The following is a 59,557-nucleotide window of genomic DNA, read 5'->3' as shown; positions in this document are numbered from 1 at the left end:
CAGAGTGGTTTTTCAGATCCTAAAGACTGGGAAAGCTTGACAATTTTTGCTTTAATTTGGAAGAGTGCATTTTTAGCCCATTAAGAAGATAAAGATTGAAACTGTCCAGTACACTAAGGAAAAGAGCACAAGTTTAATCTCTTCAGAGATAGGTAGGTGACTCTACAAAACATTTATGTGAAGCCAGGTTCTTTCTAAATCTCTCTTTAGTCACTGAACAGTGAACAAAACCTCTGGAATTCTTTAGTGCTCACCTGAGGTTGAGCAGTTTGACTAATGGACAGTGAGTACCTGTCTGGGTTTACACCCTTGGTAAATAAAATAGCTACGGTTTAGGACAATCCTTAGACCATTCTTGCATTATTCTATCAGATGCTTGCACTAAGGAAGCATTCAAGGGAATATCTTGAAAGAGATAAGCTCATCCAGGCAGGTTCCAGATAAACTTCAGCACTCCTGGCTCCTAAGGGCTTTTCATATCTTCCCAGACAATTCATCTAATTGTTTTCCAATAGTCTAGAGTTCAAAATGAGCATTTCAAGATGAAATACAAATCTGTTCTTGCCTCACCTACTAAACCTAGGTAACAGATTATCCCTTCAGAAATATTAGAAGACCTTTAGATTGCTTGTAACTGATACACGTGCTTCTAAGTAAGCTGTCATGCTATTTGACTGGGGCCAATAGGATCCACAGCTTTACTATACAGAAAAATGTTCTAAGTTTAATGTTGAGCTTTTGATTCATATGTGGAATCCCAGCTTTTAGATAATGAGAGAATAAATATTTGTTCCTTTTGCTCAGGCAACATTTTTAGAAGGATGTTTTATAGATTCGATGCCTACCTATGCGGCCTACTGTAGGGACACTGCTTTAGCAGTGGGGTTGGACTCTATGATCTCTAGAGGACTCTTCCAAGCCCTACAATTCCATGATTCTGTAACTTATTCTGAACAAATTGAAAACAAGAACTATTTTTCCCAATCTTTGCAGGTCTTTCTTTCATGTGTCTGAACATTTATTCTCAGCTCCCCCTGAAGACTCTCCAAACAGATCACGTTTTCTTTAATCTCCTCAGACAGAAGGCGGTGTTCCAGGGCAGCTTTACCAAGTGTTTCCTAGGGAACGTGCCTCTCCTTCTCTGTGGGATAATGAAATGCAAAGATTGATATGGTACATACTTCTCTAAAGTTTGTCTAAGGACCCATCTTTACAAATGAAAATCGTAGTAATCAAACAAAAAACACAGAATCACAGAATTTTTCAGGTTGGAAAAGACCTAGAAGATCATCTAGTCCAACCATTACCAATACTTCCCAGCTAAACCATATTCCTCAACGCAACATCCAAACGTTTCTTGAACACTCCCATGGTCGGTGACTCTACCACCTCCCTGGGCAGTGCATTCCAATGCCTGACTACCCTTTCTGAGAAGAAATACTTCCTAATGTCCAGCCTGAACCTCCCCTGTCACAGCTTGAAACCATTCCCTCTAGTTCTATCACTGTCTACACGAGAGAAGAGGCCGACCCCCAGCTCACCACAACCTCCCTTCAGGAAGTTATAGAGAGCTATAAGGTCTCCCCTGAGCCTCCTCTTCTCCAGGCTGAACAATCCCAGTTCCCTCAGCCGCTCCTCATAAGGCCTGTGCTCCAGACCCCTCACCAGCTTCGTAGCCCTCCTCTGAACACGTTCCAGGGCCTCAATGTCTTTCTTGCAGTGCGGGGCCCAAAACTGAACACAGTACTCAAGGTGCGGCCGCACCAATGCCGAGTACAGGGGGACAATTACCTCCCTGTTCCTGCTAGTAGCACTGTTTTTGATGCAAGCAAACAGGAAATGAAGAAAAAAAAAACCACAACTATTTTGGAGAACCAGTTCAAATCTGTTTCTTAGCTATTTGAAAGGATCGGTTAGGCAAAATTTAATGCATTAAGAAACCTGCTTGGTGTGTTATGTCTACCATAAGGTCGATGACTTCCTATGCTGGTGTACACTGGAGACCTGTTTTCTTGTAAATTAGCCTGTCGCTTAACAGATCTCATGCAAATAGCATTCCAGTTCCCTATGGCCAGCAGGAGTTTATGGAAAGGGAAAAGTAGAAGGGACTCTGGCAAGAGTTTGGCCGGAGCCCTAAAATGTATAAACTATTTGAGACATCTGAAAAAATATTAGATTTCCTGCTGTTGAAATAATGAATATACTTTAAGCCTACAGTACGTACTTTTTCAGTAAAATGCAGGCTTAGACATCCATAGAAATCTTCAAGATCTGTTCTCATTATAAGGGCAATAAAGTTGTGAGGAACTGACTGTGTTTTAACATCCAATTTGTTTCCTGCCAAGTTTCTTTCTACTTAAAAGTGGTGTTCTAGCAAGTCCTGATGAGTTGTTACAAGTCCTGCTTCAGCTAGGTAACAAGTGGGATAGGCTCAAAGAACAGTTGTCTCCTATGAGCATGTGTTGTCATATGTTCAGTGGCATCATAACATAATTTCTACAAACAAGATGTTGCTAATTAAAATTGTAAAGACATCTTGTATAGAACAGTGAGTGCCATAAGAGTTTTCTGTGGGGGAAGCTGGGTGATTTTATAACCTCTTTTTTTCTTTTTTTTCCTCCCCACATGTTTAAGTATGATAGGATTTTGATTTTCTTTCTGCTTAACTGTTAGCTCAGTATGTGCTTGGATTTCCAACAAAGAGATTTTTCTTGTGATAGGCATACACCTTTAACCCTTAGTTTAGAAACGGAATTTTCCCTATAGCTTTAATCTGCTAACTAAATCTACGCGCCTTTGGGTTAGGTTTCAACGTTGCTGGTTTATTGACCATCTTTACATACAGATTAGGAGGTCTTATCCTAAACTTCCCTCCAGTTGCAACGTGAATTGAGATGTTAAGGAGGTGTCTTCACCACTGGAAGGAGCACTTTTTATTTACACTGCAGTAAGCTGATTTTGAGAGAAATCGGTGAAGAAGTTTTGTTTGATGTGACTTCATCAGGAATCTACTTAAAGGTACGTTTGCTTTTGCATGGTGGCATGCACAGAAGGTACCAGCTCTGTTTCTCCTCCAGTTGCTGTGCTGAGTGGTGTCTGTAACAAGACACTACGGTAATAGTTGTCGACTGCCATCCACAGATAAAACTTTGCAGTGCTGGTTTTTGTTTGCTGGAAAAATGCCAGGGTTTCTCTGTAAAACTGCATGTTCCAAAGCTATCTGCTGAAATCTACAGGACAACAATCCAAAAATAGCTTTTTATAATGCCCAGAGTGTGTTGTATCCTGGGTGTTAGGTAGATAATAGGTATATAGATACACACACACCCACTTGGGGAGGTTGTAATGAGCTCAGTTTTACTGGCTTCATCCTGCTTTGCCTAAAGCTACTTCTCTCAATAATGCTTTTTAATCTTGATACTCTAGTATGTAAAAATGAGATTATCATAATGAGTTATCTCCCCGATGGAATTAAACTGTCAATGTACGCTATTAATTGTATCACATACCTTACTTTTGTCCAGAATCTATTCAAAATAGTTCTCAAGCTAAGAGAATTAATTTGATCTGACACTGGTGATATATGATAATATAGTCTATTCCTTTGTATTACACAGGAACTGAATGCAGAACTCATTTTGTCTTTCAAAGGTGACATTATGTTGGAGTTGATTTTTAAAGTTAAAGATAGCCGAGAAATAAAAGCACTGTACTATTGACAGAACAGATAGTTGGATCCAGATGGATGTGCTAATATTATGAATGAGAAAAAGCTTACTCAGTGAAAACTATTTTCTCTTAATTCCTGTGATTTCTAAAATACTGCTTTTATTTGTAGTCCTAGTGAATTGAGTAAAACCTCTGTGGCCTTTGAGGACAAACAGAAGCCAAGAATTATTTTCAAGGCTTACTTTTAAAGGGTAAAAATAAGCTCAGTTATGCCTCAGACCAAAAACTGTATTTCTGAGTTGTTTATGTACATTTGTTTCCTGGATGTTGGATGAAAGTATTTCCTTTGGAAGAATAATCTCAACATTTTATTTTTTTGAACATGACATCTTTTCATCAGTCCAGTCAAATCAGTAACAATTTCCTGTTGAATTTAGCAGTCTGGGATTTGGTCCATATCAAGCAGTTTGTAACAATATTAAAAACAATTTAACGGTGTTAAAATTTTCCATTTCATGCTATTATTGCTGCATGAAGCTTTCAATTTCCAGATAGACTTGAAAGGAATTGGATAAAATAAATAGTCACTAACATGAGAATGTATGCAATTACCTACTGGGAGAATCAAGCAACTGGAGCTGATGTCATGTTCTAAGCTGGTAATTGGATATCATTTATCTTTCTTCTACTTCTGTAAGAGAAATAACATTGCATACAGCTTTGTGCATTTTAAGAGCAATGAGTGGCAATGGCATAACTGGGATATCAGTTCACAGAGATTGCAGCAGAATCCTGTGTACACATGCTCTAGGAAAGATATTTAGTTACAAGCAGTACAATAATAACAGCTATTCAAAGTACTTCAAACATACAAAGCCCTAGTTAATTAGTCAACACCTAGTTAATAATTTAATTAAATGTAATTGTTAGCACTAGCATTTATATCATTAGAAGATAATTAGTCCTTCAGTGGCTTCCTCCTCCTAAAGGTTGAGTGAAACGAAATGTTTAACTGCTTGTAATTTGTGTTAGACTTTCACAGTTATTAGAGTTGTTATATTTGCTGGTTTTTCTTGTCTTTAACATTGTTGGTATTTTGTCTTCCTTTTTCCTGTATGAATATAATAGGTTTTTTTGAATGGGACCTGAACAGATAGAATGAAATACTAATGGACAGGTATATTCATGTATTGAAATTGCTGTCAGAATTGAAGTTGATGGTCCTGAAAGGTTGGTTAAGGCTTATTAGAGCCATGGTTCTTGCAGTAGCTATGGTCCTTGCAGTTTGTCTTGCCAACAGCAGGAAAGGGTCCACACACCCTCATCAAATCTTCCTGTGTTGGTGGAGGATATTTTAGGGACAGTAACCACATCAACTATCTGTAGTCTTCAAAATCCTTCATGAGATATGCAAGCTATTTCCTGGCGCATTAAAGAGATTAAATTGGATTACAAGTAAAACAATAAATCTTTGTATTCTGAAACTTGGAGTGCATGCAGTTCTTAATAACCATGTGATGCTTTTGCTTTTGCTTTGGAATAGACATGATGTTGTGAGCTATTAAACGCTAAAGTTTCTAACATATAAACAATAATAACACAAATTCGTGGAACGAACTTGCCGAGTTCTGTTTTCAGCAACATGCGGCATTCAGCTTCTTACAAAAGTGAAGAATGCAGGCCTGTGCCTACACCGTGGTGATGTTAATTTACTGTCAAAACAACTGACAGCAGCTTTCACCTTGTTTATTTTAAGAGAGTTTAATTTTCGTGCCAAGCCAAAGGAGACAGGGAGGCTCCTGATCTGAATTCTCTCTCCCCCATTAGTACATAGGAAGTATAAAAACTAGGCTCTTAACTCAGGCTGGTGGAGTTAGAAGCTTAAACTGTAACCTCCTTATAATTCACTTTCTACCACCATCCAGCTTGTTGTGAAAAGTATATTCTACTGCTGTAGAAAATGTTGTTCAAGCTCAGCTTCACAAAGTGCTCATGACACATCATGTGAATGAGGAAGAGGTAACTGTGACTTCTGAGAGATGAAGCACTTCACAAGCTAGTCAGAAGACCTCTCTTCAGGCTTGCTGTGATAAACAAATAGAAGAAACCATCTCCTCTTTATTCAGAGCTCTGAGAGAGCAGGAGCAGGCAGACAGCCACAGCTAGAAATTACAAGTTCATTTTGTGTTTTCTACTGGGAATGGGCACTGTGTCTTTTGTGATATGGTGAGAGAATGGTGCTGCTGGTTCGGGAAGCAGAGCTGGATGGGCTTAGTGATAAAATCTTATGCTGTGTGTAAAATTACATGGAAGTCCAGTGCAGAATAGATTGTTATCCGTGGCTGATGTGTTATTGGAGCAGCCAAGATGAATGCTTCTAACAAGGCAATTTGCTGATTTGTTTATCAGTATCTTGATTTCTATATACATTCCTGCACTCCTCTGGGATGAGAGGGGAGTTTCCTTCCTTCACAGAAAAAAATCAAGTAATGCAGGAGTTGCAGGATAACTGAAGCCCAACAAAGCACTCTTCAAAAAAACAAAAATGACAGTCTGACACACAGTCTTGGTGCTCGAGCTGCATTATGAGGTGCAGAAAACAGGGAAGATTGATGGTATCAGTACAGGCTTGTGTAACTGTGAATTAATCCATCTCATTCTCTTGATTACTAGCCATTGAAGCAAACTCTTCCTATTTGTTACTTAGCGCCTGACTCTTTAAGTAAAAACTTGTGTCGAGTAAAACCTGGCTAACTAAAAGTAGGATCCTGATCTCTGTCATCTGTGCTTGTTTTGAGTACTATCTTAGTTCATTCTTGACAAGGTTGTGGCCAATGCAGCATTTGACCCTGTTAAACTCAGTTTATGGAGCTTTTGATATATGAAGACAGAGTCTTGAAACTCCTTTCAAAGTACAAAAAAATTCACATTTGTCAGGCTTGTTCTGTACTTTTGCTCCTTTTATGTACAGGAGAATTATGATCATCACATTAGACTATGTTGTTAGCTGAAGAAGGCACTGCTTTGATTTTATTAACAATGATATTATGAACGACACAACCTATGAAATATTGATAATGAAATGTAATGATTTTTATAGAACCATAGAATGTCCTGAATTGGAAGGAACACATAGTGGGCATCAAGTCTAGTTCATGGCTCTGCACAGGAGTATGCAAAATCCAAACCCTGTGTCTGAGGGTGTTGCCCAAACACTACTAATTCGGACAGCTTGAGGTCCTGGAGAACCTTTTCCATGCCCAACCACCCCCCGGTGAAGAACCTTTTCCTGACGTGCAGCCTGACATTCCCATGATGCAGGTCCATGCTATTTGGCAGTTGTCTCTTCAATTCCACAACACTAATCAGCTCAAAGAAGGACAGAAAAGGAGATAAATGTAACATAACTGTAAAACTACTGAATATTTTCCAGCATGTGAAAGTTGAATACAGACCTTACTTAGGCAAGCCAGGAGGTAAGGGTAACAACAAGGCAGGCAAGCACAATGGCACCACCCACCAGTATGAAGTCCCACAGCACCCAAGCAAGAATTACTGAGTCCATGGAGTACTGGTCAATGCTAACTAGGCAGGTCAAAAGTCAAGACAAGCCAGCAGGGTGGGGACATGAGGTGTACACTGCAAGGCTGGATGCATTCAGTTTACCACTATTCTCAGGTGAGGGCTGAGGACCTTGGCCCAAGACTAACCCAGATCCCAGACCATGGGCAGAAGCTACAGAGAGCCCAGGAGTCATTTTCAAGGAATCCCCATCTGTATTAATGCTGGTCTTGAAGACCGGCAGCTAAACTTTGGAGAGGGATATGAAAAGGCCTGTACAGGGAGTTGATCACACTGGGGAGGTACCTTCATAACCAACCATCCTGCAGAGTAAGGTTACATGCTGGTGAGTTACAGAGTTACACAGTTACACAGTTACACAGAGCCATAGAACAGAATCATACAATGGCTTAGGTTGGAAGGGAACTGAAAAATCATCTGGTTCCAACCCCCCTGCTGTGGGCAGGGTTGCCAACCACCAGATCAGGCTAAATCTCCCTTCTTTTAGTTTAATACTGTTTCCCCTTGTCCCATTACTATTAAAACATGTAAAAAGTCTGTCTTCTTGTTTATAAGCTCCCCTCAGGTAGTGGAAGGCCACAATGAGGTCTTCCTGGAGCTTTCTCTTTAAGATGAACAAACGTAGCTCCTATAACCTTTCCTCATAAGAGAGGAGCTCTAGCCTTCAGATCATCTTTGTGGTCTTCTCTGAACCAGCTCCAACAGCCATAGGTCTTTCTTGTGCTGGGGGCTCAAGGCCTAGGTGCTGTACTCCAGATGGGGTCTCATGAGGGCAGAGTGGAGGGGGACAATCACCTCCTTTGCCATCCTGGCCACCCCTCTTTTGATGCAGCCCAGGATACAGTTGGCTCTTCAGGCTTCAAGCACAAGCACAGTGCTGGCTCATATAGAACTTTTCACTCGCCAAAACCCCCAAGTCCTTCTTTGCAGGATTGCTTTCAAAGAGTTCTCCCAGCCTGTACACATACTTGAGATTGCCACAATCGAAGTGCAACTTGTACTTGGCCTTGTTGAACCTCATTTGGTTCATGTGGGCCTATTTCTCAAGCTTGTCCAGGTCTCTCTGAATGGCATCCCTTTCTTCTAGTGTATCAAGTGCACTCAGCCTGATGTTGTCTGCAAACTTGCTGAAGGTGCATTCAATACCACTGTCATTGATAAAGACATTAAGGAGCAGCAGTCTCAACACTCATGACTGGCATCCACCCGGACTTAGAGCCACTGATCACAACCCTCTGACTGTGAGCATCCAGCCAGTTCTTTGTCCACTGAATAGTCCATCCTTCAAATCCGTCTTTCTCCAAGATAAAGATAAGGATGTGGTGTGGGACTATGACATAAGCCTTGCAGAATCCCAGGTCAATGACCTGAAGAGTTTCTTGCAAAACATAGCTGTGATCTATGAAGATGAGGCCTTGGATTTTTGAAGGCCTAATTCCAGCACAGTTTCTGAAGGTCTGCTGTCACCTTTGCATCATATTTTATCTGTGACCTTCCTTTCCAGTAATTTTCCTCTTATGTCTGAGATTATCTCAATATACTATGTAACTTTCAGTCCTTTAAGTCAACAGATAAATCATTGCAGCCTTCACTTCATGTAGGAAGATTGTTTCGAAATTAAGACAGAACTAATGTTGTTTCAACCTTGTTATTGTTTGGATGCGTAGGAAAGGAGCATGATAGCATTTCAGCTTTAAAAAAGCACAAACTGTCTCGGATAGTGTTTGAAACGTTTTTCTTGCGCAGGTAGTGCTTGGTTTTTTGTTTCGTTGTTAAGGCATTGCTGAGATAAGGCAACGCAGAAACTATCGCAGTATATTAGTTACACCACAAATCACATAATACAGCCCTGATATGGTGTTTGAAGTCAGTGTGGTTAGAATACTTGTAGTCTGAAAGCACAGACAGTGGCCTGGGGTGAAGCTGTTGGAAGTATGCTGCTTGTTCTCCACAGGCGGTAATCCTGATGCATACATCATTAAGTGTTTGCGATGCACATGTGCTGTGTGATGTGCTCCAATATTCACTCAAGCCACATAGAGTTCACGAGTTCTTAGCTGGGTGTCTTGAACTTGTGGATGAGAACTAAAATGCTGAGGCAAAACTGAGTAAAAAGTGACGCTGTTAAGCTAGGGAAACTACTAGAAATGTGCATGAAGGATCTTGACTCCGTGTGAGATTTTATATACTAGCCCATATTTTGTAATTCACTTGGCATGAAGTTTTTGAATATTTGGCAACTGTTAGATAAGTATACGTGACCATGCTGATGGACCTCCTTTGTCATCTACATGCAGCAAAGGCATATCAGATCTGTCTTTCAGCTGCACCCTTTGCAGCTATCAACTCTTCCAGTGCCAGTCTGAGGCTTTATTGTCAAAGCTCACTGTTATAAAAGTTTTGTTTTAAAACTATCTGTGATATTGAATGGCTCCTAGAGGAAAGGGATCCTTCAGCACATAAACCAGCTATGCCTCACAGTTTCATTTTCTATTCTTGGTAGCTATATGCATTTTTTTCCAAGGAGTCATATGAAAGAACTTTGGTATGAGATAAAATGCAGTCCTCCCTCCCAGCTGTCTTAACCAGAGATAGATACATCGTGATGAATTGAATTAGGTAGTTGAACTTTGTGCAGTTGAAAAGTAAGCTGGAAAAAGCATAATTCTATTTTAGCCATCTCAGATGACTGCATACTCAGATGTGCAGAAGTACTGAAACTTATAACTAGTGTTGGACTGGACCTAGAATGGATTATGCTTCTGCATGTTTTCTTACTCCAAACTACCACGACTCCAAAAGCATGAGACAGAATTCCAAGTGCAGCTAACAAACTGTTGTTTTCCACTTTCCACTCTGATCAGAGTAAACCAGCAGGTAAATGCCTGGAATTTCTTAGAAATAATATCCTAACCTATATTTAAAACAAAGAGCAAACAAACAAACACACACGCACACACACAAATCAACACTTTTTTTTTAATTACTTTAAATCAATCTTGTGATTTAACTGTGTCTGGGCATGAAGGTTTCTCTGGCTGTTTTTAGATGATATGTAGCTAGTTAACTTGTAGGTTACTTCTTTATTTTATTGTTATTATTCTTTTCCTTCTGGTTGAAGAAGTTCTAGTTAAGTATGTGTGTAAAAAGCACTGGAGCTTTAAAAAGTAACCACTGTGAGACATTCTTCTTGCTTAGATTCAGGAGAGGGAAAATAAATATACTTTGTCTTAATAGTAAAGTCAAGCTTAGCCTTAGCTTCAAGCCATTTCTTGTCCCCATTACTCATATCTGAGGGCTGTTTCAGAGCAGCAATACATAATCAGAAATTTCTACCTGGAACACCAGTAGCAGCTTGTACCTATTTTGCACACACCAAATTGTATTTTGGCTTAAATAGGTATCCTAAAGGGAAAAGACTTCTGCTCCAATACTTTGTAGAGTGTGACTCTACCCACATACAGTTTGTTATAGTGGAAAGAACTTGCTAAATTCAAGACTCCTCTTACAAAGGAATAGGGGTCGTATTTTTATTCCTTATCCATACTTGTTTTGGTTTTTAACTTATGGAGCCAGCACTGTACATGGTCTTTCTGATGAGGTCTCAACAGAAACTAGAAGCTAATATATGTGTGTTCTGCACATGCAGCAACAGTTGATACACAGCTATGCTTGTCTATGAAAAAAAAAATAAATAAAAGAAAGAAAGAAAGAAAAGAAGACCTCTGAAAGTTATGCAGAACTCTCTAAGGACCTGGATTTCCTCAGCAGCCCGTGAAGGCTCATTAGGGGAGAAGAAAGGCTCCATGGCAGCACTCCCTCTTTCTGTCAGATCTCGGTGCTGACGTGCAGGAGGATGTGTCCTGAATGCTCAATGCAGAAATGCTGTATAATTCTTACAGTGCACCAGGCTAAAAAAAGTCAAAGCATTCTAGAACATTTATGTAGGACCACGTGAATGCTTGAATACAATCACTACATTTTTCTACATACATTTTAATATAAACACGTTTCTCTCAGTGTGTGCGCCTGCTTGCATGTTTGTAGAACACCAAAACTAATCTGATGCCACATGCTATGGGCTATCCACTCTCCTATACTCAATGCTATGCAAGAACCAGAGACTTAAAAACAAACAAACAAACAAACAAAAAACACCAAACAAACAAACAAAAAACAAACAGAAAAGTGAACATATTTCTAATAATCCAGTAAAAAATATGCAATGCTCTACATACTAAGGTTTGAAAGAGAAAAATTCCTTCCTGACTTCTGACAATAAGATTTAATTACTATTATCTTTATTATCCTTAAATTAGTGTGTGTAGTAACTGCAGGTATTATTATCGGTCATAAAATTAGTCAGCCACAACATTTAGGTAAAGCGCCCAAAGCACTGTTTTCCATACTCCTATGGAAAGTAAGAATTAAGAAAGCATTACGAATGCTTTTCTTTTATTTATTCTAAACTCTTTGGACCTGAGTTTTATTGGAGTGAATTCCGTGCTTTCCTGATAAGGGACATAAAAGCTGTGATTAGTTTTTCAGACACAGCCTATGGAAACATTTTATCTTGTTTTCGAACTGTTTGTACTGATTTTATTCACTTTGTGTCCACAAAGAAACATCTTTTGCTCACGTAAAGCTACAATTAACTTCAGGGTTTCGTCAAATTAGGTCAAAGTCATACGAACTGCCTCTCCAATGCTATGGCCATGGCTGCCTCAGCTGCTTCTTGAACTTTGAGTCTAAACCTCTCCACTATGCAGCTTTCTCAGATTTCTTTTTTCTTTTTCTTCTTAAAATTGTTTCCTCATACAGTATTCAACACACCCACCTCCAAACGCACCCCCCCTCCCTAAAAAACAATCCAACAAACCACAGCACGGCTTACTACACATCATTTTCTAAACTTTTTCTGCAACTTTCAGTAAACACATCAAAAATGTGCTTTGTTCTTCTTATTGTGTGCTGCTCTGTTATCCTTCTGCTATGAAATTCAGATTTTGCAAGGTACAACCTCTTAATTAAGAGCTTTTCTTTGTAAAAGAAGCCCCACTCTTTTTATGAAAACATCTAGTGAATTACTGCAATCAGATTTAAACAGCAGGCTGAGGAAGGAATGCTGAAAAACACCGCAAAGATTTTCTTTCCACTTTTCTGGGGGAGTTTTGTGACCTTTGGGGTGGTTTTTTGTTTGTTTATTTGTTTCATTTTCAAAGGAAAGAAAAGTTAAAATACATCAGAGAAGAGCAGAAACACATAATATTTCTGGAAACAATTAAAGTTTGCTTTATAAAAAAGTAAGCAAAGGAAATGTTATTGTAGGAGAAAATATTTTCTGCCAGATGTTTGGTTTCTGGCACCAACTCTCACGTACACACAAGATTTAGAAGAAGTTTTCCTTAAATACCATGAAAGTTACAGTAGGTGAAAAGAAGAAAAAAAACCAAAAAGCGAGCAAACAAACAAACAAAAACCCACCAGAACTACAAGTATGTTGTGATCACAAATCCATCAAAGTGTTTTAAAGTTAATTGCTTATAAGGGTTCTGAAAGTTCAGACATTTGGGTTTATTCCACTTTCCTCCTCACAGGTCTCTGTGTGGTTCTGGCTTTAAGACAGGCTGTGGCTGTGGAAGAGCTGTTCTGGGAACACTTAGGGATCACATAGAAGTTGACCTTGAGCCAATGATTTTGTGCAATTAAATTGAGCGAAGTAAAGCAAGACAATGATTTACTGAACTATAACTGACTGCCACAGAAGAGCTGTCTCATGAGTTTTGCTTTTCCACTGCTAAAGATCTATGAAGGATGTTGAATATATATCTAAATTCTGGGTGGTTAATCCATGCAACTGCAGGATTGGCCAACCTGCCTTGCAATCACTCCTAACAGTATTTCTGCTTGTGTCTACTTGTGTTGTTTTTTGCAGATTAAAGCTTCCTGTTCCAAAAGATAGTGGGAAGTAGTTGTAAAGATAACAAGGAACTTTAACAGTCATGGTAGGATTAGATTTTAGAAGTGTTTTTACAGTTTACTCATCATTAAGTGGCTGTCAGTGGTACATTTGATTAAATGATCCATAACTGCACAGTAACGGCTTCTCAGCATTTCCTTTCCAATGGAGGTATTTGATGTTGTTTGCAAAAAGGTGCTCATAAAGCACAGGCAGGAAGATACCTACCAGAAGAATCTATTAGAGTGTAACCTATTTCAAGAGAAGCTCCCCAGATCTCTCTAATTTTTCTACATTACAATCTTACTTATAAAATACATGCTGAAAAAGCTGCTGAATTGCTGCTTTGCTTATTGCAAGTGTTCTTTTAGTCCTGCAGATTAAATACACTGCTGCAAAACATGAGACAGATGAGAAAGTGCTTTTTTATTATACAAGTGTCAGTTTGATCAGGGGGAGAAAAAAACAACAAAAACATTCCCCTGAGAAGTATCACCTCCAAAATGCAGGGAAAAAAAAAGAGACAACTCAAGATGAGTGATAATTAACAGAGCTCTCTGACGTGATGTTCTTTAAAACTTAAAGATGTGCGGCAGTCGGAGACAGGATATCGAATATCAGTAGACAGAGCAGCGGGAAACTTTTTCCACTGGATGAAAGGGATAAAAAGAAGAAAAACAAGTCTTGGCCTCTCGCTGCTCTAACTGCTGACTAAGCTCCCGACATACCCAAAGCCAGCTGTAATGAATACCAGGGAAAATAGTATATTCGAAAGAAACAAAACTGAACTAAGCAAGAAAACCGCAACTAAGGTAGAAGCTTACAGTCAACGTACAAACGTAAATCTCAAGTAACACTGATGCAGAAGATAGGTGGATCGCAGAATGGGAGCGGAAGGTTGCAGTTGCAACCTGCCTGTGAAAGATGATCTGCGGTGCTCCTGGCTAACCGCAGCCTGTATGGCTTGGGGCTGGGAGGGCCGGCTGACATAGTAATGCAAAATTCCAGCGTGTAGGGAAGAAGCAGAGGCATTGCTCCTCTCCAGCGGTGCTTTGGAGAGAGGTGGGGGGTGAGACCGGAATGAATATTCGTTCCTTTTCACATGTTAAAAGTTCTGCTGATTGGAACGAACCAGAAAATTTGTCACATTTTCAAGTGTAAAGACTGCGGAGTTAAGCCTGTTGTGCCAGCTAAAATACTTTGAGGCAAAACGAGAAAGAAAAAGTTCAGGAAAGCTGATGATCATTAGGAATGCGTTTGTTTATCCGGCAATGAGTTTTCCCGTTCTCTTTCAAGGTGACTTGATAAAACTCAGAATGCTGCTTGTGAGACGCGATGTTCTCTCGATAGCAATTTCTGTTACACTTCTTGCTGCTCACCCTCCTGCCTGCTGCTGGTTGTCTGATCTGGCAGGAACCAGGCGAGCCGTACTCCTCTCCAGTTCTCTGTGCTGCTGTGGTTGAGCTCTGCAGCCCTACAGAGCAGACTTCTCAGAAGCTGGCTGTGTACACCTGATAAATCTTTTATAGCTTCGTTCCTTACTTTTCCCAGTGCAAACATATAGCTTTACTGTCTCTAAACTTGAGAGTTTATGTTCCAAACTCTCCCTTACCAAAGACATAAACAAAGCTGACTAACTTGATGATGTGCCATGCATAGCAGCAGATGCAGATAGGAAAGTTTGTAAAAGGTATTTACAACCTGTGATTAAATATCAGCCCATTCTGAGGTGCTCTTATGTCTACCGTACTTCTTTGGCAAGCCCTTTAAGGAATAAAAGCAGTCTGTAAGTTTGTAATAGAGGATACTAAACCCCAAAAATCTTCAAGGCTTCCAAAAGCATGTTAAGGATGTGGCCTACAGCCTGTAGTTTCAGAATAAAACTTTGAGTCTGCCTCTGTGGAACTCATGTTTGCATGCATGAATGGCCCTTTGTGGTCCCCTTGGCCAGGGCCTCACCTCCATCAGCCTCTGCACAGGCCTTGGGTGCCAGGCCCTGAGTGCTCCCAGGCAGCTGCCAGCCCCTGCTGCCCCCCACCAGATCACAGAGGTGGAATTTGCACCCTCATTGGTGTGGTGAGGGCAGTGAGAGAGCAGAACTGTGAACTTTAATCAAAGTACATGTGACTGTACAGATGTACCGGTACCTGTTCTGCTTCATTTGCTCCCAGTGAAGTAAATGGTTGTTTTCCTGGTGACTGCGATGTGCACTGAGATCGGCTGTGCAAAGTTCTGCTCCTCGCACGTGACTGATTTTAGCCAGACTGTGCTGGTCCCTGATGTGTTGGCGTGCAACAAATATAAACTGTTACAAAGGAGAAGACCAAAAGGAGAAAGGAATCTAGGAAAAAGCTGAGACAGTGAAAAACAAACACAAAGAAGCAAATGTAGAGATTACAGGAAAAATAAGAATGAGGAGTTCCAGAGAAGGAAAACTACTGTAGCACCACTGACTAATTTTGGGTGCTGATGCTTGTTCTCTGGAAGCAGTGTTTCCAAATCCGTTAAGAATCCATTCAAGTATAAATTACAGGTTTCCAATCTACTAGTAAAACTTGTTGGGGGATCAACATAAAGGCAAAAGAAGCCAAGTCTGAAGAGGGGATACTAAATTAGATTACAGAATCTGATTTTATTCCAGAGTAATTGGGATTATGCATCATTCAAAAATGGAGAGAACTCTCCCTTCTACACACTGGAGGGGTAGAAGGGAGTAGTGGTAAAAATAAGAACGGGTAAATAAAAAGATTTCTAGAAAAGGGTACTTCATAGACAGCAAGCATCTAGATGAGAGATTATCTCTCAGTGAGAAATTCATCAATAGATGATCTTTTTTTGTATAATCTATTCAGAATTTCCCATAGTTATAGAATTTAAAGCTATGTTTGATACTTAAAATCCCAATGAAATTCCAAAGCCCCTCCTATAGTCATGCAGAGAGAACAGACACAAAGTCTGATCACTTCAAACTTATTCCAGTAGGATATACCCTATAAACCAGGATGGAAGTAAGGCTTAAGAGAAATGATACAAAAACAGAAGCACACACAAAATAATTAAAATAGAAGATATATTCAGCGTGGAATCTAGTAGACAGGTACCTAAGTGTGCAAGCCATTAGAAACCTTAAAGAAAGAATGTGATGGTGTTGCCCCAGAGTCCTGTTTATCCTCCAGCTTGATGCAAAGGATCTAGACAACAAAGAGTGACAACACAGCAGTATTTCTGCATAACTCCTATGATTCTTTGATCCTTGACTTCTTGAAACTACCAACAAGAAGGTCACTAAGAACAATGCCAGTTTATTAATTTCTTCTCTCATTGACTCAGAATGACAAAAAATGACAAAAACTTCCCATTCTTTGCTTTCCTTTCTCTCTCCGAGTTCTTCTTTTTCCTTTTGTGTGTGTATCTTTTTGTTTCTTTATTACAGATTGTGCCTGACTTGGCAGCCATTTATATTTGATAACTGCACTCTTGGTCTCTCAAGACCAATCTGTAGATGCTTTTTGAAACTGTTTTAATTTACTTCACCTAACTCCCACACATCCTTTTCATGCTATTATATTGATTTGAGATGAGAGAAAACAATGGCACTTTTTGTAGTACGTTGAAAACAGGAATAAGGAATTCCATGCCTCTTTTGTAAGCTAATGCAGTATTTAAATGCACATTTGATACTGTCTTGGTTCACAGAGAATTCCTTTGTGCAAAGTTTCATATTACCAAGATTTCTAACTTTTCCTTTGAGGAGGATGTTTGGTTAGTCAGTAAGAAGTTAGAAAAGCTTACATTTCCAAAAGATATAAATGCCATTAAACTCCTCCTTTTATATTGCTTCAGATGAATTTATTCTTGCATGTGAGGCATCACAAATACACCCAAGTAGACTCGGTTTGGATGCTTATACAATACTGGTATTTGCTGCCTTTGAGAAAAGCATTACAATATGGTAAACCATTGGGTGTGAGTACAGCCCAAGTTTAGATCAACTGACTTTTAATTACTCTTCCAATTTTAGAACACAGATTTTCCTATTAACATAAACACATAGTCCAGCTTCAGTTTTGATTGTGTGCTGCTTTATCTAACCTATACTTCTTAGTACAGTATGAAGGTTTTCTCTCTTCATATCCAAAGAATATAATGTTTGTATAGTTTACCCCCAAGGGCACTGAGAAGTCACAGAACCTCTTGCTGAGCAGCTCATCGTGATTTAACTTAAGCAAGTGTTTGGCCCTACTGATTTAAGCAGGCTTTGTCTCTTCAAATAACTGGGAACAGCTTAAACATATTTCAGTGTTTTGCTTAGTTGAGGCCAGGTTTCCTGCAGGATGTGTGACTGGTAACTATCCGTAGTGATTCATCCTGCAGGTCACAGGCTAAGAGCCAAGGAAGAATAGAAGGAAGACGTCTGTGTGCTCATCTGAAGCAGCCTTGGATATAACAAAGCCTATTTCCACAGATGTCCAGACTTCCACTGGGAACTGCAGAGGTTTCCAGGTGAAACCCTGAAAAACTGAAAGAGGTGGAAACCACTAAACAATCTCAGAAGAACTCACATCTGTTATAAAGATTAGATTATGCCCAGCATTACTCCCATAATGGAAAAAAAAAACAACAGGGCTAAGATAGCCAGGACCTGGGTTATCATGTAGAATGTCTCGGGTGTTGTCACTGATTGGCAGGCTACTAGAAAATTAAGTCATAAAACTGCAACAAGCACTGAAAGTTTTACTCTATCAAAATATTCTTTCAGAATATAATATAATTCATTATTCTGCCAAGCAACTTACCCAAGAGGAGAGTTTTTTTACCATATAAATAACATATTGAACTTTAACTATCTTAGAGAAATTTATAAACTGTCAGGATTTTTTATAAAATGATGTATTTCAAGCTGGTATTCACCAAGATTAAAACGAAATGTTTGCAGAATACAATAGACATATGATAGAACTGTCAACTTTGTGTATTGAGAGTTGAATGCCGGTAAATCAATACAGATGTTAGGGCAGTAGGCACTCTAAAAATCAATATAATAAATAAATAAATATGAGTTGAATTACACTTTAACACTGTGTGTGCGGAGATGCACTTCATCTTGACGCAAATAATACATGCTGGATAACCATCAGAGATGACATTCTTTAAAGCACTGAAGAAATGATATGATCAAAGGACTGGACTGGAACTCAAAAATTATTTCCAGGCCCACTGAGTGACTGATCTAATGGAAAGTTTAACCTTCTTGTGACTCAGTTTTTCCATCTGTAAGATAAGGACGGTATAAGAACAGTATTTGGAAACTCATCAATAAGCAAACCATTATCAAAATTAATTATGGCTAGAAATGGTGCATTTTTGACCGATAGTCATGTTTATGCACTGAGCACTCCTGAAGCAATAATTGAATTATTGGCTTTGAAAAGCAGCCAGGAGAACTGCATCTGGGAGGTTAAAACTGGTTCCAAGCCTGTTCTTTCTCTTTAAAACTTCTAAAGAGCTTATAGCGTATGCAGTGCTGACCTAAATGCAAGGTGAAAAACGTAGAAATAAATGAAATGGCACAGCCTTGTTTCTGATTAGTAGAAGATGGAAAAAGAGAACAGAACAATGAAGGTAAACAGCTTAAACAGGCTGTAGGTAGCAAATGCCCAAACTGGCTGGCAGAGAGCAGCTTGGGAGAGTATTAATATGCCCTGTTTTTTCCAGTTCCATGTTGTATACATCTACACCATCAGCCTTAGGACGACTTTAGTTTAATATGCATCTAAAAAAATATGTGCAGATATTAAGGGAAAACACATAATTCAATTAACTTCCACATCTTCACTTCATGTAATATCAGGCCTTTCTAAGAACAAGTCCACAGTTGACCTGAAAGCTTTGTAGACTCTGAGGATCCCAGTGGAGTTCTTAATAATGGATTTCAGTTTGTAGGGTATAGGTGTCAGGAGGAATAAAGAAAATAAAGATATCTTTTTCTAAAAGAAAAAAATATATATATACTATTAGTGAAAACTTTAAGATTCCCAGCCTTTAGAAAATGTTTTTCTGATGTTTAATTTGTACATAGAAAGAATTTGCAGGAAAAAAAAATAATGCTTTAAAATAGAAATGAAGAATTCCCCCATGCACTTTGAGGACATACAAAAGGGATATACCTTTATATCACAAACTTCAAGTTCTGTTTCCTTAATTCCCATACAATTTAAACACCATCATGGATCCAGCTTCTCCCCTTATGTTTAAAATATATTCACAGCCAATTTCTGGAGATTTAGTCAGATTTTGGCAAATTAGCAAAGCTTCTTGGAGTCAACAACTGAAAGTAATATGGCTTCTGGCAGGAGTGAGTATTATGTTCTGCATTAGAGTGATTGAATCTCTGTTTTGAGCAGGTCATGCGGAAGATGGAGCATTCAACTTTCAACATTTTATTTTAACGAAAATGTCACTTTGCCCTTACTCTGTAAGCAAGTCTTAGTTTATCATCTACCTTACCACGTGAGCAGAAACAGAGGACACTGCGTATCACACCTGATCTGACAGAGTGTTATAATGCTACTATGGTAGTACTAGTGCTAATGCTAGTTTAAATGATGAAATAATGTATGAAAATAAGTAAAGATGAAATCTCTGTGTTTAAAGATATATATATATTTTTAATCATAAAAAGTGTTTAAACTTTCAGTGTTCAAAGAAAAAAAGTGCAGGGGACTAATGGAAATAATGGGTAAGGCAGTGTATATAAAAATACAGATGCAAAATCATAGGAAAGAGTACTACAGAACTTGGAATAGCTTCTTCTAGGGAACAGTTTTAAATAAAGGCAAGCCAAAAACATATTATCTCTAGAAATATACTGAAGCTGTAACATTTAGATCTTTACATTTTATGACATCGGTGACTCTAGAAATTTGACATAGACCCCCATATCTTACCACCTTACTTCTTGATAGAAAAAATGCGATTAATACAGAATAACATTTACACTAGCAACACCAATTCATGAACATATTTTCATCTGAAATCAAACAGAAGGAAATTTTGCTTCCTGAACTCCTGCAAAGACAGATTCTTCACTTTAGAGATTTTAAACATTACAGGAAGGTCTGAATGAAAGTCCAAGTAGAAGAGAATACTAAGATTAATGATAACAAGGAGTGAGAAAAAAGAATGTTTAAGAAAGAAAGGAATTGTTTTTAGTTTATTGACTATTCCAAATGTTGAATTCTGCTTGAGTGGAGCATCAAACAGGAAAGTGAATGAAGAAGAACCGTAGGATAAAGTGATGTGTTCAGTAGCAATAATGGGAATAGTAACCTCCCTACTTAAGTCACGCAAAATCCTTCACTGACAAGACAGCAGTTCTTGGTAAAGAGAGGATGTCCCCAACTAGATGGTAGTGGATAACATGGTGGCAGGGTTAGTGATGCACTGCAGTTTTGGAGAGGAATGTGTGTTAAATTAATGAGAACTTAAACTGTAGAACTAGCCATTTCCCTCACAGACTGGCCATTATTCACCACACGTATCAGTGCAGGTTAGAGGCTGACCTGCTGGAAAGGAGCTCTGCAGAAGAGAACCTGAATGTCCTGGTGAGCAACAAGTTGGTCATGAATCAGTGGCATGCTCCTGTGGCCAAGGCCAATGGTATACTGAGGTGCATTAAAACAGATGTGGCCAGCAGGTCAACCAAGGTGATCCTTGCCCTCTATTCTGCTCTGGTGAGGCCACATCTGGAGTACTGAGGTCTGGTCTTCTATGTCCTGAGGAGGGTCACAAAGATGATCAAGGGCTTGGAGCCTTCTAAGGCTGAGACACCTGAGACTGTTCAGCATGGAGAAGGCTGAGAGGGGATCTCATTACTGCTTATGAATATCTAAATCACTGTGGGAGTTAAGTGAATGGGACCAGGTGGTGGTGGGGCGCAGTGACAGGACAGGGGGCAGTGGGCACAAACTGCAACACAGGAACTTCCACGGAAACACAAAGAAGAAATTCTTTATTGTGAGGACAATAGAGCACAGGAACACATCCAGAGAGGTTGTGGAGTCTCCTCTGGAGAATTCAAGACCCATGTGAACACTTCCATGTATGACATGCTGTAGGAAACCTGCTTTAGCAGGGGGTTGGACTCCATGATCTTCTATAGAGGTACCTTCCAACCCTTAGATTCTGTGACTCCGTTGTTTGTCTTGGGCTGACTGAGCAAACTTGCTTTATGATTGAGGAACTTCTTGAGTTTCCAGTGCTGCCTACACGGGAAGATCTTGGAACGTGATAGCAGATGCAGGTGCTTGTGGGGATATTATGGGTAAATTATGAGTAATATACAAATATTTATTTAAAACAATAGAATCATTGGCGTTCTATTTTATTTGTAACATGCCGTATTTAGGTACGGCCCGTGCTTTTATTTCGGCTGATGGGAAGGTCTCAAACTGCCTCCTAAAAGCTCGAGAGCGGCATTGTTTCCAAGATAAAAGAGAGAAAAGGAGCACGAGTTCTCCGTAGCGCCTATAGGAAGGGCGATAACGGGGCAGACGCATAGCGCGGTGCCTCCTCAGCGCCCACGGGGATACAAAACGACACCGCGAACAACCGGCTGAAACCGCAGTAAGCGGAGCAAGGCGGTGAGCAGGCATACACCCGCAGGGAAAAGCGAAAGGGGTGCGTAAGGGGGGAAAGCCTTACGAAGGCTAGCATAGAAATTACAGGCTTAAAAATTAACCAAGATGGGTAACTCGGAGCCCGATTGCGATCAGCCGCTCGACCGGCTGCGGGCTGACCCGCGCCTCGGCCGCATTCCTTCACGCCCGCCTCGGCCGGGACGCCCCTCCCGCTCGCAGCCTCCCATCCGCACCGCCTCGGAGCCGGCTGCAGGCAGGTGAGGGGCGGCAGAGGGGAGGACGCCGCAAGCCCCGCCCGCCTGCCCGCTCTCCCAGACTGCTCCGCGCCGCAGCCGAGGGAGGTGGAGCCGCTTTATCGAGAGCCCAAGTGGAAATTTCCCCCTCAGTTGCCGGCTCCACTGCGGAGGAGACATCGGACCGAGCTGCTCGTCTTTGTCGTTCTCGCCCGTCGCCATGTCCAACTACATCCACGTCCCGCCCGGCTCCCCGGAGGTGCCTAAGCTGGACATCACCGTCAGCGAGCGGGAGGGGCCCGGCTGCCGCCAGGGCGCCCTGCAACTGCTGCGCCGCCTGCGGCCCCACTGGAGACCCGAGGAGGTGACGCTGCAGGTACGGCGGGCCGGGGCCGGGCGGGCGGGCTGGGGATGCGGCGTTCTGGGGCTGGGGAGGGAAGGGAAAGGAAAGGGAAGGAAGGGGGGGCGGGCGGCCATTGTGCGGGGGAGAGCCGCCGCGCCGCCGTCCCCTCCCCCTCCTCTCCGCAGGCAGCCCCCTGCGCCGAGCCCCATTCGCTCAGCTGCCTAGCGGCGGGGCGTGGCGGCCGGCAGCATCCCCTGCCCCCTCCTCCGGCTCTCGTTTTCCTCTTCCTCCTTTCGCACCCCGCACTCTGGAACTTGGCTGCCTCCGCCCTGCTGCCCGCGCCGGGCCGGCGAAGGAAAGCAGGGGAAGGTTTGCCCTCGCCGTGCCTTTAGAGCCGGCGGGCTGCGCCTCACGGCACCTGGGGGGAAGGAGGGAGGCGAGGGGCGGCCGCTGAGGTAACGGCACGCCGGCTGAGGCGCTCCTCGGGAGCGATCGGCGGGCGCGCCCCGCGTGTTCATGTGTAATAAACGTCAATAAAAGCCTCGGGTCGCTGCGTTTTTCCTTCGTGTCAGCGGTATCTCGGTAGGTATCTGCCTCGGTAACGGCCTTGCTCGCCTCGAAGCCTCGCCTGGTGCTGAGCTAGGTGAGCAATCATTCATATTTATGATGAATCATCTGTGTGAGGATTGGTTGCTTTGTGCTTCTAGAATATACTTCACCTAGCCCTGCTCGCATCTTCACTACGTGTGTACAGCTGTGAGAAACAGCTGCTCGTGTACTGCCTGTGCTCAGGTGGGCGCTTTGCACCGTGCCCTTCAACTCTGTGACCCGGCAGTGAGAGCGTGCAGTGCTTTCACATTTTGGTGAAGTTTCTCATTTCCAGAGAATTATTTCTCTTCGAACTGCTGTAGCAAAACTGAACACTCTGTGGTAATAACACGCACATTGACTTGAATGTTCTGAAGTTCCATGATGAAGGTAACGCTTCCAGGTAATTTCCTTGAAGGCTACCGCCTCAAGCAAAGCACAGTCCCAATGTAGGTAAGACATCTTTCTTCAGAGAGGTATTTTTTATATCTTGATGTACGGTGAAAATAGCTTTATGACGTGAAGAAGGGTACTGAACAGAGCCCTGCTTGTGATTTTTGGTCTAGTTCAGTGATGGGGACACTTAACAAACTTCTTTCTTTCATGCACCCTGGGAAACAAAACTTGTTTTCTTGTTAAATTTATGTGGGATGGCCCTAATCTTTTGGGAAAGTCCTAGTATGTGTTTAAATAAATAAATCAACAAACCTACGAAAACATGCAAAACCCAACCCCACATACTTCCTCTACTACCTACTTTAGAAGAAGGAGTGATGAGCAGAATAAAAGCCACTGGTACCATTGGCGTAGGACACAGCCTGACTGTGCTGTAGTAAAGTGATTGGCTGCTGTATTTCAGCGTTTATATGTTAAAAAAAAAGTCCATTTTTTGCTTCAACTAAGTTACTTCGAAACCAAAACTTTCTTTTTAACTAACTTTTCTTTCTTTTTCCTTTTCCTTCTGTTAGATGCACAAGAGCACTCTGCTCACAGAGCTCTGCATTAGCCTTTTAGTTTCACCTGTTAGTCTGTATGTCAGAAGCAAGAATGTTTGTGGTTACACATGTCGCATGTAGTTATATGCTGAAATCAAAGGTAACTGCCTTTGTTCCACGGATGGAGCAAACAGAAGGTCTGCCCTGCATTCCTCTTCTTAGAGAGGCTGTGTATTTAGGAGAGAGGTGAAACTGAGAATCATGTATTGCATGGGAAATATGCTTGACTAATCTGAAACAGCAGCATCATAGAAAAGTAGACAAAAAACATTTATAGATGGAGCTTCCTTTGGACTGGGCTGTTAACTGCCTTTGCTCTAAGCCTTTCTAAGTGCAAAAAGACAAGCAGGAAGTTGAAGAGTCCAGGGTTTGACTTAAAAAAGTGAACTAACTTTTCTTGTTCTTAAAACAACTAAATACACGGAATGTACCATTCTGTGTCAGGCCGCTTAGTCAGCAGCACAGTTCTGAGACTGTGCAGTTAAACAACATCTTTGTTTAATCTTTTCTTTAAGATTTGTAAGTTAAAATAATCATGATTTAATGATGTAATTTTTATGTTGTAACATAGCACACAAGTAAGTATGGGGCAGAGGATGAAAATCTCCATAGTGCTTAAACTGGTATTACTGATTTATTTTCAAAATCCTAGGATCTGTACTAGTTGCCAGCTGCTTTCTGAATCACAGGTGGTTTATTGTAATGTAACTCCTCAGTGTCCAGTTACATGTGAATGTGATCACTGTAGAACAGCTTAGATACTCAGGCTCTTATATTTTGGTAAGGAAAAGCCAAGTTTTCCTTTCTGAATACTGACCTTCATATGTTTTGTCTGTGCGGTTGTCGCTAGATGATGTGCAACAAGCTGCCTAGAACTACAGAGTATTTTCTCTTTTCTTGAGATTTACTTTCTCTGCTTTATGATTGCAGAAAGCTTTGTCATTAAAACAAGTTATGTGCCTTTTGCACTAGTGGCTTTTGATTTTATTACATGTGATCTTAGTAATAAATTCATTGGGTAGTTCAAGTTGGAAGGGATCTCTGGAGGCTTCAAGCTCCCGCTGAACACTTACAGCTTGCTGAATCCAGAAATTGGTTATAATGAATTACAGGGAATGATGTGTTTGGATTTCATAAAAGAAGATGCCTTGCAAAACTCAGACACTGTTCTGGATTAGTAAAAGTGAGCATGCCAATTTTTATATCCTCGCCTATTTGCTCTAAATAGTGGGGAGAACTGTGATTACATTCAGCTCTACTGCCTTAAAGAGGTTGTGAAAATACAATCATGGTCTACAGATTTATTTTTCCTTGTCTCATGGAGATGAAATTTTGTTTTTGAAAAAGAATCTGTTTTCAGTTATAATATGGGAAAACCAGCGGCCACTGCCATAAGCACAGATTGTTTTATTCCATGACCTATTAAGGATCTTTCAGGTCAGGTCATAAAGAAGGATCAGTAGGCTAATACGGGATTGCCTCTCTGTAGTCTAACGCTATGGAATGGGGAATACAGTCTTTTATTTCTTCCCGTTTTTAAGTGATCTTTATAAAGGTTGCCTGATCTTCCTCTTGAAGAGACTTAGTGTTAATTTAGACATTGGTTATTTGCATAGCATGATACGTGCCAAAAATTCAGCAGCCAGATTTGAGTGTCTAAAATAATTAAAGTTACATGTAGCACATGGTGTTCATCCTTCCCCAAACCTAAGGAGAAGGAGGGGAACCTTTTCTTTTTTTCCTGAGGGAAATTCATATATTTAGTAAAACTTACTCTTTTAGAATCCCGCAAGCATCTAACTTGGTTCTGTATTGTCTCCAAATAAGTGTCATGATTGGTTCTCCCTCACATGATGAAATGTTGCTTGCTTTTTAGTACTGCTGTAATTGTCAGTATGTATTTATCTTTGCATTTATCAGTGCTTCCTGTATGTCTGCTTTATCCTTCCTGTCTTGTGCTCAGTAGCTTTTCTGTGGTCAGTATTTTCTGGTGGATGCTTTCAGTTTTGTTCTTGTGTGGGTCTTGCTATTTTCTTTATTATAAACTACGCCTAGGTTCAGATTTGCAGATGATTTTAGATTTGCTTAAACTATATATGGAGTTGAGAACCCTGAGATAATTGAATGAGAATAAAACACGACTATCGTGGAAAATGATGTAAATTGTAACCTTAGTTTTGAATATCAGTGTTAGCATTTTTCAAGAGTATTATTTTTATTACTTGGCTGTTCTAGAACATCACGGTCTTTAAACAGTTGTGAAAGTTACTATTTAGAGCAAGGATGACTGAAGGAAAATAGGAAGAAAATAGTTTTAAGAATATGCCGTGCTGATGCTCTGTGGTATAACTACTCAGAGGTACTTGAACTCAAAGTCAGAGTAGTTTGAAAATTGAAGCAGTATTACATGTCATCTGCTGATTGATTTCTTCATTCTCATGAAGAGTCTAAAGTTTGATAAACGCAATCGGTTGTAAAAGAGCTTTTATGGTATCTGTGGGTGGGGCAGCAATCATTTTTGTGTGATGAGGTCTTAATTTATGTGCCACGTCACAGTGCGTGACGTAACCCAGTTGTGTGTACTCTAGATGTGCTGTCTGTACTGATGATTCTGGTTCTAGATAAAGGTCATCAATACTCGCTTAGTCACAGCCTGTGATCTGGCTATGTAATGGTGCATAATTTGCTCTGAAGGTTAGATTTTTGAGAAGGAAGGGGGCTACCTAAGATGTTCCTCCTTAGCCTCTGGGTTTTTTTTTCTACATTTCACATCAAAGCCTTCTGAGGGAGGAGCACTGAATTTGTTTTTGAGTCAGAATAAAAACTTAGACTACTTTTATGTTTAGTTTCTTTTTTTGTTTGTTTTCTGATTTGCCTACAGCTTTTAATCAAAATCATGAAGTCTGTAAAAAGATCTAAAGCAATATACTTCTTCAGAAGTCTTTGCTGGTTATCAGATGTTGACTGACCATGGGAGTGTTCAAGAAACATTTGGAAGTTGTGTTGAGGAATATGATTTAGCTGGGAGGTATTGGTAATGGTTGGACTAGATGATCTTCTAGGTCTTTTCCAACCTTGATAATTCTGTGATTCTGTGACTGCCTTGCATGGGAGATTATTCTTCAGAAAGAAGTTAAAAACATGCTTAATTTTTCTTTGGAGATTTATTCCAGCATAGAAGATTACTGCTTGACTCATATCAGAACCAGTCTTTGTAAAAGATGATGCCTCTATAGTACGTTGGATGCTCCTAAAGTAACGCCCCCTATTTATTTCCATGGAAACTGCAACATTTATAAAGAGCACTGTAACACTGTTTCATAGAGCAAACTCTCAGCTACAAAACACTGTTTTTCAACCTAGTCGCTGCCATTAGCTATGCCTTCTTGCTAGTGATGAATGAGGGCTTGCATGACATGCTTAAAACAATCTGCCTCAGTGGAGGTGACCTACTGTTTCGCTGCTGCTATGATGGCATCATTGCTAGGAAATGTCCACATGGTCTGTTTTTCATTGGTTCAAGTATATGGAGGTAAGTAGGTACTAAAACTGGACTATATCATGGATGTGTTAGGATGGTCCAACCAAGGCTGGCAGTGTGCTTCATGATCTTGGAACTGGTATGGGGCCTGGTGTTACTGTGTTGCAGTGAAAGGGTTGTCCTCCCCTCTGGCCTGAGTCTGGAAGTTTGAGCCTTCAGTGTTGTGATGTAGCAGTCAAGAGTTGGTGGCTTGTCTGATTTCAAAGAAATCTGGAGCAGTGACTCCTATTCCAAAAGACGGTACGCATCACTTTACCCACTGAGAGTTAAATCTTGAACATTTTTCAATAGGGAATTCCCGTGTTGCCACTTCATGTAAAGAGTCCCTTTGGACTCTGGCTCATAGTGTTGACACCATGTCTCATCAGCAATAATGATGCGATCCAGGAAACTGTCACCTTCAGTCTTTTATTGGTTTAATAGATTCTGACAAACTTGCTTAGTGCTTTTTCTGTTCCTGTGTGAGCATTCATAGGACTCTCTTGGTGCAAACTTTGCGATTCTCCAACGTTGTCACCATCGTTTCTAACCTGTTAAAGCTAATATTCAGCTCTGTGTGAGTTTCCACCCTGGTTGTAATCTGCATACTTGTGTGGATGAGCTGATTGAGACTCTCATCATTTCATAGTGTGACAGTTGTAGTTTGTCTTTCACATTGCTGATGCTGCTACTTGAGATACACCACCCACTGCCTCACTGTGCTCACATCCACCGTTTAGTCTCAGAAACATTCAGCAAGCATTGATGGATGTCACAGCTACTTTTTATGTGTGGAGGAATTCAATGCCATGCCTTTGCTTCGTATGCACTTCCATGTCAGGCTCCCCCTCTGCTGCCGTCTATTTCACAGCAACAAAATGCAATGGATTATTGGTTGGAAAATTAGCCTCTACTGCCACACCACCACCCTCTGCCTCTGACTGAATGGACCAGTGTAATAAAGTAGGAGGCATTACTGTTGGAGCAGGCCTCATATTTTTATAATAGGTTTCTGTTTGTAATTTTACATGACCTCCATACTGAGAACATGTAGGATGTAAAATTAAAAACGTTCAGAAAGAATTCAAACAAACAAAAATCCCACCACCACAAAAAAGGAATTCTTCAGGCTTTATTGTTTGGTCGCCAAAGAGGGTTTATGATACTTAGTAGTATGGGAAGTAGTACTGTTGCTTTCTCCGTGCTGCTGTCGTGGCTGAGTGCCATGAGGGTTTAGTGGAAAACTGCTGATGTAGCCTGCAGTTGAACTGATAATGGAATGGCACTATTAAGGTACTGGCTTCCTGTAAGCCTTAGTGTTTTTCACACCAAGTCATGCTTGCTCCTGGTCAACTGAGCACCCAAATCAAGCAGGCAAGTGCAGTGATCCAGGGGGTATGGCTCTGGTGCCTGGAGAGCTTCAGATGATATTTTCCTTAAGCATGTGGAATTTAAAGCCTGTATTTTCCTGGAGTTCTTGGCTGATGTGATCTTGTGGATGTGCATATATAGACCGTGCAATACAGATTTAGTACTTTAATTTTAAGAAGCACTTTCGGAAGATCTTGCAGTTCATTTTGGGGTTCAGAAGAAGAACATTCCTGCTTATTTAGGCTGAAACTTGACATCACTTCTGTTTATACAGTTCTACACTTTGGATATTTCTCCTCCTATGGAGGAGTTCCATGTGATCATAATTTAATTCTATTTTTTTGTTTTCTATGAGCACCTGAAACAGTAGGATAAGATCTAATTTTTCTTGAACCACTTCTGTATGTGAGATGGGAATGTAGCCAGCATACGCCCTTATCGAAAGTCTGATCATTTCTTAAACTAAAAGCGCTTTTAAAACCTCAGAGTCATTTCTCTGATTTTCCTGGACCTGTTTGGTTTGTTATGTTTCTCTCTGCTGCTTTCTGTGAACGCGCTTGAATATCTTTTCTGTATTTTCCTTACATTTGCTCTCTGATTCAATAAGCTGTTCATATTTGTCCCCATGAGCTAGACAGCCTTACTTAAAGCTCAGTCTCTCCCTGCAATTCTTGCCTAGACAGATGGTGGTGTGATATAAACATCATTTCCAAGAACGTTGTCAGAATTCAGTTTTGGTGTAGTGTCGTACCAACTGAAGGTGCATGCCACCATATGGTAAGTAAGTATGGTGACATTTAAATTTGTGCAGGCTACTGGAGGGCCAGAATCTTGGTTTTGGATTGTCCTGCGTGCTCAGTTGTGTTCTTTGCTTCTATTGGATTGTATAACCTAATGTTGGTTATGCTGTGGTTGGACTTGATGATCTTTGAGGGCTTTTCCAACCCGAGCAATTCTATGATTCTATATTGGCTCTCTGTGTTTCTTAATCTATTTCAGGTATACAAACATTCTGTAGATTTTTCCTTTTTCTTCCAATTGAGATTTTGATTATTTTTTCTTATCTCTGTAATTAAGAGTCTCTACTCTGTTCATGCTTTTGTTAATGAGCTGCTGTTGCACTCTGCTACATCTCAGGGTAAACATTCAAAGCTTATTCTTTAAATGCAGCATCAATGATGTAATATTTTATTCTTTTGTTCAGAACATTATTTTACTTCTAGGCAACATACTTTTTTCACGATGGAGTATAAAAATTAGCTGCTCTGAATGCTGTTACTAGGAAAGTAAGCTAACTACCTTTTTAAGATGCAATAAATAAAGTGATCCTGAGTGTAAATAATTACTTGGAGCAGCATGTTACAATTAGATGCTAATAAGAAGTAGAGTTCCTAAATTATCATTTGAGGGAGGCCAATTTCCTTCTTGTAGAGATTTTCTTTTATTAACACTAATTAGGCTTATCTTGGAGGGGATAACAGACCTGTGCAGTATGACAAAAGCTGTACAGCTGCCAGAAGTTTGTTTGACCAGTACAGGGAAACTTCAGATTCTTACTTTGTTGTACATGCTATTGCTGTTTCTCATGACTTAAAACCTGGTCTTCTACATAGTATGTTCTGCATAGAGGGAAAGGCAAGTTTGATTACAAATTGTTTTTTTTGTTTGTTTGTTTGTTTGTTTTTTTCCCATGCTAAGCAGCTCTTAAAGTAATGCTTCCCATTTGATTATGTCATGTTTTATTATATCATGACCTTGATGCCCGAGGTGGGTGATGGTGATATGGCAGTAGAGGCTGAACTTTCCCACCGATATTCTGTGGTGTGTTGTTCCCATGTGAGAGATAGCAGTTACAAAGTGCTTAGTCCTAGAGCACTGTCTGCTGGTGGTACATCTAGACCATTTGTCTTATGTCCTTGTTTTGGGACTTGAGTGAAAGTTCTTATTTGTAAGTTTGTTTTTTTTTTTCTTTATCTTACAAATAGGATCAACTTTCCACCTACTTTCTTGTAGAAGGGTTACATTGTCTTGCTCCTGTGTCTGAAGTCTGCCCATTCTTAAAATGGGTTGCCAGGGATGATGCTCCCTTGTTATTCAGACAAGCTGATAAGTTACTAAACAGTGGTTTTTCAGAGTTTGTGAATATGACCTTTCTTTTATCACACAGGAGTGTGAAAATAATAGTGTAACTTAATCCATTTGTTTTGCCGCTGAGGGGTAACAAGATGGTGCCCAGAACCAGTTTCTGCTCCTGAGCTTCATCCGTGGCAGTCTGAAGTTTCAACCCTGTGCTTAGCTTTCTGCATTAACATCTGTGGCTTATTTCAGCCTCCCCATATTCAATATCCCTGCCTGATTTTTGTCTGGCTAACTGGCTGAGGTGTTGATGTACCTGTGCAGGACTAAGACCAAAACCGAGTCCAAGTGTGACTACGTTCCGGGAAAAAAGAGTGAGCAAGGGGAGATGTTATTTCAGAGTCAGTTAGAGGTTGGTCAGGATATGTGATGTATTAAATACCCTGACACTAGCTGTAGTTCTGGAGTGCACTTCCATGGAGCGACCTCTTTACAGGGGCAGGGGTTATGACTTATTTTCTCAGGGACTTCCAGCAGAGATAGAATTGTTAAGAGGTTGTGCAACCTGTTTCAGGGTACTTTGTGGAACAAATCAGGACCTGCCCATATGTCAGGTGCTCATGTTTAGAAAACATCAATCCTTCTAAGCTAAAGGTCTTCACCCTTGTTTAGTAAATTTGTTTTATATGTGCCGCTGTTATTTTTTCTGAGAACCAGACACATGCTTGCCTTAGCTGAATGCTAGTTAAGAGCATATGCTTCCAGCACCAGTGTTTCAGAAGCAAGTAGTTCTAGGTTCTGGTGGTGAAATCTTTGACACTGAGTTAATTGTATTTTAAAATGTGTAAGAATCAATGTTTTGCTGATCACAAGAGGCCCCTTTTGACCTAACAGTTCTATAACGGTGTACTTAAAAGGAGGGAAAAAGTTGTGCATTATAATGGTGTTGTTCATGGCTTGAAACAAAAATATTCTGCTTGGGCAGATCAGGTAATGTTCCATTGCTCAACAACATCTTCCTTATCTTAGAGTATTTGTACCATCTGCGTGAGTATCAAGCAAAAGAACAGAGTGATGTTAGAGTATAAATGTATTCATTTTGCTGTAAAAATGAGTAGACGTGGTGCTAAACTTTTTTTTTAGTGCTCTAATAGTGCATTATTTTGTAGTTTTAGGAGACTATTAAAGACTGTCATTACTCATCCCTTGTAGTGGATTATTAAAATAATAGGTGGTAATAAGCATCCATAAGTTGTAAAGTCCTCAATTTTGAGTGAATTACATAAGTAGTCTAATTTAGCTTTACGATAGGATTTAAATTTAAAAAATGGGTAAGTAAAATCAAAATCAAACAACTGTTCCTGATGCTTGATTTCTTGAAATCCGTGAGACGTGTTCAAACAAATATTAGTTTATTTCCAATACTACTGTGCTTTTCAAAATTAGGGCTGCATCTTGGAAGGCGAAGAAATCAGTTTGTGACTCCTTTTGCTGCCATCACCAAAAACCAAAACCATCCAACTTCCTGCTGGAGGGAGAGGTGTTGGAAGAGAAGCCTGAATTAAATCCAGTAAATAAGGAATTCAAACTGTTTCTCTGGGATACTTATTATTCTAATTCTGATAAATAGGCTTCAATACTTATCTGCTCTTCTGGCTTTCATTACAGTTATGAATTTTGAGGTTCCTTGGAGTTTACAGGTTGCCTGTAAAGCAAAAGCTCCTTGCAACTGAGTAACTGCGTAGTTTGAAAATGTTTAAATGGGGTAGTTGAGCTGTGAATCTGCTTGTCTCTTGTGTCCTTCCAGATTTTACTGCATGAGAACTAATGATGAATGTGCCTCCTAAAAAAGGACTTAAAAGTTGCAAGTTGCCCACCAAAGGGGGAATTGTGTGAATCTGTATGAACATGTTAACCAACTTGAAGCTACTTTCTGGTCATTTATTCTAGTGGAAGATACTGGAGAGTTCTTTTGCTTTTTTGCTTACTTCTCATATTTAAAACAGCAGAGGTCTGTTGCGTTGTCATGAAAATGCTGATGGTTTTGCTTGTGCTGTTGGAAAGCGTGCTTGTAACCTGAAAATGTTAATGTATTCCCTGCAAGTAACTTACTTAAAAGCTAGAGTTGAGATGGGCAGTGCTAATTTAGCAAGAACCCAGTCTGTGTTGACAGGACACAAAGTTTGAAAGCACCAAACACCTATTTTCTAAGCTGGTAAAATTCCAGATTAGAGAACTGCTATTTCTTTTGTGTTGATTTCGAATGTTGGACTACATGCACCTGTGTGCACATACCTTCTTAGCAACCCTGGATTTAGCCAGCTTACCTGGTAGTATTGGTGGGACTGCAGCTTCTTTTAGTGACTGATTTAGTCCTGTCATCAAATGTTGAAAGGAGAAACAGTAGCTAGTGACAATTTTTCTTTCTTTTTCCATAGCTAGGAACTCAAAGCAATCATACCTCCACTGATACTTGAAGGGCAACAAATAGGTTGTCATTAGATGTAAATGTAATGCTTTTACTTATTTTTGTAGAGGGTCACTTGCCTCACCTCCTGTCTATTCAGGCGTCAGTCACTAGGCTGGTCTCTGAAGCAAAAAAAAAATGGCAGGGCTTTAAAAAACTGCTTTTGCATGCATCTTTAATGATAAAGACTTAAAGTGCTTGTTTGCCTCCTGAATGGCATGAACCAGTTATCAAGTAGAATGATGAAAAGAGTAAGTCTTGTCAGAAGCTCTTCAGCTTGGAGTGGTACCTGCAGCTGAAAACAGGTCTCGAGATCGAAGTGCTTTTTCATGTTTGTGGAGGATCCAGAGTGACTGTAGGAATTGTTCTCAAACTGTAAAACCTCACGGCTGCTGAGAAGGTAACACTGAACTTGGACTGTGCCTTACCTCAATTTCACTTTGTTAGAAGGAACACCTTAGGACTCCAGGAGTATCTTTTTACTGTTTATGCACTCGTCAGCAAATAGTGAAATTCTGACATGCATAATATTGTTTGTGCTGCCTGTGTTCATGATACAAGAACTTTGGGATTGCTACCTTGTTCAGGCTTTGATTTCAGCCAATTTAATCCATCAGTTTCAGAGTGGTTATGAGAGAACTTGTTTTGCAACATGAAACATTCAGCTACTGCCTTTTGTGTGTAGTGTTTCTGTAGTTCACTGTAGTATGTTCTTACATTGGCCTATTTTCTTTTGGTGAGTTATATGGAAAAATTTTGTAGTCTTCTTCATGATTTTCCTGTGTTTTAAAGATTTATTCTCTTTAAATCCAAAGCCAAAGAGTAACCTTGCATTCTTTTCTTGAACTGTGGAAATACAGATGCAAAACTAAGCTATGTGTTATCTTACTTTTCAGCTGTTTACTGACGGAATCACCAATAAATTAATTGGCTGCTACGTGGGTGACATAACAGATGATGTGGTTTTAGTTAGGATCTATGGAAACAAGACCGAGCTCTTAGTTGACCGTGATGAAGAAGTGAAGAGTTTCCGTGTGTTGCAGGCCCATGGCTGTGCACCTCAACTATATTGTACTTTCAACAACGGCTTATGCTACGAGTTCATGCAGGGAGAGGCCCTGGATCCTGAGCATGTATGCAATCCTGATATTTTCAGGTAAGCTTTTTACTCAGTTATTTTATTATACAAGTTCATATATGATTTCAAATCCAGAGTATCTCTGTCTAAGTTTATGAGCAGATGCACAGTGAATGTTATTATGAGCCTGTCTGAAGCTGACTTTCAAACTTGTGGTGGGTCATTGTTTTTACATAGATAATCATGATATTTCAGTTGTGAAAAAATCCTTGCTGCTCTCACAGAGGACTTCGTATACATTAAAGTTCTATTAGTGAGCATTCAATGCTTGAACATTGCTGCTTGGTAAACAATTTAATGTGGTGCATTTAGAGGTGCTGGGTTTCATTTAAGTGAATCCTAACTCTTATTTCTTGTATATTTCATTTTTGAATAGGTTCAAAATATTTCACTGAGACTTTTTTACATTAGCAGCAAATAGAAAAAGCTGATATTTTAAGGTTTTTCTTAGCTTTTCATGTGTGAGCTGAAGTTTATTTGATACCTAAAAACTGCACCTAATTTAAGTCTTCTGAAGATGTGCATGTCAAAGAGTAGACGTCAAATATACATGGTGTAGTTGAATTCCATTTTCTCTCCCTGCCAGTGCTTCACACATGGTACTGCTTGAAGACACTGAGTCTTTAAATATGCTACCTTGTAGGCTGTGCTGCTCTTATATACTCCTGCTGATGTCTTTGTTGGATCTCTTATCACATTTCAATTGAATGTTTTTGTTGTCCTCTCTTCTTGCATGAAAAGATAGGATAAGGACTGTCTAATCTATTGCAAATGCAATGTTAATTTTAACTTTTTTTTTTTCCTTCGGAAGACTCATTGCCAGACAGCTTGCTAAAATCCATACTATCCATGCACACAATGGATGGATCCCTAAATCTAACCTGTGGTTGAAGATGGGGAAGTATTTCTCTCTTATACCCACAGAGTTTGCAGATGAGGAAGTGAATAAAAGGTAGGTATTTGATCATTGTGGGCTTTCCTGGCATCTCTTTATAGATAAATGTTTTTCATAGAATTTCTTTGATGTTGTTGATACAAAGTGCTTTTCTGTCTGTATTGTAAATGCTCTAGCAAAGCTGTGGTTTTTGACAACAAAATTCTTTAGGCAAGAGTAATTGAATAATTTTAAAGATGTCAACTTAAATATGTTTACTTTGATTAAAGGGGGGAAAAATAGGAATCTTATTTAATCTTATTAGGTAAATATGGTACTTGCAGTTGTGTATGGTAATATGAGCAGCGTGTGAATGAGACTCATGCTGTAAACTTTTTATCTATGCTCCTTGAAAAATGTGCAGAACTGTGTTCAAATTTTATTCCTGAGTAGACTACTGTCACATTTAAAATAGATAATCTGTAGAATTTCTTTGGGGAGGACAAAATAGAATATTGTCATGATTTGTCTGCGGTGGTGCTAGGGGAAATAGTGCCCTGGTTTGTGAGAACGTCTGTTGAATTATTTGAAATAAGAGTGTAGAGGAAAATAATTAAGTTATTTCATTACAGATTCTTGGTATGGAACACACTACTAAAAATTAACTCTCAAACTTCTTACACCTGAAAAGGTTTTTAAGTGAAATTCCAAGTCCTCAAGTTCTTCAGGAAGAGATGGCCTGGATGAAGGAAAGACTGTCAAATTTAGGATCCCCAGTGGTACTCTGTCACAATGACCTGTTGTGTAAGAATATTATTTACAACAAGAAACGAGGTAGGTAGTGAGCTAAGCAGTAAGTAGTGGCTTAGTTTGTTTATTGTGTAGTTTCATTTGCTACATCAGTGGTGTCCCTTTAATGTTGGTAGTGTTGATGAACTTGGTTTGAGCTTTTAAGACTCCATGTAATGGTAGTGATACTGGTGTAAATACTACTTTGTTGAATTAATTGATTCCCATCTATGTTACTGTACAGAGAAAAATGTTGCTACTTGATTTTATTTAATTAATTAGTTTTTCTATAACCTGCCTGTATGACTAGGTTGCAAAGTATATCATTGTTTATGATAATTATGTTCCAGTGGTATGAAGGGAAAAAATTACACAAGTGTAAAAAATAATCTGAAGACATCTGCTGTAATCTGTGTGGTGTTCTGGTTTATGATTATGCTGCTGTGAAGAAAAGATCTCCATGACAAAGTATTTCAGTGGTACTTAGCACTCTGCTTGGTCATTCCATTTACGTTCTGCATTGAGGTACATAAGCATCTGAGATTGCTTTAATTACGTACTTCATTCAAACAGTTAAAGACAGTACAGGTCTTGGTAAAGATAAAATATTTTTGTTTTTATTGAACTCAGAATAGTTTTATTAAAGAATGTCTCAAATAGAATCTGTAATGCTTCTGTATAAACTCAGTTTATTTTATTGGTTTGAGGTTCGGTTACTAAATTAATTAATTAGAATATTAAAATAAACGGAAGGCAAACTTCAAGATGCTAAAATGATGTGGTGAAATTGGCTACATTTGCACAGCTTTCCTCCTGTGTAATATAACTGAGATCAGCTGAATGCAATAAATTCATCAGGTTAGATATTCAAGATTCTTTTGATATGAGGATGACTTGATCTTTTTAGTAACTTCATGTGTTTGCAACAGTTCAGTAACTGTTGGTATTTCAGTCAAAACTGTGTGAAGTGAGTGACCAGGAATCAAAAAATTAGCATGTGACCTTACACTGCAGTTGTGATATAGTACCAAAACCAATAATTTGTTCTTGTGTAGGTTTTTTCAGTGCTGAAACTACTTAGGGTTTTAACATTCCTCAATCACTCATTGAGGTAAAATGTAATTTTTAATCATTTGCCATAGTAGAACAATGATTCAGTGTGAAATAAATCAGAAATTCCTCTAAAAGGCTCGCTGTCATGGTCAATAGACTTAAAGTTTCTACCTTAAAACAACTGCTGTATACTTTTCTTTTTGTAAACAGAGTGGAGGAAAAAACAATGCCAGCAGTGCATCACTTATGAGCAAACCTACAATAACCAGTGTGTGAGTGTTTAGTGTTGGGGACAGGGTGGGGAGGAGTGGGAGGCGCACATGAAGCGCTTAGGCTACAAGCTGGCTGGGGAAAGAATACTGGGAAATCTGAGATAGGTGGATTGCTATGCTTGTTTGAATGTTGTACATGTGTTGTAAGATTTCTGCAATCTAGGTATAACAGGTACCTTTTTATGGTAACCAAACCTCAATGCCAGCTGTAGCATGTTTTATATCTGTCCTTTGAAAGCTCTTTCTTATAGTGCTCATATTGCAGAGCAAAAACTAACTAAGCTATTTGCTCATTAGTAGAATTTTATGGAATTTTATTTTTATAGTTAAGCTTCCCTCCACCTCTAAAGACTACGTATGTTTTTCTGGAGTTCTGTTAAGCACTGCAGAACTTTATGTTGGTATATAGAGAACTTCATAAGCACAAAATAGAATCTTTAAAGATGCACTTCATTAGAAATGACATCTGGCTGCATGAAAGTAGCTAACAGCTTTGATGCTGAGACTTTACTAGATTTACTTAATCATCTAGAGAGACTTGTGTGTCAAAAACGTCTTGGCTTACACTAAGCTGGAATTGAGGAGAGAGAATCAGTCTTGTAGGTTAATTGCATAGAATTCCTCCCCCCTTCCCCCCCCCCCTCCATTAAAGATTGAACAGTGCTGGTAATGTCTGGCTTTTCAGAAGCTGGCACAAAATAACTCACTGATTTTAACAACACTGTATTTGTTTCGTTGAGTAGATGTCCTAAGCATTTACAAACATGTTTTTGTTTTTAAACTACAGGCTGACAACAGATGTTAGGCTCTTGTCCAGTGCAGTTAGAATGATAGTAACTTATACTAATGCCTTGCTTTTAGACATAGACTCTGGATTAAATTAATGTTAAATTTTCAGACTTGGAAGAAAAATAATAATTGTTGTGCTGCTTCTGAGAAGAATCAATCTTATGTCCCTACATTTTATTTATGAGACTGGAATAGCATGTTGAATGCTATCTTCATTTGCTGGATTTTAAGTTATCTGATTTGAATTTGTTCATGCTGTGACTGAGAGAACTTGGCCTCTTCTTGCTGCTTTGTTAATGGCCGTTCTCAGTTGTTCAGGATATGAAATTAGCAAGTGTTATTTTATATAACTCATAGTAATTATCTGTGTGAATTACTCTTTGAAGGATGCAACTTGGAACTTCTGTTGCTCTTAATTGCAATTTGGACATCAAGGTAATCAAAATGTGCTTAGTAAGACGTTTAAAAAGCTCCTGTTCCAATGGTGTTCATTATTTTTTTTTTTAACATAAGCTGGAAATATCCAAAATATATGTTCTAAAAGTATTCTAATCTTAGTGTTCAAAAAGACCAAATACCAGTATTCTTTTGTCTATATCTGTGTTCTTTTTGAATGTTTTAAATTCTTCTGCCAGGAAGTTAAGTGTGTAGGTAGATGGCTAGTTTTGTTCTGTTTATTCCCTCTGCCTACCCAATGTTTTCTATGATCTTTGGTAGGAGTCTGTGGGTGCTCAGTGCTTCTGAAGACTGAGGTATGTTTAAGGCTTCTAGTTTTGATCTAAAAACCTATTTTAATTTTGCAAAGATATATTGGGTTTTTATAACTAAAATTATTCTGTGGGTGTATGACCCTATTTTGTATTTTCAGATATGATAGTAGCCTAGATCACTGTCTTCTCTGACATCAGGACATCAGTGGCTCACCTGATGAGCAGGATAGGGGAGAACTTTCAGTATGTCATCCTGCTGTAGTAACTACAGTGAGGACTTGCTTGTTAAAAGCATTTACCTCATTAAGCCATTGAGAAAGAAGGGAGATATAGAGAGATGTCATCACTCTCCTGTCTTTCAGTTCCCTGAGGAGGTCGAACAGATGTCCTCTTGACTAGTTTTTCTTCTATTTGAAAACTGAATTTCAGGTGTATAAAACACAACTTGGATTCCATTTTGTATCTTTATATACCTGGATGAGATTGTGTTGCCTACTGTAGTAGGCAACCTTTGATGAAAAGGATATATTGTGCTTGAAAAGCAAATATTCTTTAACACCCTTATTTCTGTTGGTAACAGTAGCTGCTCCAGAGAGATGACAGAGCGTAGTTTTAAGCAATGTCTCTTTCAGTAAAACACAGATCTGATCGGACTACTCTATTATTGGTCTCCCTACTTGCACTGATAATGGTGGGATGTACGATTTCACTGTGTTTCTTTTAAACCTCAAAGCAAACTGGTGAACTGTAGCATAACCATACCTTTAGAAGTGGCTTTGCAGTATTAACTGCAGTAAATCTTTAAAGGAAATTCTAATACTGTGGATATTTAAACAATGAGAACGATGCTTCTTCTAAAGGAAGGTGGTTGAAACTCCATGCTAGCACAAGTCTGAAACAGATTAATGAGAATGCAGGATCTTTTTACTTTGAAGTTTTGTCTTATTACATATGAGTTGCCAAACTTTCTTCATCTGCTACAGATCACTTGTGCCATTGTTGCTGTCTTGTGGTGATACGCATAGTGCTACGTAAGTGCACTAAGCAGGTGTTTTATTGCATCACTTGTTTTTGTGTGCCTCCCCTTTGGAGAGTGCCTGGTAACAGCATCATCTGTAGTTTGTGAGATTCAATTTCTTATTCCATAAGACTATTGTTTGTAGTAAGAATTAAATTTTGGCTATCATTAAAAACATAATGGCACACACAGGTGTGTTCAAGATGAAATTTAGACAATGAAGAAATTTTTTTTTAAGGTATATCTTATGCTGGTACTTTACAAGCGGACTTTAGCCTGCTGTGTTTTTATCTAATGTGGGGAAAAGCTGAATACAGCCAGTTTCTAATGGTGTTAGGGTGGGGGGCATCAGAGGTTAGTTTTGTTGCAGAGCATTAACAAGGGTTGGGTGGTACATTTTGACTGGCTTGAAACTTACAGGTGTTTGTTTTTAAAAGAAGTACTAAAGAACCAGTGAGAAGCACAAGCACATGCAAGTGTATGAAGCTGCCAGTTAAGTGGCAGCAGAAATTGGTCTGTGACAGTATCATAAGATCTTGGCTGCATCTGCTGTAAAACTTCTTGTCCCTTCAGACCCTTCAATTTTCCATTGCCAGCAAGATTTTCCTGGGAGGAGCTTGCCACTTTGCATTCTCATGTTGGTTTGTCAGAGCCTAAAAGGTTTAACCTCATAACTTTGGTAAGCAATCCTCTTTTTCTGTGGAAGCAAGGGTAAATCTGACTTCGAGGATTGTGACTAAATGATTTTGTTAGTGTTTTGGGGTTTAACTTCGATTGTAAGTTCTTAGACAAGAAGATGGATGCATCTGGAAAAGATAGATTTGTTATTGTTTCAAATATGGTAATGATGAACTGCGTAGACAGAAGGAACACTTCTAACAAAGTTGTTCTGCATTAACTTGCTTGGGACCTATGCCTGACATAGCTATTGTATTTGATATGTGCAATATTCATAAATTCTTAGGAGACATAGCATTAGATTCTTTATCCTTAGTCTAGAAAATATCTAGTAGTTTTAACGTTATTCTTAATTTGCTTTTTTGATACATATAATAGCGTTAGTATCGGTTTTCTAAGTGATGCTAGCAAGATTGTTCATTGTAATAAGAGTATGTTTTTATAAAGTAAATCTACAACAAGTCATTGAAAGAACGAGCGCAGAGAGGCAAAAAGATACGACTGTGAATGTTTGCCATTTCAGCATAGTGTGGAAAATGTAAGCTTTTACTTTTTAAGGTTCCACTGTGAATAGCACACTACTTCTCTTTCTGTTGCTCCCTTTAAATAAAAGAGCTCTAATTTAATCTATTTATTCAAACTTGTTGATGTCTTTAAAGCTTGCTGTGATGTAGACATGCTTGAGCAGGTTCAGTGCTGTATAACATCTTTGAGTGAAGCACTTTTCCTAGCTTCCCCAAAGACAACTGCTGACTAGTAAAAAAAAAAAAGAAAAAAAGTAAAGTAATTTGGAAATATTTGGGGCTGATGACTGTTATCAGTTCTTACTTACATAATACCAGGTAGCTTCATTGTTTTGAGCATTGTCTTATCAGTATCTTGAGACTAGTTTAAGCCAACTTAAAAAAGGGGCAACTATTAGAAAAGTCTTGCTTTATAAGTGTGCTTGTAGAAAGCAGGGAATATCAGCATACTAAAAGGAAATAGCAACCTGTTGCAACGTGTTAGTCTGCCATGGTTACACACTTGTCTTAGAATATGTAGGACTAGAATTTTTTAAGTCTGGGAAAAAGTGATCTGTGATTTCTACATAAAGCTTAAATTAAGGCTTCTCTACTGTATTTCTCATTTTGAAGATAATTGATGCCCTCGTGTGGTGGAAGTTAAAATTCTGCTAATCAGAGTTTAAAAAGAAAAGACATTTTAAGCTCTGATTATTGAAAGAGATCTCTTGAGTGAATATTCAGAGAAGTCTCATACCAAAAAAACAGTCTTGCCTTGTAAGATCTGCGTGCACACAACTGGGTACAAATAAGATAGATATGTGCTTTGTTGGTTTGTTTCCCTAAAACTTCAAAGGACACCAAAGGATTAGGGCCGTGATTTCATTTGATATGGACTCTGATGTTGCTGCTCTTGTCTCACGTAGGTGATGTGCAGTTCATAGACTATGAGTACTCTGGATACAACTACCTGGCTTATGACATTGGCAATCACTTCAATGAATTTGCAGGTAAAAATTGGATTTATGAGGTAAAGGTAAAGTGGACACAAAAAAACTTTGAATTCTCATTCTTGTACCATGTTATGTTTTTCTTTGTATACCTAGATACATGCATGTAGCTGTTAATCTAATGGTATCAAAATGTGTTAATGTCTCTACTTGCAGGCCAATTACATCCCTCCTTTACAGCTCTCAGGTTTTGCAATTGTTTGGTGAAATGATGCAGCACAGACTCAACGCACTATAATGAAATACTGTGAATGTATCTGCAACAGCATAAGCAGTTATTTAATACATAGAATATGCTGTGTGATTACAAAGTTACAACTGGCAGACTTTACATATTTTTTTTCAGTGGTTTTGCATGTCTTTGCTAAGTACTTGCCTTTCAGTTATGTGCTTAAAATGAGGGGTAGAGGCTAAGAATGCATGGTTGGAAAAAGTGTCAGATTTTGGCTTTAAGTTGCAGATAGATTCATTTGTTAGCTACTTGAGTTTCTTCTGATAAATGCTCCTTCCCTTAACTCCATAAGGGTGCAATAACCTTGCATTTATGCAGTGCTATTTTAGAAGGTGGGGTAATAGGGAAAATATACACAGACAAACAGGTGGAAGGTACAGTGTGGTGAATTAAATAGAAGCCTTTGTTTATGTACCTGTCATTGCTTTTCAAATCTCAAGTTCAGATAACTTTACCAAGTATACTCTGACATTTTAAAAATTTAAGTATTTAGGAAACAAGTTAAAATCTCCCACAAAATACTTTTGAAAGGTTTTGATAAATTTCATCAGGAACTTCTAAGAGTCCAAGTACGTCTTCAAGGAGCTAGGTGCACTAAGAATACAACACACAAGTAACATTCTTTAGCCGCTGAAGAGCAGCTGTGTATCACCTTTGCTACTTTTGAGGATTAGACACAGGGAAAAAATGTAAGTGCCAGGAGATTGCAGTGGTCATAAAATAGAACTGAAGGAGAACTGGGTATGAAAATGTCATTGTCATGGACATGAACATTAGTAGCATATATACCCACAACCATTTGGCCATGTGAATTAGTGTAGATTTGTAATATGTAATCTACTGAAATGAAGCTGCTTGCCCTGTGCAAGAGAGCTGTGTACTGTAACCTCTTTCCTGATGCACGTGTACAGTAGGTCTGACATTTTCTTAGTACTTTTCTATGTGTTGTATCTCAAATCTAGTGCTTCTAGAGTAGAGTGGTCCTATTGCATATGCCTCGTACTACTGATTGCAAATGTGCTTTCTCAGGAATAATGTGTTTAGTATTTAGTTTACTGAACATTCATACTGCCTTAGTCTTCTGGAAGGTGAAGCGCAGGAAAGAAGGCCAAGGGTGTGTGTTTCAGAGGAAGAGGTGGTGTGGCTAAGAATGACTTTCTAAACGTAGAGCAGTCTTTGTCCAGTGAAGCAAGGTAAAAAATATTTTTCTGTATCTACTGGGTGATGATAGGCTGTGATCCAAGTCTTGGGACTCCTGGTAGATTGTGTGGCCTGCTGTTTAGAGTGTCTAGTATAGACAATTTTGGAGCTGTGTGCTGAGAAAAACAATGTGGCAGGAGAGAATAGAGTTATAGAGATAAGGTTTCTAGTTCTGCATATGGAGGGGCAGAGTAGACTACACTAAAGGTTTAGTCTTAGAAATACGAGCTGACAATGTGTACACATCTGGATTCAGCTTTGGGTAATGTTACATATGAGCTCCTATTTGATATGCAGGAAGGCTTCTGCTTTTACAGTGCAAATTTTTTTTTTTTTTTTTTTTTTTTTTTTTTAGATTTGTTAAAGCTAAATGTGTTGCATTTTGAAACAGTGTTGTGTGTATGTGGATGAGAACACCATAAATCTTTCTGTGTTGAATGCTGCCTGATTCTTGTGTGAGAAATTCTTGCCAGCAAGTAACCAATCAGATAAAATCATATCAAAGTAAAAGTAATCACATCTTTCCGCATCAATCTATGTGTTTGTGTTTGGGGTGGGTAGGGAGGGGGAAGAGTCAGATGAGCAGTTCAGTACTGTGATTCTGATGTTTCTCTTTAGATACCCTAAGATTCAGATTATTATTATTATTATTTTTATTTTTATTTTTCCCTCCATAGGAGTAAATGAAGTAGACTACAGCCTTTATCCCAACAGAAAATTACAGGAACAGTGGCTGAGATCTTACCTTGAGGCCTACAAAGAATATAAAGGATTTGGCACAGAAGTCAGTGAAAAAGAAGTTGAAGTTCTATACGTTCAAGTCAATCAGTTTGCACTGGTAAGTAAAATCTATGGATGTGAATGTTAAATGCTGTATTTTTTTCTCTGTGGGTAAATGTAACTGTCAATTTCTTAACCTAAGTGCTGTGTTATGTAAAGAAAAACTTAGCTTGTTCTGTGAAAGTTCATGATTTTGTGTGTTGGCCCCAAGCAAAAGGGGAAGTGAGTATTCAGAGCTGATGAGTTTTTAGCAAGTATAGCTACTGGCTGGCAAGTTGCTTTGTTGGCAAGAGCTTATGGTGGGTCTATGCTGAACTCCTTGTAACACAACTTTTTTAACAAGTGGTTAAAGCTCTAATCTTTCAGTACTATCATAGATCTTTCCTTGCTTTCAGTGTTCTAGAAAGCTGTGTGATTTAAACTGTAGCAAAATGCACATGTAGTCTTAAGTATCCCAGGAGGTTTTCTGAGGGCTGACTGTGGGTCCCCTGTTCCTCTTCCATATAATGTGTCAAACTATCTCCTGTTGTAAGTCTGCCTTCTCAGACTTCAGATGTAAAAGCTTCACTTCATTTTGCTTTCTTCTAAAAGTAAAATGTGCTAAACTATCTTAGGCTCACTAAGGCTAAAATGTGCATTTGATCTTATTTTATTTCTCTTTCTGACTAATCCCAAGCACACCTTCGTACTGTAGTACCTTCAGTTTCCTGTGAAGAAGCTAATGGTAATAGTGAAAAAATGCAGGTTCTACTCTAAGAAGATGGTATTTTCTAAGGGCTGATTTAATACCAATTTGTTTGTTGTTCTTTTGTTAAGATTTGCATAATCTACTGAATTTGTTTCTCTTTCGTTTCGGGAAGTTAGATTTGCAGTTATGTTGGCTGGTGGTCTGATGTCAAATATACATAGCATTATTTTTGTCAATTCTAAACTATGGTCATACTAATCTTTAAGAGGGGATAGCATTCTGTTCAGAGAGCAACTTAAGATCTGCCTTCAGACCACACACGAGGTACAATTAGTGCCAAATACAAGTAGGTGTCAGTTAATATGTGAAGCTTTGCTAAGAGAAAAATGAATGCTTGCTGACGTGAAGCTCCAAACTGCTTATTGTCAGGTAAAGTTATCAAAACTTAAGAGGTGCTGGTGGTTAATGGTTGCTGTTTTAAGGCGTTTTCAGGCATACGTGCCTGAAAGTGTCTTCTGTGCTTCTGGTAAAGTGTAAAATGTAAGCTCCAGGAAGCATTTTACTATATTTAGTTACTAACTGAATAGAAGTTGAAAGTGTATTATATGTAATCTGAGTGGTCCAGAAGTGTCTTCAATAACGAGATGATCAAGCTCATGTCCATTGTGTATATTTGAAAGTTCATTAGCAATCTCATAATTCATTATAGTTTCAATCTGTAGTTTCAATCAGAAATTGAACATAGACCTCCAAGCTGTTTATCTGGACTAATAAAACAGTCATGGTTGAAACAGATTACAAACGTGTAAATGGTGAGGAACTTCTTTTCTGTAGCTACAGATCATGCTTTTGTCCAAGTCAGTAGTGAAAGTGAGTTCTGGTTACAATAACCTAAGGGTGTAATCAAAGGTTCAAATGGAATTTTCTGTATACATTAGAGTTGAATGTATGTAGGATATTAACAGGAAGTTGTTTAATAAATAGCAGTAGTAGCAGTTCTGTTTCTCTTTACTTAAGGTGATGTATATAATTACACAACAATTTACTTAATAGATGAACTCTTTCACAAGTGTGACATTGTTTTTCTTGGGGGGAAAAAAACCAACAAATGTTGTGTCTGGAGGCCAATAAACTTACTTTGCCAATAGTTTTGTAATACTTGTTTACTAATCTCTTTGAAGAGATGCTAAGCAAGCTTACAAAGATGGATTTGGGGGAGTTTGCATGTAGATGACTTTTTTATTTCAGTGTAAAAACGCATTTGTATATGCTTTTATGCAATCCTAATCTTTCCTAATTTTTCTTTTTTTTCTATTAGGCTTCTCACTTCTTTTGGGGATTGTGGGCTCTAATTCAAGCCAAATATTCCACCATTGACTTTGATTTTCTAGGGTAAGCATGCGTGTTCCATATAATCATATGATAATTGAGGTTGGAAGGGAATTTTGGGACCATCTGGTTAAGTATCCCTGCTATCATAAGCTATGAGGTTTGAGGTGTCTGATCTGTGTGATTGTACTGCAACTTCTGAACTGAAAAGAAGTGTAGACAGCTTTTAGAGTTTTTTTTTTTCATTTCACCTGAAAACTTTCTAAATTAACGTATGCCTTTGGGCTAACATAGCTAGTATAACAAGGCAAGGCACCTCACTAGAGGAGGAAATGCTTTTAAAGATAAAAGGCTTTTCTTGAAGAGACAAAGGCACAGAAGCAGACTAGTCATTGTGCTGTGCTAGTTGTCAGAAGAGGTATGACCCCAACGGCAAGAGTCAGGAAATGGGCCTCTTGTATAAAAAGGTTAGCTTACATCTTATTGCGCAGACTATTGATCTTAGAAATTCCTAACTTTTTAGTAGGAACCTCTGTAATGCCAATGAACATTACGTTCTGTCTACTGAAACACCAGCTGGTCGTTCTGTTTCAGGTGGAGGATGTCTTTGGCATTTTTATTTTTTTAATAGTCTTTCATCGCAGTAAGTAGTAGAATATGTCTGTCTTTTGTTGGAAACTGGTAGAAGTGATAAAATCCATCATTTTACTTAGCATGAGTCTCTGCTTCAGTTTAGAATATTTTTTCATTGATCACTGAGCCAGTTTACTAGGCTTAGTTGTGCTGTTTTTTAAGTAGTACCAATGCGAGTTTCTTCTGTGGCCTTGTGCCTAGTTTTTCCCAAGAAGTGCTTGTAAGTAACCTCTAGATGGCGCAAAAAGCAAGTAAAAGCACAAGTGAGAAAACCCAACCGTGTTGTGGTTTAGAAAAATAGCATTCTTCCAGTGAACAAGATATATTTCTTTTCCTTTGTTACTTTGGGGGGGAGGAGGGGAACTGTACCTGTCAATTGTAGGACACTTTATTAAGAACTTTAGGCTTGAAAGTGACACCTCTGATTGACTCAAAATAGCATTTGTTTTGCAAACTCTAGCAGGCTGGTAGAAGTGGTAGAGTGGTGTTGTTGAGGAAGTACCATAATATGGTTGTTCTGTTCTTCCTCCTTTGGTGTAGCGCCTGTGGGTTAGTATTTGAAACAGGGCTCTGAGATAGGTGGACTTCTGAGTAGACCTAGCCTGTCTGTTTCCATGTAGGAAATTGCCTGCTCTTAACTTCAGATCTTTTTCCCTTTACGTAGGTATGCAGTTGTTCGTTTTAACCAGTATTTCAAAATGAAGCTGGAGGTCATGATGTTAACTCTCCCAGAGTAAAGAAGAGAAGTAAACTTACCAAGTGGATAGACAACCCCTGAATCTTTTCTGAATGGATACTGGAAAAAAGCTAAACATTTGTTGAAGTTCTGTAATGCTCACTTGGTGGTTCTTGCTTTATAAATAATGCCTCTAAACAGTCCTTCAATGTTAAATTTAATATGAAGAACATACATACTGCTGTTGATATAAAATGGATTAGAAACTTGCTAAATCTAAAAAAAGTTGTAGAAATGGCAATTTAATCCTTTTTTGTAATTTAACATGTTGTATGTGAATTATTTATTTTAAGTTTAACACGATTCCATTGCTGCTTTCATCAGTTTTCGTTAAAGTTGGGTGCAGACAGTGAAGTTTTTCCAAAGGATTTGTTTAACAACTTGTTTTATTGAGCTGCATTAACTTATATTAGGGATCTACACAGTCAGAGGATATCAGCCTTTTAGATCTGTACAGGCAAAAAGTGAGATACTGGTCCCAGGTATGTAGTAACTAGGGGAAAAGGTTAGGGTGATATTTTTTATTTTTTTTGTTAATTTTATAAAGAAAAAGGTAGCTCTCCTTACTGTGGTACTTATCTTTTGTATAAGAATCAGCCTTCTTGCTAAAATGATAAATAACGTTTTGACTTTCCTTTCTGTATGTTAAGCTGTAGAAATGTGAATGTTCTGTGGCCATCAAATTCTTATAGACTCCATACCATCACAGTGTTAGATGGAAGCGCACCATCTCTAACTTCTGTGGGAAAGCTGCTTGTTTATTAAGCGTACTTCTTAAAAGACCACTGTTCCAAAATTTGTATTACTTTTTGAAACTTGATTCAAAATTTGAACACTATTCTGGTCTCTGATGTGCTTCAGCAGTATCTGATGGAACGGACTATTGAACTGCAAATTAGTGAGCAGAGATCCTGTTGCACTGGGGAGCAAGACACTTAGGTTTACAGTTTGTTATGTTGTATATTGACTTTACTTCTGCTTTGCCATCATCTAATCTTGGATTCTAGTCTTAAATGCTTGGTCCTGTAGTTGCAAATTCTGTACGTCTGTTTTCCTTCTGTGGCAGCAAATTGCTTTTCAAAGTCTCCAGTTTGAAGGATAACGTGAAAAAGTATGACTTGAACAATGGGACTTTGATTGTCACACACAGCTTTTTAAAGCTATTATACCAAGAATGGTCTGGATTACAAAATGTGAATTGAAAAGAAAATGTTTACTTAAGAAAACCATATGTAAGCGTAAGTGGAAAAGAGGCTTTAAAACTCTTTTAGAAGAGGTAGGGAGAAACAACAAAAAATAAAACCAACAAGGCAATTTGGAGTTGGGCAGGCATGTACTCAGCTCTTGGGTATACTCTGAAAAACTTTGCACTTTGGTCACTTAAGTGCCCACATGTACAAAGTCTGTGTGTGCATATACGCATGCAGTCACAAACTTAACTGAAGAGTAAATATTATGGGGAGCTTTTTGTAGAGACTCCGGCAAAGATGTTTATTCTAAATTGCTTTGTGACATACTGTTGTTTGTGTGTGTGTATATATACATATAAATAACATATACATACATGTGTGCTTTAAGGCTGTTTTGATTCTTTCAAGACAAAGAAGGTTGATGTGAATGAAGAATTTTCACCTTGAACAACCATTTTGAATGGCATTCTGTTTTTTTTTTTTAGTTTTTGTTTTTTACAAAAGCAAGGATTGGGTTTTTCCCTCTTGTTTATATTCATCTCCGAAAGTTTTCTGTTTTTTGTTTTGTTTTTTAAATTATTTAGTCAAAACCTGAACTGTAATGCAATGGGAAAACTGGGCTTTTTCTTTTTCTTTTTCTTTTTTTTTCTTCCTGTAACTTGAACTTGGATAACCCTTTTTGTTACCATTTTCTAGCTGGAGGCTGATATACTGGACAAACTATCTTGGTAGTTAAATAGAAATAAATAGCTAAAATTGACATTTATATTTTCTTTTGTAGCAGATATAGAGGATGTTGCTAGAGCTCATGAAAGCACTGAAGACTTTCATTTTCTGTACTTTCCCCCTGTAGGCATGATTGACATATATTGAGTAATAGCCTGCTGTCTCTGTAGTCCCTTCAAGTATGGCATGATCTCTTTGCAAGTAAGGTTGATAAAGATTTTAGAACTTGATATATATATTTTTTTCTGTTTATTTTCTTCAAATGGTGTCTTTATTTCTGGCAATGTTGCTTTGTTTTTAACATGTGTAAGAGGCTGTGAAATTCAGTTGGTCTTGGGAAATCCAGCACTTGATAGATCCTATCTAGCGTTCCCAACAGCTTACAACCCACATTCCCTTTTCAAGTACCAGTTCTATTTAAGTTTGGAGTTAGTGTAACTTTTTTTCAGTAGTATTTTGTTTATATAGTTCAAGTAGCAATAACTGTAGGAGTGGAAACTTGGAAACTCACTTCTGCAGAACCAAAGCTCTTTGTGAATGCAGCTCAATCTCATTCTTATGGAGTTAATTTCCACTGAATCTCCCATAAAAGCACTTTCAAGCAGATAGTAAATACTGCAAGCTTTTTCTGAGCCACTTTGAAGAAGCACAAAGATTATCACAGGTTATAGTGGTCAACTTTGCAGTTCTGATAGAGGCTTTCATTTTGTACGTTGAAGTTCATTTTACACACTTTAATGCTGCTTTGCATCAGCTTTCTTTCAAGACAAGTACAGAATAAAACAATTCCTGATCAAAAGGTTTGGAGAAAATACTGTAAACCTTTCCCAAATGAAATGCTAGTTACCTTGATTCTTGTACCACATCACATTTAGCCAGTAGCACTCAGATATTCTCATTTGCAACAGAATATCTACAGATGTATTAAGTTTGAAGCAGTAGTTTTTTCAATAGCATTGCAAATTTTAAGGTAGCTTGAAACTGTGAATACAGGACATTCTGAATGTAAGTTAGGTACTAAAGCACCAAACTAGAGAATGTGTACTTGTTCTGATTAGTTTCTCTCAGTCTCTTAATAGCAACTTTAAGATATTTGAAGGAGGGAAAAAAGACTGAGCTCTAGAAACATCCTGTAGTAGTTTTGACTGTGACTTGCCAAGGAGATACTCTGTTGCCTTTATGTTAAGCTAAGGGCATAAATGCCAAAATTAATAATTCTTACTGTAGTTAAACTTGTAATGTAAATATAAAGAGGATTATTAATAGTGGCATTCTTGCATAAATAGCATCAAGTCAATAGACCATAGTGGCCTGGTTGCTTTTGTAAAGCAGAATAGTGTGAATTTTTTTCTTCTCATTTCTGCAGTCAGATCTGGCTAATCAGTGCTTAATTTTTTCAAGTCGTTTAAGCATTACAGATTTCTGAGCAACCGATCTGTTCTTACATAATTTTAAATTCATTTGTGTCTTGATTTGCATTTTAAAAAGTAATTACCAAATTTGTATTAACCAGATCTGACTGTATATGTATATAAAACAGTGTAAATAACCATTTGTAAATTAGTGTGAATTGTACTGTACCTTGCTTTTATGGACTTGTGTATTGCATTGTATTCTCTCCTATTTTGTAGAAATTTTGATGTAAAGAAGAAATCTAACTCTGTGTGCTGACTTCTTTTGTTAAATTTATTGGTAACAAAGCATAGTAGTTACGTTCAGGTATCCATTGATAGCCTTGGACACCCTGTGTCTTTTTTCCCTGCTACCTTTTTAAACATCTTGCTCTTGGGAATGATTCTGGGGAAAAAAAAAAAAGAAATTCATGCAATGCTAAGATGAAGAGATAGTCTATTCTGATAGGGCAAACAATATATCAGAGGTACCTGTAAGTACCTGCGGTATAGGGAAGGCTGTTTAAATTGAAAAACAAACAAACAAAACAAAACTCTATACATTCTTGAATGCTGGTGACTTCTAAACCATAAGCATGTTGAATTGAAGTACTCTTTAAGTGTGCGCTCCTGTGGTGACAGCAATTGAGTTAGTTGTGATAGAAGTCTCCGAATTTAAATGTTTTTGGTGGATATAGACTTAAAATAGGATTAGTTGCTAACTTGTAAATGCTTATAATAACCACCTCACCCTCAGATCACTCAAGTAGTTCTGCCAGTCATTTTTGTCCACACTAGAATTATTGGTAGTTTCTTTAGAGTATCTGAGGCTTATTGTGAGGAGGTATTTTTCCTGTGTGCACTGCTCTCCGTCCACAACCCCCAAACCCTAGTTCATTAGGGGAAATGTGGTTATAAAAGCTTCCTTTCCATGCTTAATCCTTTTTTTTTTTTTTTTTTTTTTTTTTTTTTGACTGAAATTGTGTTCTGATTTATTAATATATGACTCCTCACCAGAATTATTTTGTATAAAGTCCCTTGCTGAAGAGGCCTTTGACCTTGAAGTGAAGCATAGATGGTTGTTGTCCCCATATGGCCAACTGTATTTCATTACTGTTGCCTTTCAATACCAATTTTGAATTGCATGATGTCCTTCAAACTGTTGGTATATTCTTGTCCCTGCTATGTTTCTACTGGAAAGTGCTGGTGTGCGAATCTCGTCCATCAGACAAATTGATCTAGATACAGTTGTCACATGCTGTCAGCTCTGCCTGCCCTGAATGAAAGGTACACATGCTTATCAGTGTTGACACTTAAGTTACTGAGGGTCCTGGGAAGTGAGCTGGTCATAGAAGTGTTTGTCAAGATGTGGGTTGGGCTCAATAAATAAAAGGTAAAAGGAAATCCAAATGGAAATGAGAAGTTCAACTTTCAACATAGCAAGTTATTGAATATGCCTATTGCACGGTTTGAGGACAAGGGCAAATGGTTAAAGTTTGTTTCAAAGTTAAGTTCAAATTTATTTTAAAACATTTGCTAGCTGGAAAAGGCTTACACAATTATTTTTAACTCCTGCCAAAAGGAATCGTAAGGTAACTGCTTTTCTAATTGTAACTTTTCTCCGTAGCCCACTGTAATATAATTTCTTGCTCAGGGTAATTCTCCCTGTAGCTAATAGAAGCGGTTGACCTCATCCTATCTGTTTTGTTTTGAGTTAGCTATCTGTTCTTTATAGGTATTAATTTTATTTATTTTTTTTCTTTTTTGCATTATCAAACATGTATTCACAGATGCACGTGAACATGTAGGCTACATGTTGAATATTTTCAGTATATTTAAAAGAGATGAAAAGCTGTAACCTTTGGTCTTGCGCAATATAGGTCTTCTGTTAGCCAACCACATAACTTAAAGGAACTCTTTGCAGTGAGAAGCCACACTAATGTAGTTGGGATACGTTAAAAGAACTTTTGTGGCCTTTAGACCTCCGGAATGGAAAGGAAAATGTGCGGATAGTTTGCATGTGCCGGTTGTATGGAGGTGCTTTAAGTGATGTGGTGAGATGCTGGCTGATTTTTCTTTTGAAGTGACTTTTCCATGTGATCTACCTATGCAGTTTAAATTGCTGTAACTAGAAACTAGCCAAATCAGGGGGGCTAAAGAGAGGTTCTAAAAAATTACCTGTATGTTAAAATCTGGGCAGGGTTAGTTTGCCACCCTTCAGGTATGTGTTGGGCCTTTTCATTTATTTTCCAATATAGATGATGTTTTGCACCAGGTGGTTTAATAATAGCTTTTGTTATCCCTTGCTAAATGTCAGAAAACTGACTGAACATGGGCCGGGCCTGAAGTCAGTGTGTAGTCTGACCTTACAACAAGTGGCCAGGCTTTACCAGATTAACTCCCTTTTGATTCAGAAATTTACACTGTTTGCTTCTATAGGCTTCTGAAAAATTTTAGAGCATTTGTCTCAGGTTCCATGTTGTGTAGAATTTTAATTAACAGCCCTCCCCCCCAATAAAAAAAAAGGAAACAACATGATGCTTATGGACCTTGAGAAGACCTGGTGCTGGTTAAGTCATGTCAGCATTTAGAAAGCGCATTACTTGAAAATCTTAATGACCTTTGAAAATAAGTGATGAAATAACTTCAGGTACTGCACCTGCCTTATGTTCTGTGATATTGCAACTGTGTTTTTATCTTTATGTAGTATCTTTTTTTTCCCCACATAGTAGAGATTCATGCAAAATACAAGATGAAGGAGACCCACAGTAGAGAGAAGCATTAAAAACTGTTGCGAACAATCCCATAAAATGCAGAGTAGGTTGGGGAAAAAAGTTTCCTAGCTTTTGGTGGTAGTAACTGTCAACTGTTATCAAAAAATAAAGAGTAGGCGTCGAGTCTTAAGTGTGTGACAGACCTTTTATTTCTTTTTCTTTTCTTTAATAGGTAGAAATGTTCTTAACATTTTGTATCTCAAGTACAATCTGTGGTAGTCAGTAACGCTGCTTTGTACACAAGTGCTTTGAATAGTCTCAGCACCAAGAATGTATCCAATCTTTAATATAACTTAGTTAGATTCTTTAGTCCTGTCTCAAGCGTCTTAATCCAGCTGTCTAAAACCCTTTAATTACTTGCAGAAACAGGGCCATAGCATAAGTAGGGGTATATTCCTCTTTGTGTCTTTTCTTTTTTAATTGAATATTTGCCAGTGTTCTTTTTAACATGAGTCCATTTATGTGCTGTGAATAAGTTAAATTTAAGAAGCAACCTTTATCTTCTGGCATTGTCATCCCCCCCGAAAGTCCCCATGACCCTTTTTGTATGTTGTGGAGTTTAGGTGCATCATTTATCCATTGGAGTGAACTGTATTTCTTTTGAACTAAATGTTATTGAAGCTCTATTATAAGGCCTTCTACCACTGATTAAATGAAGTAATGTACCTTTGAAAGAGATTTATATTGTGTAAATAATTTCAAACTGCAACAATAAAGTTTGTTTCTAACTGCACTGTTAGCACGTACTGTGGTGATTTTGCTTTCCCCAGATTTAAAAAACACTTACTGTGGAATACTTAAAGAGATGTTGTAGGCTTTTGACTTGTGTTAAAATGTGTACCTCTTTCTGGGATTAATGACCCATCTGAAAGTGAAATGTTATGAGCTAGTACTTAGCTTGCACAAAGTTGACTCAACATTTTTGCATATTAAATAGCCTTGGTCATTAGTTAAAATTTCACATCTGGGAGGCAGGACTTAAGTGAACCTGGCTGTCAGTAGGGATCACTACTGAGAAACTGGGGGGGGGAGGAAGAAGTCCATCTTGCTATCAAGTTCTACGTGCACACAGCAAGGGCTGTGCTAACTAATTGGGTTCTGTTTTAAGGGCTCTGCCTCCAGTGCTAGTCTAACTGTGTTAGGCAGTTGCTTGGGGAATGTATAATGTATATTAGTAAAATTCTGCTGCCTTCATTTTGTGCTACTGAAAAGACAATGATTTCACCAAGGCAGATATTATATTTGGGCTTGAGTAACCTGAAGCAATTGACCACTGTGAATTTATTGAGGAAAATACTGAATCAGAGTTTCCCTGTGATGGATGTTCCCTACTTCTCACTGAAGACGTCTTTCCTGTGTACACTAAATAGAAAATCTTAAGTTTTCTTAGGTTTAGTGGGCTTGATTAAAGAGTTACCAGTCTTTGTGTGTGTTGGAAGGTAAGGACAGAGCAAGCAAGTTCTGTTGAGCACAAAAGAAAATGTATCATTGGGCTTGAGAGAAAGCATTAACCCATCTTTGCAGGATACTTGAGATCCATGCATCTTGGTTTAAATAGTTTTTTGTTATAATATTTCCTTCCTAATTTGGAATGCTTTTGCTTTTTAAAATTACTGATTGTTTTCCATTAGTGCAGTGGTCACACGGTAGTGTTCCATATGCACAGTAACTATGGCCTGAGTTTCTTAAACCTCAAAGTATTACTGGCTGTCATTGACCTAAAGCTGTGGCTTCCTAACGCTAGGCTTTTTGTCAAGGCACTGTTTCTGCTACGGGATGGGTAAGGCCAAAATTGTTTTTCAGTTCAAAGGAAAACATTCAGCGGCAAGAGATCTAGGGTTACTCATCCAGACAGAATTGCTGCTTGTAACTAGGAGCTGTTTCTCTTGTGTCTTTGCCTTGGCTTTACAGAAAATGCAGAGCAAGCTCATACTTGAGTTAAAAGTTGTCAGTGGGGAGTAATGCAGAGTTTTTGGAAGGCCAGTCTAGAAATCAACATCTCGAGTAGGGCATTTTCCTCAAGGTGTGTAGCAACCTACAGACACATGATAGGAGGGAAAGCAGTGGTGTACATACTGAACTTCAATATAGTATATATTGTGTGCGCCTATGGAAAACAAAAACTCATCCTTGCCTGAATTCAGAACAACACACCCTTAAATTCTAGGTTTCTATCGGATTTATTAAGTAGAAGCCCTTACTCCCATTGGCACAGCAGAGTCAAGCTGCACAAGAGTGTGCTGGAATCCTCTATGTATGTCAACGAGTGTGTCCTACTGACAGCCTCATTTTACAACCTGCCCTTTCTACTGAACGGGTAGGGACAGCTCTTTTCTCTATTTAAGTCTCACAGTGTGCTTTCACTGCTGGCAAGTAAGGACAAAAACATTTCTTTCATCAGATACTAGCTTTGAAATGGGAAGTGTGACCTTTTTCTTGTATACTCTTGGAAGCCTTGCTTAAGCTGCTAACCATAGTTGTTTCCTTTCTGTCCCCTGTTCATGTTCCCTGCAATTAGGCTGCAGTTCATCCTTATGTTAGTTTCTTGCAGTGCTATTTAGAATAATGCTACTTGTCAGTATTTCAAAGTTTTAGGAGTGCAAATAGAGCAGTGCATAGAATTCTTCAAATGGTAGCAGTTACTTTAAAGGCCAAAGGTGGTGTCTCCAAGTGACTTCATGACTAACTGGGCAAGTCAGACCCACAGCTCCTTATTGCAGTTATTTTATGTTTAATGTCTTTCTTTGTGCCCTACAGAACAAGCGGACAGACTCCAGCATTTACCCGCAGGTGGCAATGGAGCTGCAGGCTGTGTCTCATTGTTCAAGAAGCATATCAAGACAGTGTATTTCTGTGGTACAGCATGCCATACATTGAGTTAAATGGGGAAAAGGGTATTCTTTTATCTCTCAATGAGTTGCAGCCAAGATCCGTAATTGCCTTGCTCTTAATGTTGCATAACTGTTAGCAAGACTCAAGCCAAGCATTAATGAATTTCATCAGAACTTCATTTTTTAATGAGCATCATTAATCGTTAGTCATGCGTGCTGCAACCTACACTTCTCTAAAGTGGGGGTTTGCCAATCATCTTGCACTATTAAAACAGCAGCATATTTTCCCCAGATTTTATCAGTAAAATAACAACATGAAAAGACTGAAGCGAGGAAGACAAAAAAGATCCTCCTTTATTTGAACTTTTAAATACTTGAGATGCTCTCTGAAAGCTAGTCTGCAATTTCTGCTTGTGAGCAGCTGCTGCTGCCCTGTTTTCTTCTTCACAGGCTTTGATAATACTGTGAGAGCTCATGTGAAAGCTGGTAGGGCTCTTACGTACCAAACTTGAGTTACACCTACCACGGTTTCTTAAGGTGGATTCATTGGGTTTCCTCTAACTCTCATTACAAACAAGTAGTTTTTAAGGCAAAACTACTTCTCAGCTTTGAAAAAAATGGCAGCTAGTGATCCCCTGTCCAATATTTATTCCTTCAGGTTGTGCCTCAAGGGCACAGAAGGAACATCAGCTTCCTGACTGCTTTGAGCACTTGTCTGGGTTTAGCAATTCAGGTGACTAGTCAGTGTCTCTCCTAATTCACTCCTCCATCCCACTGTGGGGAGAGCAAGCGAATGGCTCTTAAACCACACCAACAACAATACTTTATTTGCACTGAACTGCCTTACAGCTCATCCATACTCCCTCTATAACTGGAGCTGACTACTTGCAGAGGTGGGTGAATTAAGTTGTCATGCAGATGTCGCTGTGTTAGAGCTTGATGAGAAACAAAACCTTTTTCTTGTTATGAATACTAGAGGAAGTATGATTACTTATAGCTCTAACCCATACAGAGCAACCTCTCTCACTCCAGATGCTGGTTTAGTACCAAGATTTCAGAAGCAGATTAAAACAAGCAGAAGAGATCTAACTGCGTCGAAGTACTGCACAATGGGGAAAAAGTCTTGTGCCTTCAACTGAGGAAGTGCATTGCCCTTATCTTAACTGATATGAATAGAAATGTTTGTGGCTCAGGAGGAGTAAGTGGTGTGTAGAGGGAAGAGTAGAAGAAGGGATGTTCATTTTCAAGGGATGAAAATGAAAAGTGCTCCTGAGGAGGGACGAAGCGCCATGGAGAAGAAAAATGGGGGAAGAATGGGATACAGATGGCAAAAGAGAGTGGAATGAGGGACTAATGAAAAGGTATACTGACATGGAAAATGGGCACGTGAAATAGGGGGAGCACCCAAGATGAGAGAAGATACTGAACAAGTGGTGACAAGAGTAAATGAGAGATGTGCTGCAGGTAATGAGTTTGCAGCAGCAGCAGAAGGAAACTCTCCTCATAATAGTGTAGTAGTTAATCTATTGTTTCTCTGTATTATCAAAAGCAATCATGATTTTGGATTTATTTATTTATTTTTGGTTTGAATACCCAGCTGGAGATCCAGGAGTGTTAAAGGTAGCTTTTGGCACTATCCCCAAACCAGTTATTACAAGATCTGAGCTTCGTGTTTTGGAAGTACATTTACTTAGTAGTTGTAGGGCTAACTTCCACTTCTTAGGATTTTCTAGGTGAAAAAAATGGAGAGGAAAAATACAAATGTGTGCATAAGATATTGTCCTGGGTGGGCACATATTTAATGCTGCAAATGCTCTTTGAACAAGACTTAATTGCTGCTAACTATGTTGCGGTAACAAGAACATGAAGGTTTGTACCAAACCTTGTACCAGCCCAGATGATAATTCAAAGTTTTATAGAGGAGATAGTAAGGTGCACCCCCCCAAAAAAAGCCCCCAGCAGCAAAACAGATGCAAAAATGAGAATGTTTGGGGTAAAAATGTTTATCTCAACATTTAGTTGGTCTCAGCTTCAGGTGCAGAGTAGCACAGCTACCTTCTGTGGCTAAGATCAGCAAACCCTGCCACACGTGACGTGTTGTGCTGTGAATTATAAAGACTGAGATGTTAATAAGGCATTGGCTATTGTATATTCTGATGTGTGTGTGTGTGTGTGTGTGTGTGTGTGCAGTGAGGATGCTGTAAGTACGACACCTTACTTCATGTAACCTGATTATCAACAAGGGAGATGCATGAAGAATGACAGTGAGAGCTGGCTGGGAAATTCATCATATAATGAACAACATATGGATTGCATCAATGAATTGGTGACTGAGACTACTGAGATAATTTTCTTTGCCAAGTTTTTTAAGTCATGTCATTTGATGTTCTGATTTATCGCTGCTTCTTGGGAGAAGTATGTGCTGGTGTTAGGGTATTGCAAGTGGAGAATTGAGTCCCAAAATCAAGGGTTATTGTAGGTTTTGTCACTGAGTAATATTATTGTGCTATAATGCTGGACCAAACAGGGCATTACTGCTGTTTCAAATCTTTGTTAGGGTTATGAACAAATGCACATATCAGATGAAATCATCAGCATGATTGTATATCTGTTTAATATCTTGCTCTGCTATTAATCTGTTAACTAGCCCAATCTGAGCCATCTACCTGTGCTCTAAATCTCCCTTTTCCTTCCATATTTTATATAGATTGCCTAGGTCTTAGATTTATCCTAGATACTGATAAAAAATGTGTCTGAGATGCACAACTAAA

General features: G+C 38.7%; 1 protein-coding gene across 1 annotated transcript; it reads left to right on the top strand.

Annotated features, from left to right (window-relative positions):
* Positions 1–22,168: 22,168 nt before the first annotated feature.
* ETNK1 (ethanolamine kinase 1) lies at positions 22,169–54,688 on the top strand. The gene is made up of 8 exons (XM_072326443.1): positions 22,169–22,458; positions 34,339–34,598; positions 35,392–35,532; positions 36,146–36,288; positions 42,193–42,276; positions 44,386–44,546; positions 46,495–46,568; positions 47,803–54,688. The coding sequence occupies exons 1-8, from the start codon at positions 22,303–22,305 to the stop codon at positions 47,873–47,875; spliced, it is 1,092 nt and encodes a 363-aa protein (XP_072182544.1). The 5' UTR covers positions 22,169–22,302; the 3' UTR covers positions 47,876–54,688.
* The last annotated feature ends 4,869 nt before the right edge of the window (positions 54,689–59,557 follow it).

The sequence above is a fragment of the Excalfactoria chinensis genome, chromosome 1 (genome assembly GCF_039878825.1).
Source record: "Excalfactoria chinensis isolate bCotChi1 chromosome 1, bCotChi1.hap2, whole genome shotgun sequence".
Lineage (NCBI taxonomy): Eukaryota > Metazoa > Chordata > Aves > Galliformes > Phasianidae > Excalfactoria > Excalfactoria chinensis.
The sequence above is the reverse complement of the archived record's forward strand: the minus strand, read 5'-3'. Positions and strand labels throughout refer to the sequence as shown.

Excerpts from the sequence above, each read along its gene's own strand:
- ETNK1 (XM_072326443.1), top strand. The coding sequence starts at position 22,303 with ATGTCCAACTACATCCACGTCCCGCCCGGCTCCCCGGAGGTGCCTAAG. Across the intron at positions 36,289-42,192 it reads TATTTACAACAAGAAACGAG|GTGATGTGCAGTTCATAGAC; the intron begins GTAGGTAGTGAG and ends TGTCTCACGTAG. Across the intron at positions 46,569-47,802 it reads ATTGACTTTGATTTTCTAGG|GTATGCAGTTGTTCGTTTTA; the intron begins GTAAGCATGCGT and ends CCCTTTACGTAG.